Here is a 72,089-nt window from a genome sequence, read left to right as displayed (position 1 = left end):
GCACGTGCAAAAGAAGGTAGGTGGTCTGTAGGAGATAAGACTGGACCCCAACCAATAGCCAGTTAGGGAATGGGGGACTACATGGAACTGAATTCAGCCAATGACCAGAATGAACTTAAAGACAGATTCTTCCTCAGAACCCCAACATAAGAGTCCAGCCTGGCTGACATCTTGATTTTGTCTTTGTAAGACTCTGAGAAGCCAGATGAGCCATAATAAACTCTGACCTGGAGAACTGAGGGACAATAAATTTGCGTTGTTTTAAGTTACCATATTTGTGGTAATTTGTTACACAGCAATAGAAAACGAATACAGTTATAAATGTTCTGGCCCCAAAACAAGGAAAATGGAGTCAGTTTTAGATCCAGCTGGGAAGGCCCCATTAGGTTTCAGGACTTAAGGATATTCTCTGGGGTTTTCACCTCTGCCTTCTGGGATCTTCGTTCTGAGTCATCCTTCCTTTTTTATGAAAGGTAGATCCTGTCTGTAGCTGACTGATATTATCACACCCTGCTTCCTGCCAGGAGAATTTGGGGATGCTGCGAGTCTCCTTTTATTTCATATTCTTTTCTGCCCCTTTCAGTCCCAGCCGGTAGTGTTCCTGCTAGTAAAATATTCCCAAATACTTTGTGGCTTTATGTGGATTTCTGGAGGGTTTACTCCAACAGACAAAGGACTCACTCATAAATTTTTTTTTTCTGAGATAATTCCTTTTCTATTCTTGGCTTTAGCTGAGATGTCTAAGGGACATTGCCAATAAGCTTCTTAGAGAGGCGTTCAGGTCTAATTGAGACCTATGAGGCACACCTTTAATCTCTGATGATTAAACACTCTGACCCTTTTGATCTTTCCAGGGTGGCAGCAAAATGTTGTATAGACACCCCACACCTTTTACCCAGTGCCACATTTTCAGGAGTAATTTCTTAATTTTAGCATCTTTTGCTATATCTATAGGCTGAGAATTTCCCAAATCAGCATGCCCATGTACTTTTTGGTTAACAGTTCTTTCTTCAATGTCTTTCTATCTTCTTATATTTTATTATGAGCAGAAGAAAGGAACCAGGCCTCACCTTCAACACTTTGCTTAGAGATCTCCTTAACTCAATATCCAAGTTTATTATTTACAAGTTCTGCTTTCTATGTAACAGCAGGAAACCACTTTTCTAAACTTTCCATTACTACACGGCAAGGATCTCCCTTCCTTCAGTGTTCAGTAGCAAGTTCCTCACTTCTTGCTGAGCCCTCAGCAGCAGCAGTTTTTTTTTTTTTTTTAAAGATTTTATTTATTTATTTGAGAGACAGAGAGAGAGTGCACACACACAAGGTGGGGAGAGGCAGAAGGAGAAGCAGACTTCCCGCTGAGCAGGGAGCCCAAGGCAGACCTGAGCCAAAGGCAGGCACTTAACTGACTGAGCCATCCTGGCGCCCCATCAGCAACATTTTTCATGTCCATATTTCTACTAATGGTCTTCTCAAAGCAACGAGGCTTTTTCTGTCATGTTTCTGAACCTCAGTTCATTACCTGATTCCAAAACCCCTTCTACATTTGTGGGCATTTGCTCTGGTGGCATCATGGATAACAAAATCTGCTACAGAATAAATTATCACAAATTTAGGAGCTTAAAACAAGATACACTTAATATCTTACAGTTTCTGTACGTCAGAACTCCAGCCAGGCTTGAGTGGGTTCCAAGTATTCAAGGCTTAAATAAAGGTGTCTACTGACTGCATTTTCATCTGGAATTCAAGTTCTTCTTCCAGGCTCATTCTTGCTATTGGCAGAATTTTGTTCCTTGCAGCTGTAGGACTAAGATCGCCATTTCTTTGTTGGCAATTAGCCAGGGGTTACTCTTGGCTCCTTGCTGCCACTATCCACTCCTTGCACATTGCCCCCTTCCATCTTCAAAGTCAGCAATGGTGTATCAAATCCTTCTCGAGCTTTGAATCTCTTTGGATCAAAAAAAAGAGTCTACCTGAAAATCATCACTTAGAGTTGGGTTTAGTCCAACTATGAGGCTTGAACTGTAGATTTTCTACTTCTATTTAACGTATAATTTGTGGACTTTGGTTTTAATATAAACTTCCTGCAAAGAACTCTTCAGTAATCTTTTCTGCCTTGGTCTGAGAGCATATCTTGATTAAGGTATTTTCCTCTTTCCAGCCTCTACCTCTTGCTATCAAATGGTAGCCCCTTGTTCCTCTCAAATTTCGGGAATCATGTGAGGCTTTCCCTTATGTAACTTGTGTACCTATCTGAAAGTCTTGCTTTTATCTTATCAATTACAGATTATAGACTGAAATGCTAGGCACTTACTTATGTGACATTTTTAAATTCTTCCGGAAGCAAGTAATAAATGTATATAAATAAATACAAGTAATAAAATAAGTCTTTATTTTAATTGGGATTTAGTCATATTAAACTACCATGTGTTATAATACTTGTTCACATCACAAAGATTATATTAAATAAGAACTATGTCTTCAGGAGCTATTACTAATGTCAGTTACTACATATGAAATTATTTTTGAAAAAAGTTCATGTTGATGTATGTTCCAACATACATTTAGTTATTTTTTTAATTAGTAACTAAAATTATGCAAAAACTCTACTTCACTTTCCTGTTTGAGAGAAGATCCTTCAACCACCAATAACTAAAGAAGATAAAAATAGGTTGCTTTTAACCTCCTTAAATTAAAAGAATTTAATCAGAGATAGAGTGACAACTTGATTAAAATCAGATTTTTAAAGAACTAGAAAAAAGAAATTGTCCTTTGTTATGTATTAATTTATGTAAGTAATAATTCCATCCAAAGTCAAGTAAATTATCAGTCTCTGTTCAACTATGATATAAGTTTTCTGTGCCTTAACTCTTAAAGTCCTGTTATGTTAAGTAAAAACATAATTTTTAATATAGAATATAGAACCTAACACTGAAAAAAATGTCAGTGCAGAGGGCCATATTTTTCTTTAACCTTTTGCAAAGTCTTTCGACTGTATTCCTGTTTATTCACGTTAAGTCGCACATTGAATTTAAGGGGAGCTGTTTATGTCAGGGACTCTTAGCCTGGAGTCCGACGACATAGAAGGGCATTACTGCTTTAAAATTAACACAGGCTTTGTGTACATTTGCCCTTTTTTTTCTGATGGAGAGTTTAAATTATTTGTCAAATTCTCAAACTTTTCTATTCGTAGTACTTAAAAATCTTAACAATAATATTCAGCATTTCATCCACCAAAAGATGAAGTCAGTCTATTTTTCCACCCCTTGAATCCGGTCTGTCCTCCTGAATTGCTTTGACCTATGAAACATGGCAGAAGTGACACGGTGTAAGCTCCAGACCAAGGCCTCAAGAGACTCTGCAGATTCTGCCGTAGCTCCCATGGAACTCTGAGACCACCTTGCTCTGAAAAAGCCATGGGAAGAAAGCCCCGCCACCTCATTCTTTGCAGCCAACCCAGCTAGTGACCCAAACATGGGAGTGAAGCCAGCTGAATACAACTACGTGAGGGATCCTAGGTAAGACCAGCAGAACCACCCAGTCAATCCACAAAAATGTGAAAGGTGATAAATCACTGTTGTTCTAAGCCACCAAGTTTTAGGTTATGGTATGTGAAGTAGCAACAGATAACTGATCCGCCAAAAATCTAATACACCTCAAAAAGCTGGATTAGAGGCAAACAGCAAGTTTCCCTTCAAGTACTTTTTTCTTTACTACAGAGCCATTTTGACCAATGTGCCCCAAATGGAGACTCTTTATCAACATTTTGATGCTATCTTCTTCTACTATCTAAGTCAAAAGGTGATATTGATTTTCAGAAAAATGTATTACTTTAAAATGCTTTCATAATTTTAAAAAATACCTTTGAAATAATTTTATTATAAATGTTTTCTTTGAGGTAGTCAAAATTTCCAGGATCTTTTTATCAGTACAAGAGCTCACAGGCCTAAATCCACATTTAATTTCTCTGGGTTAGGCAGCCACTTTTGCAAGTAATATTTGCTCTGCTCTATTGTCTGATTTTTTTCCTTCTGCTTGATTTTTCCTCCTTAGCTTAGAGAAGTTAGAAAGCCTTTGGGGGTGAAATTGACCTATGCCACTGTGGGAAATAGAGCCCAAGTCTGGGAAATCTTGTGCTCTAGACTGAGAAGCGTTAAGAATTGTGTGCCTCAGCAGACTGTCAACCAGGAGGCCGCTTTTGCACATTGACTGGCAACGGCTTTCTGTCGCTGCCTCCTAAGTTTGTCTCGTTAGTTTTCTTCACACTCAATTCTTACAATAGTGTCAGTGAAATTTCTCCACCTTCTCTGTGCAGATGTAGGGAATCTCCAAGTTGAACTTCTAAAAGCTCTCATGGAGGAGGAGTCTCTCTCTGAGAAACTGATCATTTTATGCTCACTGTGTCTTGACTCAAAAGTAGTTATATATCTTTATCACCTATTCTAGATCTCCTTTGCCCTGTTTATTTCCCACCTGAATAAATGCCTATGATATGAATTTAAATGTGGTCTAATTTAAACAGAAGGTGATCTCAATTCAGTTGTCCCTTATGATTTAAAGATAAATAGTGTTGCTTTTGTTTTCTTTTTTTTTTTTAAGATTTATTTATTTATTTTAGAGAGAGAGGGAGCACAAACTGGGGGAGGGACAGAAGGACAGGAGGAGAGTCTTTTTTTTAATTTTATTTTATTTAAATTCAATTAATTAACATATAGTGTATTACTAGTTTCAGAGATAGAGTTCAGTGATTCCTCAGTTGCATAGAACACCCAGTGCCCATTACATCATGTGCCCTCCTTAATACCCATCATCCAGGGGCGCCTGGGTGGCTCAGTTGGTTAAGCGACTGCCTTCGGCTCAGGTCATGATCCTGGAGACCCGGGATCGAGTCCCACATCGGGCTCCCTGCTCAGCAGGGAGTCTGCTTCTCCCTCTGACCCTCCCCCCTCTCATGTGCTCTCTCTCTCTCTCATTCTCTCTCAAATGAATAAATAAAATCTTTAAAAAAAAAAAAAAATACCCATCATCCAGCTGCCCCATCCCCCCACTCACCTTCCCTCCGGCAACCCTCAGTTTTTTCCGATAGTTAAGAGTTTCTTATGGTTTGTCTCCCTTTCCGATTTTGTCTTATTTATTTTTTCCTCCTTTCCCCTATGATCCTCTGTTTTGTTTCTTAAATTTCACATATGAGTGAAATCATATGACAATTGTCTTTCTCTAATTGACTTATTTCACTTAGCGTAATACCCTCTAGTTCCATCCATGTAGTTGCAAATGGCAAGATTTCATTTTTTTTTTTTTTTTTGGTGGCTGAGTAATATTCCATTGTATATATATACCACATCTTCTTTATCCATTCATTTGTCAATGGACATCTGGACTCTTTCCATAGTTGGGCTATTGTAGGCATTGCTGCTATAGACATTGGGATGCAGGTGCCCCTTTGGATCACTACAGTTGTATCTTTTGGGTAAATACCTAGTAGTGCAGTTGCTGGGTCATAGGGTAGTTCTATTTTTAACTTCTTAAGAATCCTCCATACTGTTTTCTAGAATGGCTGCAACAGCTTGCATTCCCACCAACAGTGTAAGAGGGTTCCCTGTAGGGAAAGAGAGTCTTAAGCAGACTCTGCACTTAGTGTGGAGCCTGAGAGGAACTCAGTCTCATGACCCAGACATCACGATCTGAGCAAAATCACAAGTCAAGTTGTCAACCAAGTGTGCCACCCAGGTACCCCTGGTGTTGCTTTTCAATCAATGATTTATTCAATTGTTATGTGACATTAAAATACTTAGCTTAGTTTTGCACACACATTTTCATTAAAATATATTTTTTAAATCCTTCAGTTAACTCACCACCTATTTTTCTATTAGGTTTTCATTATCAATGTCTTTATTGATTTGTTATCAATGTTAACAGAAATGTTATGTTTTTAAGACAAATTTAAATAAAATTTCCTCCCTAAAGTTTAGAATGTTAAAATAAACAAAACAGAACTACTTGGTGAATTAAGTTGAAGATAAATAATCTAGTACCAATAAAATGAAAAATAATTGACTTTCTCATATAGGGTGTTTCCCCAGGATTTAAAAGGAATCTTAATATTTCATTCTAAATTTCTAATCCCTCTATTATTTTTCTTTGTAGGTGACACCCTTCCTAGTTTTATTGAACTTTTCCCTCAGTATGCGTTGCATGGTGAGCCATTTCAATAATGATATGCGTACTCCAAAATAATGTATTTCTTTACCTTTCTGAAATTCTTTCTTTGACAATGTCCAGCCCTGGTTTGCCCTCCTTGTTTGCTTTCTCTATTCTTGTCCTACAGATATTGAGCATTCCTAGAGAAAGTCACAAAATTATGCACATACTGCTGTCTTCCTAATGCACTCTCTCTGTTTCTTCTTTCAAATGGAGGGTACCACTGTGTCTAGCTAATATAATCCATTTCCCAGCTTATCTTGGTAGTTCTGGTAACTTAGAAGTGTGCTGAGAATTACTGGAAAAGTTTTACTTTCCTGACATAGATTCTACGCACCCCTTATTCTCTACTTTTTCCTCATCTTCTTCCTATGTCCAAGATATGAGAAGGATATGAGATACGAACCAATGGAACTAGAGGTAGAATGCCATGTTGACACCATGTAAGGTGACCAGCTGTCCTGGTTTACTAGGGACTAAGGAGGTTTCTTAGATGTGTGACTTCCAGTTTTAAAGCCAGGACAAGTTGGTCATCCCACCTTGATGTGACAATGAAAATGAAAGATATATACTTAGGATGGCAGAAGAGAAAGAAGAGAAAGATAGAAGGGTGATTCCTGATGGCACCCTAGAGGTACTGTATGAGCCATGCCACCCAGGCTTTTTATTACATCAGAGGAATAAGTCCTTATGCATCAAATCATTGGGTGTGAGTTTGTTACACCCGCTCAAATATGATCTCTAACTGTACTTACTACCTTGAAGCACTCTGGTTTATGTGAAGCACACAACAATCCATCTGAATGGTGTCATCTGCAGTTGTACAGCACACAGCCTGTGTGTGCCAAAACTATACTTTCTTAAAGCCGTGGACCTCCTAATGTTCCAACGATGATTATTCCTTGCAGATAATGCTGTTTCTTAGATATCCTCCCTTTTGAAATTTCGCCAAACTGTATTCCCTTTCTTTCCTTCATGTGGTCTTTAAAAAAAAAAAAAAAAGAATTAGTTCTCTTTTTTAAAGTGTACCTCCCCATGTGTGAAGTTGATTGCTTCCTTTCCCATCTCCTCTGGGGTCTTAATTTATCTGATTTGTTTGAATAATATTTAGTTTCATCTTTTGGTTATTGTAACAATAAATTTGATGGAATTCTCATATAAAGATATGATCCTTGGGTAAACTACTTTACCTTCATGTTAAATATTCTAGTTAAAAAAATGACATTTTGAATAAGTTATTAATGAGCTTGCTCACCTGAATCATCCAAAATTTAGATCTATCTTTTATTTGTATAAGTTTCTTAATGTGTTACCAGCAAATATAGAATCCTCTATGGAAAAAAACAGAAATTAAACAAAACTCTTATTTAAGGTTAATGCTAAACACATTTTTTTCTTTTTGTATTTTGAAGTAGCTACAAACCTTCAGAACTTAAATCAACATTATTGAAATAATGTACTTCTGATTTAGATTTCCCCCTGCTTTCCCCAACATGCCATCCTAGTTATATGTAAAACTTTGGTGGTAAATTGAGAGGGCAGCTTCTGATTCTCATTTATTATTAAGTAGTATGTTAGAACCTGATGTTTTTATATATTTGGAGATATCATATGGCTCTCTGGTAGGCTACAGTGAGAAACATCTTTGTTGAATAAGGTTTCTAATGTGATAAGAAATATTCAATGGAGAGAAAAGACATTTTGAAATAAATATAAATCCTCAATCTATATGATCTTAAAAAGTTCACTTAACTTCTGTCTCATTTTTCTTTCTTTCTTTTTTTTTTTTTTTTTAAGATTTTATTTGTCAGAGAGAGAGAGAGAGAGAGAGTGAGGAAAAGCAGGGGGAGACAGAGGGAGAAGGGAGAGGGAGAGGGAGAAGCAGGCTCCCTGCTGAGCAAGGAGCCCGATGTAGGATTTGATCCCAGGACCCTGGGATCATGACCTGAGCCGAAGGCAGATGCCTAACCAACTGAGCCACTTAGGCGACCCTTCTGTCTCATTTTTCTAATTATTTTTCAAATGGATAGTGTATATACCACAGAAAAGTAGGATGGTATAAATAAAGGTATGTTGTTCCAGTTCTCCAGAGCTATTTAAATTGCCCAAGAAACTAGATGAAGAGAGGGACAGTAGAAATTATATGTAGTATTTGTGAAATAATAGATTTATTTCTATCATATAGTGTTTTAGTTACTTATTACTATATAACAAACCATTCTACAACTTAGATGCTTAAAAGAGCAATCATGTTGACATCTCTTATAGTTTGTGGTTCCACTGGGTTCAGCTAGACAAATCTTGCAGTGGGCCTACTTGGGGTTCTTTATGAAGTTGTAGTAAATGGTGGCTTAGGCTGGAGTCATCAAAAGGCCCAACTGGGATGATGGGTTGGCTGGGCTTCTCCACTTCTCCAGAGGATCTAAGGGCCTCTCCATTGGGGCCTTCTAGTGCGGTCTGCCACATGGTCTCTTTAGCAGGGTACCCAGACTTCGTCTTCTACTTTTTTTTTTTTATTATTAACATATATTATTTGTTTCAGGGTAGGTTTTGTGATTCATTAGTCTTACACAATTCACAGCTCTCACCATGGCACATGCCCTCCCCAGTGTCCATCACCCAGCCACCCCATCCCTCCCATCCCCCTCCACTCCAGCAACCCTCAGTTTGTTTCCTGAGATTAAGAGTCTCTTAATCTGGTTTCATCTTGTTTCATTTTCCCCTCCCTTCCCCTATGATCCTCTGTCTTGTTTCTCAAATTCCTCATAGCAGTGAGATCATATGATAATTGTCTTTCTCTGATTGACTTATTTCGCTTAGCATAATACCCTCTAGTTCTAACCATGTTGTTGCAAATGGCAAGATTTCAGTTTTTGATTAGCCAGACTTCTTTAATGGCGGTTCCCAAAGGTGACCATTCCAAGACATGACACAGAAGCTGCCAGCCTTCTTCAAATCTAGATCAGGAGTTTGTATAGTGCCACTTCTGCCTCATTCTATTGGTTAATGCAAGTCATAGGCCAGACCAGATACAATGTGAGGCGACTGCTTAAGGGCGTAGAGTCCAGTAATCATGGTTCTTTGAGGGCATCTTTGGTGTCTACCTAGGACAAAAGTTGAAAGGAATAAAAACATTGCTTCCTTTTTCTGGTGTGGGAATCTATAGATATGCCTTTTAGAAAATAATTTTTGAGTGGTGTTTTCATTATGTTTCTAGTTTACTATTCATGTCTGACAGAATGCTATGTTTCATACTTTAAAGACTTGGCATACGGCACTCCTCAACCAATTCAGTTCTAGACTTAGGATTTCAGTTACATTTTTCCATCAGAAGAATTTTCAAAAAAATAGAGGGGCTTAATCAAAATTAAATGAAAATGAAAGGAATGATCTAAAGGAATGATCATATATTAGGCTAACTGAAGAGCACTAATAAGAAATATAGGCACCTAGATAAAACTGACTAGGAAGAAAATTATGAATTACCTCATGGAGGTCATTTAACATCTAGCCTGATGTAGAAAAAACAAAACAAACTTTCTGAGAAGTTAACCACCCTGCCACAGGCCTCTTGGCACTGCTACATTATATGACTGTCCCTGCCTCCACCATCACCAGAGTGAAATATAAATGAGTTCCCCGGCAACATGTGTGGGATGGGAAGTGTGGGATTCACAGGAGGCTTTGTGACCCTAGGAAAATGTTTTCTGAGATGAGTTACTCCCACAGATTCTTCGTTCAGTTTATTTTTATGCTTTCTAGTATATTATATTAATCTTCCATATTAATACAACCTACCTCTCAGAGGTTGCTGATGCCAGAGTGTACTGGTGTAGCAAATAACAGAGACTTAGAAAAAGAAAAAAACAAGATATGGTGTCTAGAAGAGCAGAGAGACTAAAGACAATAAATAAAATAATATCTCTCATTTACCTTGGGCCTATCAAGTTAACAAATTATGCGCAGCAAATCAAGAGATTATCTCATATTTCACTGACATTTTATTAAAGAATGCATTGTACATTGACGTAATGAAGTTAGAGAAGTCCACCTTGACAAATGACATTTTACACTATTTTTAAATGACTATAGTTATATGTAATTATTTCTGTTTCTACATGTGACCATATGACATAGGAGTCAGGAATTAACTTCTTACTAAGTCAGTTTCAACTGTTCTCAGATATTTAAAATGTGGTTCAGAGAATACACAAATGGCCTTTATGAGGATAAGTGATTAGAGAAAAGGGTGATGGTGACTTCATGTTTGGAACTGGGCATTTAAACTACATATAAGCCTATATAAGAAAAGGTAGGAAAAAGCAGTTATGAGAATCCAATGGAAGGACATATTTTAGAAGATTCTAACGTGCTGCTTTAAATTCCTTGCTGTCTTTGGGAGCTGGACAAGGTTATGAATTTCAGACTCATACTAGCATGTGTACTATAGGTGCAATTTTAGGGTCTATTGAATTTCTGCTCTATCTAGGAGCCTGTAGGATAAGGATAAGACCATTGTAGCCAGCTACTCAGTAACCACAGCTAGTTCAGTCTTTATTTCGGTTAGCTGGTAATTCTGCAAAATGAATCTTATTCTAGAGTTTGTTTAATCGTTTGAAGGAAAGGACTATACCTTACACATTTTATAAGCAAAAACAACTTTTAGGCTTGTTTTCAAGAACAGAAACAAATAGAGTTGGCAACAGGACTTTTAAAATGGAAAGCTTAAATAAGCATTCTTTTAAAGAGTATTTAAGCAGATAGCCACAGCTGGATGTTCTTATCATTAGGCTTACTATGTCAAAGACTTCTATAGTCTAGGGCCACGTCAGGTCCAATTAACTACCATAACTTGTGCATGTTTGTGTAAACAAAACGCTGTTATTAACAGTAGTATTGAAATAATCTGGAAGGGGATTGGTAGCCCTTCATATTTATTTGCAGCTTCTGCTATGGTCTTGTTTAATAGTGTGTGAGATGCATTAGCAGTGAACAGAATTCTTTAAATTTGTGGGGAAATTTGAAAGATTGCCAGCAATAACTCTTTTCCAGACTCTTTCCAGATGCAAAGTAACTAACCCCTTCCTTTCAAGGATGGTGTGAAGGATAGCAGCTAGGGGAAAAAAGTACAGTTTGATATGGGAGGCTAGGCATGGCCAACTTCTGGTCTTTGTAGTAGAGAAACTTGCAAGCTTGTTGATCCCACCAGGTGTTTGGTACACCAGTCAGCTGTTGGGTTCCGCTGCTGCTGCTGCTTTTGACATGCATGAACTCACGGCTGCCACGTTAGAGTCAGGGGTAAATGCTGAAAAACCAAAGGTAAAGTATAGCTGAAATAGAGACTGAGTTACCCTGTTGTAGAGCATACAGCAAGTACGCTGAATGCTTTTCGTAGTAAACAGAGTTCTTTCAATTTGTGGCATAATCTGCAAGACTGCCAGTGATATTTATTTAAAGAATTACTTTGTAAACAAATCTGAGGGATCTACACTAGTTAAACTAGAGGACTAAAATGAATCCTTTGAATTTTCATAGCATTTCATTTAAAATCATCGAAACTCTGAAATTAAAATATTAGATGTTTGCAGCTTTCAGGGATTGTAATTATTGAAAACAAAAGTTGCAAACAGGAAGATATTGAAATATACCTCTACCAATCAAGGAGGGAACTGAATGTACTCCATGATAGGGGGAACTATCAAAATAAATGTAAAGAAAGTTTATATGATGAGCTTTGTCTTGTAAAAATATTTGTTGAATGATGTTACTCTGAGTGAGGTTAAAAAAAGAATACATCTATGGAAAGATTTGGGCTGAAAACTGTGCATTTCAATATAAAGAAATTTAAATTGAGAATATATTTTATTTATTAGAGCTTGCTCTCAACTTATTAGGTACCTCAGCACTTAGAGAGAAAATTTTCAATTAAAAATACCATGGTCTACAGAGAAGCATTAATGGTGTCAATAATTTCAAATTTATTCAAATGTGAGGAAAATTTCAGGAAATATTTTTTTTAAAGATTTTATTTATTTATTTTGACAGAGACACAGTGAGAGAGGGAACACAAGCAGGGGGAGTGGGAGAGGGAGAAGCAGGCTTCACACTGAGCAGGGAGCCCGATGCAGGGCTCGATCCCAGGACCCTGGGATCATGACCTGAGCCAAAGGCAGACGCTTAACGACTGAGCCACCCAGGCACACCAACAATGAGGAAAACTACGTTTTAAAAAAATGCATTCTTTGGAAAAATATCAGTATGTGGTGCTAGAGAAAATACACTAAGAAATTTATTAACGTATATGAATATGTACTAAGAGTGAGTATGCTGCTTATGCCATTTTTAGCATTCATGTAATTGATAAAAAAAATCTTATAAAATTTTGTATATAAATGTATATTTATGTTAATATATGTAATTGTTATATTTTTGGAAAATAACACTTGAATAGAACTATTCGATATCTCTACCAATATAACATAATCAAGTTTCCAGTCAACAAATAAATATATGTAAGAATTACACAATTTTAATTAACTTTATTGTCTCTTTCTCTTTTTTGTTCTCAAAAAATGTCCTGGTTAGGTCAATAAATAGGCCCACTAAGTGTACACACACAAACACATACACACACATATTAGATATATACATGCACATGTGTCTAATATATATATATATATACACATTTATATACATAAATAAATAAATATATATTTCCCAACAATGGAGATTTCAGCTTTTGGTGAGAGAGATTTAAAGGCAGCAATATAGTCTAGAAGAGGTGGAAAAAACAAAAAACATCATTGCTTCATATCAAAAATGGGAGAGATAAATGTGTATTCCAAAAAGAAAGGAAGGTTAAAGTAATCCCAAGTTTCCTTTGCCCTGCAACAGTCCCCCAGACTTTAAGAAACTGTGTTCATCCTGCCACAATGGTGTATAACCTATCGCTAAGCTCAACATAATGTCAGGTACGTTGGAAGCCTCCAAGTAAGTAATCGTGGAATGAAAGAACAGACAGGCTTTACATGCTGTGAACCTTGCTAAGTGTGGGGAATGCAAGGCTGTGTAGGGCATAGTCCATGCTCATCAGAGATTTTTCTATTGGGGAAAGCAAAAGCCATAAAAATGAAATGTGAAATAAATTTTTAAGCCAAAAAAAATTCTAAGCGAGTCTAAAGATTAATTACAGCTCAGTTATCCCTGATGCTATTTCAAACAGCATTCTGAGATGGTTAGTTATCATAAAAATATAGGCCCACTCAACCAATTTTTTGTAACTTCTCTATTGGGCAGAAATTATTTTAGTTATTATATCAGCAAATAGTTTAATGGAAATGATAGTATGATGTACATACTTATTTAAATTTTTTCTCTAAACATACAATATCACAGCCATGAAATTGAAGGACTCGACTATAAAGCTGCGTGGCAAACAAGCTAAGTGGTAATTAAAATTGCTTAAGCAAATGCAAACCAATTTGTATTTTATTTTATTTTTTTATTTTTTCCCAAAGATCTTATTTATTTATTTGACAGAGAGAGACACAGCGAGAGAGGGAACACAAGCAGGGGGAGTGGGAGAGGGAGAAGCAGGCTTCCCGCCGAGCGGGAAGCCCGATGCGGGGCTCGATCCCAGGACTCTGGATTCATGACCTGAGCTAAAGGCAGACGCTTAATGACTGAGCCACCCAGGCGCCCCCAACCAATTTGTATTTTAAAAAAAATCAAATTTCAACTCTCTAATTCTGGAGATTTTATATCTTCTGCCTTTTCTGCTTGTGCTTCGGAAAAGAACCTCAGAATTCACAAAAAATGAATTAAATACTAAGATCAACAAGCTCCAAATGCCATGGATAGGCTAGGAATAAACAGAATGGAAGGGTAAGCACAAGCACGATCTATTTGGTTTTATGATCTTCTAGTTAAGTGTGAGAGCTGTACTTTGAAATTCCAGAAAAAACAGATGGGACGCTGGTTTGATATTTGGGAAATAAACATTCAAATTAATGGTGAATGGGAGATGGAGAGCTCATGGCTTTAGCATAAATAATAAAACAATTAAGATAGCACGTTTTCTACTCTCTCAGTTGACGACAGTACATTTACCTTCCCAGTAGAAATTTGGAATCTAAAGAACCCAGGTCCAAGTGAGTGCAAACAACTGGCCTGTCTAGTTCAACAGTAACTGCCTATAGTCAGGCCTTCTAGGGCAGTTCATCTGATTCTACAGTCTGACCTCGACTATGGACTTTTCCCCCTATAGTGGCCCCTGCGGGTCATCCAACTGTCCAGGAGGGAAGAAGCCTGAGACCGAATCATGACTGCTTTCAACCTCCATCTGGTGGAGGCCATGTCCTTTTCATGAGGCGGATGGGAATGTCGCCCTATACCCCTATTTTTTTTATTTTTACAATATTCTTCCCAGTCCTTGCCTTGCTTCTCTCAGTCCCAGACTGAGAAAGTAAAAGCATCAAGGGAATTTAATGGATTGAAAGGGAACCCGGACCATGAAGAATAGGACGGGTCTGGAGTGGTCTTTTGGAACAAGGGGTTTAAGGGAGAGGCAAGGGGCAACTCTCTCAGCTCAATTGCCCTTCCTAGGAGCGGATATGGCCCCCAAAGCCAGCGAGTCCCTCCGGCCTGGAAGACAAAGAAAGGCTCAGGGCCCAGTGGTGACGGGGTGGGTGGGGGCAGCGACTCGCGTGAGCTCGGGGACGTGAGAACGCAGCCCCCGCCCCTTTCTCCGCCCCTCCGAAAGGCGGGGCCCCAAGGCCACCCCCGAAAGGTTCCCCAGCGACTCGGGCAGCGGGGTCCAGGCGCCCGCACACGCCCAGGCACGGGCGGCGACGGGCCGGCGCACTGGGGGGAAGGGAGGGGCAAGGGGAGGAGCCGGCGGGCGAAGAAAGGCCGAGCGGTCGGGTGGGGGCGGGGCCTGGGCCTGGGGGCGGGGCGGCGGAGTGGGGCGGGGCGGAGCCGGCCGAGTCCCGGGCTGCCTGAGACAGTCACTGCCCTGACGGCGGCGGCGGCGGCGGCGGCGGTTGGCCGGTGGGGGTTGGGAGGAGCACGACCGAGGCTGCTGGGGCAGCTGGAACTGGCAGTTGCCGGGGGCCAACAGGAGGATCTGGAGCTGAGAGCGAACCCCAGGCCGGGTGGAGGAGGCGGCTGCAGTTGGAGTCCGGGGAGCGCTGGCGGCCGCGGATTCTCAGAGGAGCAAGTGTCTGGGGTTTAGAGTCTGCAGCGGCGGCGGCGGCCACGGCGGCGGCTGGGGCCGAGGTAACCGAGGGGCGGCAGCGGGGGTAGAAGCGAGGCCCCTCCTCAGGTCGGAAGCTCGGGGGCTGTGGCTAGGCTCGAACCTGGCTCACCCACCCACCCTTTCCAGTCGCCGGCCCCAGACCGACTTCTCCCCACGTTCCGCCGTGGGTCGGGCGGGGGCGGGAGCGGCGCGTGTGGTGGGGGCGCAGAGCTGGGCACCAACAGGGAGGCGACCCCTCATCTGGGATTGGCAAGGACGTCGGGCACCCCCTCCCCCCTCAAAAGACACACCCCAAAATCTCGGGCGGGGCGGGGTGTTGGGGCGTTCCCAGCCTTCTGGAAGGGAAGACCTCAGCGTAGAAGCTGCACCTCCGTCCGTGGCTTCTCAGAGGTGGCCCTCCTGTGGCTCCTGGAGGCTGCTCAAACCGAAGGTGGTTCCCGTCTCTGGGAATCCCGGAGTTCCTTTTGTCTATCAGCTGAAACTGGAGGCCGGAACTGTAGGCAAACACCCACCAGCCCTGAAGCACTCTACTCCTTATCCCTTTTCTGTCTCGGAAGGAATTCTCCCCAGCAGCCTTTTCTCCGGCCACAGTAGTAGATTCCATTCCTCACCCCCATCCGAAACCTTTATCTTTAGCGCAGAGGAAGGAAGGAATTCACGTTGTACTTGTGTTTAGATTTATCATTCAAGATCATCCCCATCCTCCCCTCAATTTTTTTTTAACCCATTCTCATCCAGCCACAACGCAGGTAAGCATCCCCTAGATTTTGCAAACTATCAACAAAGAAGTGTGACTAGCCGAGTCAACAGAGTCCTTGACTGGCTGGACTGTGCAGTTTAATAGAGCTTCCTTTAACTGGCGCTGTTCTACCAAGCTACTCGGAAAGACCTTTTTGGCTGGAGTTAAGGATGTTACTGTGTGTGCATAAAGCCTTTTTTTTTTCTTTCTACATAAAGCTTTTTTTTTTTAAATCTAGAGTAACTTGATTAAAATGTAGCTGTTTGGGAAGCATAACCATAGAGGAAGTAAAATACAGAAAGGAAAATGTAATTATGATTCTGGGGATAATTGTCCAACTTTTTCAAAGTGCCAAAGATGAAGCCATATGGATTTTTTTTTAAGTATATGGAATTTTGAGATTATTTTAACTGGCAAATTGTATCCTTTGTAAGCTTTTAAGTAAACAGGCTCTTAACATACAATATTTTGCACCAAGATATTGTTGTTTTATTTTAGTTACTTGTGGAAATTGTTGATTTGCCAGATATCTTGAACCTAGAAATCTGTGAACAGGTTCATTAAGAATTTACTCTCTTGAAAAATGCATTTAACGAATGCTTTGGATTAAGAAGGTGTTAACAGTGGCCTGTCATTTATGCCACATAGAAGACCTTAATCTGAAACAGTTTCCTCCATGGCAGTTTCCCAGACGCCTGAAACTGGCAAGGTCTAGTACTTTGAGTGACTATCCGTCAACAAGAAATATAGAGCTACCTATCTACTGTATACATGTAATCTCTTTGATGGCATTTACTATAATGGACATCTTTTCTGCATCTAATTTTCAGATACAGAATTAACACTTCGAATCTGGAGAAGCATTTTGTACAAATTGAAAGATTGGGCATTCTCTTTAGTTTTCCAGATGTATTGTCTCATCTGCACACTTGAAACATCCACAATCACATAAACTCCCAAGATATAGCCATGGAGTTATGTGACCCATCAAGATTTAGGGAAAGTATTGCCACGCTTTGGAACCAGGCAATTTTCCACCAGTTCAACAATTAAACTAATATATTCTCTGCTGATAATCAAGAGTAAAGAGCCAAATAAAGTCATGCACATTCTATTGGCAAATGGCATCTGTGGCTGTTGAGTTTTACTGTAACTCATTACTGTATCATTCACAGTCAACTTAATTTGCAAGTTATGTCCTAATGGATGTAAAGACCTGTGTTGATGTATCCGGGATCTAGCAAATGTTGAAGATAAGGAACCTATTATGACTAATCCTTGGGAAGAGAAAGTCTGCAAAATGGCTCAAACGAGTTTACTGCAGGGGAAGCAGTTTTACTGTAGGGAGTGGGTTTTCCACAAGCTTCAGCATTGCCTCCAGGAGAAAACCAACTGCTGCAATAGTGCTGTCAACACACCGTCCCTTGTAATGAATTCTGGGAATAATGCTAGTGTTGTCTCTGGAAAAGGAGCTGCCTGGGGTGTGTTGTTGGTAGGAGGGCCTGGCAGTGGCAAGACAGCCCTATGTACTGAGCTGTTGTGGCCAAGTTCACCTATAAGCTTGCAGAGAGGTTTACATCGCCAGGCTTTGGCCTTTCATTTCTGCAAAGCCCAGGACTCTGATACTTTGTGTGTTGGAGGGTTTATTAGAGGTCTAGTTGCCCAGATCTGCCGCAGTGGACTACTCCAAGGATATGAGGATAAGCTAAGGGATCCAGCAGTCCAAAGCCTCTTACAGCCTGGAGAATGTGAAAGGAACCCAGCTGAAGCATTTAAAAGGTAACAATAACAATGCCATGATGTTCTGGTTTCTAGTGTTTTCTAGATTTTTTTTTTTTTTTTTTTTTTTTTTTTTAGTTTTTTTGTCTGTTTTAATTTCGTCGGGTACCTGTACTACTTCTGTACATTTGGGGATAATCTGTAGTTGTAAATACACATGTTTACTTTGAGTATTGAAGGAAACAAAATTTAAGCTTTGTGTTGTACAGGATATGGATTAAAAGAATGTCTTTTATTTTACTTGTTTAATAACAGAATGTGTTGGGGCGCCTGGGTGGCTCAGTTGGTTAAACGACTGCTTTCGGCTCAGGTCATGATCCTGGAGTCCCGGGATCAAGTCCCGCATCGGGCTCCCTACTCAGCAGGGGGTCTGCTTCTCCCTCTGACCCTCTTCCCTCTCGTGCTCTCTGTCTCTCATTCTCTCTCTCTCAAATAAATAAATAAAATCTTTAAAAAAAAAAAATAACAGAATGTGAAGCACTGCAGAAACTTAGTTTTTTTTAAACTTATGGCAATTGTTTATTTACTTTTCTAATGTTATCTATAACTAATAAAGGATATTTGTTCTTATGGTAGAGAAAACCACTTAGCTGCCTGGAAAATAGGCTACATTTTGAGGGAGGGTGAACTGTACATGACGCTGAATTTAAAGGAACTCTCAGCATAGAATCTACTATCTTTTTTGCTTGTAGTATTATTATTTCTCTAAGTAAGACAAGTCCTTTTTGAAAGAGATCATTGGCCATTGAGAATCTGAAGAAAATCTGTGTTTGGGGTTTAGTCCCCTTTCAAGTAAACAAAAAGTTAAGTGGTACTTTGAAATATGTGATATTTATAAAATAATGAAAATCTGGCATAATTTTAGTACTTTTAGTGAGCAGTATGAAAAACAACTTCTTCCTAATTTCAGTTAAGCATTTTTCCATTGATAAATGGATTGGTCTAAGAAAAGAGCAAGTGAGCAAAGAAAACATGATTCTTTGAAAATAATTTTTTGCATATCACCCCTCTGCTCATTGTAAAAGAAAGCAGGGAAGTTGTTACTTTTGTGCTTGTTATTGCCTCACTGCTGCTTGAATTACTCATTTTGCATATACTTTTATCCCTACACTGTAAGTATTTCTTAGCAGGCATAAGTTTGTTCCCCAAAGCTGCAGGTATACTGTGTGGTGATTAGCGTACGTGTGTGTGTGTGTGTGGCTGTCTGTCTGTCTGTCTGTTTCTCTGTGTGTCTCTAGGAGTCATTTAAGCAGGATTTGAATTGCTTTGAAAGGAGTGGTGTTTATTTTTATGATGTCCTCCTATCTAATGGTATGAAAACTATTAATTTTTAAGTGATACTGAAAATATTAATAATATAGTAAACACTATGTGTCAGTCAGTGTTCTAAATGATTTACAAATATTAAATTATTTTCATAGTAATCCTGTGAAATAGATACTATTGTTCCCATTTCATGGATGAGGAAACCGATGCACAGAAAGCCTAAGTAACTTGTCCAAGGTTAAAGGCTAGTAAGAGGGATTTGAAGTATGTGTGTATGTATACAGGTTTGTAATCAAATTCTTTGAAGGACTTGAGGGGGAGAGTAGATGAGAAGTTTGTGGAGGACAGGGGTGTGTGTCACAGTTGTGATTTGAGTGTAGGTTTCAGATTACCCGTGTAAGTGATACAGTAGTAGTCCGGAATGATCTTTATGGATAGTGGTATGGAATTCAAACATGGGATGGGTATATTAAAGTCACCCAAAGGGATGTGTCTCTGCGAGGTGTGATATTATTGCAGAGTTTTTAATGTATAAGTGCAGTCCAAGAAAACTCAGGGCAAATCTGTTATCTTTTGCTGTTAGCCACCAACATCAGGGTTAAAACTAGTAGATCATTTTTAAATAACAAGTAAATCTGTTAGGTGATACTGGTGCACAAATATGAAGTACCAGGTTCAGTGGACAGTTTTAAATATGAAATCACTGTGTATAGAATCAATGTCTTTAATATATAAATCTCTACTTTTTAAGAGACTTACGTCTCTGTACATAAACAACTCTTTTCCTATTGACTTCCTACTTTTTCTGAAGATCCTCTCCCTAGTTGAAGAGCTGAAGTTTCATTTTTTATAATTTCATTTCTTATAAGTTATTTGGATTTAACACCTTAGGAAATCAGTTTCAAAGAACTTAGCTAACTAAGTTGAACTTAGTCCAACTAAATTAGGTAATTATACAATTTATTTTCTTGGAATTTATATGTAAATTTCAAATGCCTTTAAATATTTAAAATAATGTCTGATAACTATATTTCTGCTATATTCTCATTTTGAGCAGATCTTTCTGTATGGTATCATAGATTTTTCTGAAAAAAGGTCCTTCTACTTAGATGGTCCTCCTAATTTTTTTTTCCCTGTGTGAATTTTAGTTATTAACTAATTGAAGGGAGATAAGAAGCAGTTAGAGCTATATGTAAAAACCACACCAGTCCCGATTTTCTGACTGACAGAAGAAATTAATCACTTTGATAAAGGAAGCATAGTCTTTCTATTTGGAACATTTTGGTGCTTTTAATTTCCTCCTGGATCTTTCAAGAACCTGGGTCACGTTCTTTCTTCATCATTAAAGTAATTAATCATTAAATTAGGTGACTCTGGTATTCTAACAACTGTTTCTGATAATTCATAGAGTACACTCTAAGACTGTGAAGCTCTAATGTAACCATAATGAAATGCAAATATGAGAATACAATTCATAGTTAAAGAGAAATATTTTTGCATAGTCTATGGCATTAGATAATCTAAGCCTTTACTTTTGGACAGAGAGTTAAGATTTTATTTTAGGTTTATTGGTGATTGATTTGTTAAATAAGTCCTTTAGAGAATTTTAATAGGAATCTATTTTATTTAGGCAGGGAGAAATGTAATTCAACAGGTAAGCAATCATTGTTTTCAAGAAGTTATAATATTTTAAGGGAGACAGAGATCAGAGCTTATTATAACATGGTGGGAGATGAAATATAAGCAAAGTAAAATATTTTATCACTTTTGAAAAAATTAAAAACCACTTTTTTTAACATCTTTTTAACATCTAACACTTGATAATATTGATGGTTTCATATATTCATGTGTGAGACAATTTAATAGTATTGGAAAATTGGTAAAAATCTTAGTTCTTCACAGTTCCACAAAGTTGGGGAAATTGCAGAGAAGTGATTCAGTATCGAATGCATTTTATATACTTTTCTTCAGTTTACTTCCTAATTTTTTCCCTAGTATTTATCTTCAATGATACTAGATAAAATATGTAATACCACAAAAAAACTTCTTACGTGAAGTCATGGACCTACGTGGTAACTTGTTAATTACTGGTCTTTTTCTATATGATAATAAAAATAAGAGGAACATTATTTTAATCTAGTTAAATGTTGCTGCTTTCTTTCCTTTCTGACATGATGTACTACCTTGATTTTTAGATTTAGTTGTCACAAAATTTCTTCTGACATTCATTCATTCTTATAGCAAATATTTGAGTCTTTTTTTTTTTTTTAAGATTTTATTTATTTATTTGACAGAGAGAGAGAGCACAAGTAGGCAGGGCGTCAGGCAGAGGGAGAGGGAGAAGCAGGCTCCCTGCTGAGCAGGGAGCCCATGTGGGGCTAGATCCTAGGACCCTGGGATCATGACCTCAACCGAAGGCAGATGCTTAACCGACTGAGCCACCCAGGAGCCCCTTGAAGAGTCTTTTGTGTTTTAAGCACAGTTTAGCTGGAGATATTTATTGAGAACCTTGTCTGTGTTAAGTAGAGTTCAGGTGTAGATAAATCAGTGAATAGAACAGACAAAATGCCCTGCCTTCACGGAGCTTAAATTCTTAAAATAATATTTATCCGATTTCTATAAAGAAATAATATTTGGGGTAAATAGTTGTTATAGTGTCCATACAATACACGAATGTTTTAACACTAGTTGGAAGGAATTATATGATCTACTAAAGGGAATGATGAATGAAGACCCATTAATTTCTATTTTTCCCTTTTTCATTTTTCTCTCTTAATTGGTTAAATTGCAAAGCTATTGTTACTGTGTTTAGAATTTTTTTTTTCTCATTTCTGTTGATGGAACTAAGTTGATGACAATTACATTTTTACTTGAGAATTAGAAGCTGATTTCTTTCGTTTTGCCTTTTCCCCTTCAGGCTCTTATTGCAAAACTTGGTATATTTTGTGTATTTTCTAGAGTTAGTGTTAGTGTTTCCTGGTAGTCATAAAACTGTAAAACAAATTCCAGTTATTTTTGACAGAAGTGTCAAGGTATCTAACTTAGGGATGTGAGAAAGAGTTTCAGATCTTGTGACTGGTTTAGAAGCACAACTGAACGTGGTTATTTCGTTCAACGAGAATCTCCTTTTTGAACGTTACTGTCATGGTCCTTGAACCCAAGGATGTTCTTGGAGATTTAGATGGATGTGGTGCTGGGAAATACAAATTTTTGTTCCTGGTAGATACCATTCCCTAATTTTTATTTCTAGTTAACAGTCTGCAGGACCAGGTATGAGTTTTCTGTGTGTGATAACAATTTTCCTTAGTAAAAAGATTTTGTTCTCTGTAATGTGTAAATGGAATAAAATCATGATGAAGAATTAGGATGACTGACTAAACTTTGAGAGTTTGGCAAGAAAATGTGTTAGTAGTGAAATGCTTGTTGGAAAAGAATTGGAAACTGGAAGACCAAACTGACATTTGTTTTTTATGTCAGATAGGAATCCTCAAATGGTTGAATCTTTTCTCTAATCTTTTTATTTCCTTCTTGAACGTTTATAATTTTTCACTTGTATCTCTCTAGATTTTTAGCTTCTTTTGTAGTTATTTATGCATATCTCTCTGTTATCTCTTCTATTAGGCATATGCTTCTTCATGGCATTATTCATGACTGATTAATTTTTTATATTTACTGTAGTGCTTTGAACAGCATTTTGCGTATAGTAAGTGCTAAGTGATTATTATGCTACTTACCTAACTAGAATATGTTTGAGCCTAATTGAAGGACAGCTGAAGTTCTTGGTTAAGAAAAGGAATTGAAATGTTATATTATTTAGGTCAGTTTTCAATGTAGACCAGACTGGTATAGTAATTATTAATTTATTAACCTGCTGTGTCTGCTCTTTAGCATGTATGAATATGGCATTAGTCCAGATAGTTTAAGTGGCCAGATGTCTATCTTCTGTCTTAACTGGCTCCAAGTATTTTTGGCATTCTCAACAAAGGGACTAAGAACAGAATGAGACTGAATATATGCTTCCCTCTTACCCTCAGTTTTGGGGTATTTTCAAGGCAAAATATTCCCTTTCCTTTATCTGTCTTGTATAACTAATACTACTTAAAATAACTGTCATTATCTATTCTTAGATATTATCAGATTAAGAGATCTTGTAAAGTGTCTTTATTGTTCACATTTTAAATAAAATAAATGGATTAATATTTTCATAATCAAAATTCTCTTTCTTTAGTCTAAGATAGTCGTTTTTCACTGAATTGTCCGTTGTTTCCAATTTTTAACCATGTTATTTTTACTTTAAGATGGACTTCCATTCATTCAAACCCTCCCACTTTCCCTTCCTAAAACCTTTTCTTTCTACCCTTGATGGGTTCTTTCTCTTCATATTCATATCTAAGAGCTGCTACCTTTGGTTCCTGTTCCTGGTACTCCTTATCATTTGCTGAACCATTCCTCTACCTTAATCACTTCTGCTATAATGACATAACATATTGCTCCATATCTTTACTGTTTAATTTCAGTCACATTTTTAGTTCTGGTTGGCCATTCTTTCATTTACTTCTTAATATCTCATTTTTTTTTTTTTTTTAGACCAGAGAGAGTAAAGTTATGCCCTACAAGTAGAATATTTTTTACCCAATTCAGGAAATTTCACACACACATCCAGATTTTGTTTTTCTTGGAAAAAAAAAATGGAAATTTGACAATATTAGGTTCTCATTCTTTTGAATCAGTAATCTGGTAGAGCTGAGTTAGCTACTGTCTTCAGATGGTGCCTACACACCCTAATTTGATCCAGTTCCCCCACTCTGATATTCTATTCCAAGACCACTTCATTTGTTTATATATCCAGCCTGGCTCCTCCTGGCATTTTCAAACACAAACATGTTTCCTATTCCTCTGAAAAAAAATGTATTTTTTTTAAATTTCTCACTAAATCTTCATATCGTCTCGAATTTGTATATGCAAATACTACTTTTATCTATGACTTCATTTTTTAACTTAGTGATGTTTGACTTCTATACTTCTATATATATATATATATATATTCACAGAAAGATATTTATGTAGTGTAGTTTCTGAACTCATTGCTCATTCTATCTTAGCTTTCAATGATATATTCTAGAACTTTTTTCATTATTTGTAATTTCTTCCTTTCAAAATCCCCTGACTACATTCTTTGGTCACCCTTGCTCTAGGTTCTCTCTGTTTGTCCAACAAATCTTACTTAGTTCTTCTCTCGTTATACATACTCCTTCAATAATTTTATTTACTTACGTGGTTACCAGTGCTCATATCTAATATGATAGCAATGAAAACTGCATCAACAGCCTTTATCCTCACTCTGATCAACATGTATCTTTTCACTGGAGTGTTCTTCACTAAACTTTCTGTCTTTCAAATCAGCATCTCTTTCAGCATTTCTATTCATTGGCTCATTCATTTATTTCTGAAACAAATATGCTGCACCTGCTGGCTGCCAGAAATACGCTCAGTGTCAGGGCTAGAGCTGTGAGCCAAACAGGACACTGGGTTAAGTGTGGGGTGGGGGGATATACATTGAACAAATAATCACAAAAATAAATGTATAAATGCAACTTTAACAAGTGCCAAGATGGAGGGAAGGATACAGGATGAAAGCATATAATATGAAACTTGGCCATTATCTGGAATTCTTGGAAAATGGACTCTTAGTATCTAAGTTGTTCCTTAATTCTTATTTCCTAGACTCTTTCTACTTAAAAATGTGATCTTTTTTTTTTAAAGATTTTATTTATTTGACAGAGAGAGACACAGTGAGAGGGACCATAAGCAGGGGGAGTGGGAGAGGGAGAAGCAGGCCTCCCACTGAGCAGGGAGCCCGAGGCGGGGCTCGATCCCAGGACCCTAGGACCATGACCTGAGCCGAAGGCAGGCGCTTAACGACTGAGCCACCCAGGCGCACCCTAAAAATGTGATCTTAAGATCAACATTATTGGCATCTCTTGGAAGTTATTAGGCAGAATATCAGGTCTTTTGAATCTGAATCTGCCTTTTAACCCATTTCCTAAGTACATCCTGTGCACATCGAAATTTAAGAAGCACTGCCCTCAGCTTCTAGAGTTTTCTTTATTTTCTATTAGTTTATTCTAAGGTCTTTGATCATTTTCTTAGAATGTTTCTTGAATCTTTTATCCTAATCTAGAATATTTATTCATCTACTCCTAGTTGATCTACTTGATTTTAGCCTTTACATTCTAATTCATTTTGTTCATAGTTGACCAATTAACCATAGTAAAACAGTGCTTTCTTTATACGTCATTCCTCTGAGATTGTGATAACCTATACAGCAAATTCAAATTTCTCTGCTTACCTTTATTAAAAAGTCTTGATAATTTCATTCTGTTCCATCTAAAATATGTATCATGTTTCCAAAACTTCATCAGAGCACACAAGCTCATTTGTTGTTTCAAGAAACATTTTAAGCATATAAGAGAGTGTTAAAGGGGGTAAGAGATGTGAAAAGTAGGAATATTCTTATTTTTCTCAGTGTTTAGTAAGAATTTCGTGTATGTGTGTGTGTGTGTGTGTGTGTGTGTGTATATATATATATATAAAATAAGGATATGGATCTTTTGTTAGTTATGTATGTTGCAGATATTTTTCTTTTTGTTTTTTGGGTTTTTTTTTTGCTTCACTTTGTTTTTAGCATTTTTGATGTTTTAAAAAATTTTTATGAAATAAAATGGTTTCCATATGGTAAAGTGGTTTGATTTTATGAAGTAAAATAAGTAAATACTTTTCTGTCTTTAAAAATACCTTTTAAGGGACACCTGACTGGGTTGGTGAGTAGAGCATGTGACTCTTGATCTCAGGGTTGTGAGTTCAGGTCCCATGTTGGGCATAGAGCTTACATTAAAAAAAATGCATCTTTGAAGTATATTCTGATTGGTTGCCTATTTACCCTACAGTCATTCTAGTTATGTCTTTTACCATACTATATATAATTGTCTTAAATTTTAAGTCAATTTCACTCTTTCATGTTATTCTAATCTCAGAAATATATTTTTTATCTAATTTTATTTATTTATTTGAGAGAAAGAGAAAGAGAGTGAGAGCATGAGTGGGGAAGAGAGAGAGAGGCAGGCCCCTGCAAGCAGGGATGTGGGGCTCGATCCCAAGACCGCAGGATCATGACCTGACCCGAAGGCAGATGCTTAACTGACTGAGCCGTCCAGGTGTCCCTCTCATCTCAGATATATTCTAATGTTATTTTTTTCTACTATATACATGCATAGTTAAATATAGTCTTTGGTAATAAAATAGAATTTTAAGTGCTCATGTAATTGCTTAATAAAAAAACAAGTATTAATTAAGAGAACTAATTATACCTTACTTGTTGTTATCTGGAAGAAAGATTTGGAGCTTTCCAGAAGTTGCTGACCTTTTACAATTATGACTTATGATTTGAATACATAGAAGCTGTGATAGATTGGAGTGCCTGGGTGGCTCAGTCGGTTAAGCATCTGCCTTCAGCTTAGGTCATGATCCCAGGGTCCTGGGATCCAGCCCCAATTCGGGCTCCCTGCTCAGTGAGGAGTCTGCTTCTTCCTTTCCCTCTGCCTCCCTCTCCCTCTGCTTGTGCTCTCTATCAAATAATAAATAAAAATCTTTAAAAAAAAAAAGAAATTGTGATAGATTGAATTATCTGTTTTTGGTCTTCATCTTTCTGTGTATTCTTGGTCTTTGCCATATGGTATTACAGGTCCTTCTACTAGAGTAGAAATACACTTCTCTGCCTTTTTCCATATGGCTCAACCATGTTATTTGGTTTGGCCAGTGGGATGTCAGTAGACATGATCTAAACAGAGGCTTAAAATGTGCATGAATAGTTGGGCTTATCCTCTTTGCTTCTACTATCACCATGAGAAGGACTTGTGGCTAGCTTTTCAGTTCAAAGAGGATGAGAAAGGTATGCAACCAGTAATATACCACTATTGTAAAAGTAGCTAACAATAAAAAAAGCGAAGGAAATAATATTTCATATAGGAAATCCATAACTTTCATCAAAAATTTAGAAATCGATTCCTCAATTTCATTCATCCCCTACACTCAATCCGTTAACTACTTTTGTTTTATTTCAATGATAAAACAAATACCTTCACTTCTCTGCAGCCCCATTTCTGCTACTCCTATTCTTTCTTGTGTAGATTCCTGCATTGGCCTCCCAACATGGTCTTCCCGTTGCTATAGTTGTCCCTCTTATCTTCATAAAGCAGTTAGAATATCAGATCATATTACTTACCTGCTTAAAATCTGCCAATGGCTTCTCACTACCTCTAGAATGAAATCTAAGCTTTACATGGTCCTGTCTTTGCCTAGCCTTTGACCTCAGCTTGTACCACTTTCATCCTTGTTCATTGCTCTTTATCCACATCATTACCCTTATTATGTTTTGAAATAGGTCAAGTTCCAGCCAGCAGATTTTTATATGACTGCTTGCTCTGGTATCACTTAGATGCCAGCTTTAATATTATCTCCTCAGAGAGCCTTTCCTTTCCATTGAGTCTAAGAAGTCTCCCCACCCAGTCAGTGTCTTACATCAGATTATCCCACTTCGTTTTCTTTATTTCTTAATTTTCAGTGTCTATCATGATCTGAAATTATTTTGTGCATTTGTTTACTTCGACTTTATGCCTACCTAGTGGAATGAGCAGACAGCTTGCCTGTCTTGTTCCCTTTCTATCTCCAGGGCATAGAATATAGTAGAGACCTTAACTATTTCTTGAATTGAGAAATAACTATATTTTAATTTAAAGCATTATAAATTTGCTCATATTGATAATTTGTGTTGCTCTAACCATATTCAGTTTTGAAATAGTACACGTTTTTCTGTGGAGCAATTTATATAGAGAGATTTTATAGTTTAGATAACAAGGATCCATTTGAACCAGTATTTTTTATTTTATTTGTAGTCTCTTATGCATGTTGAAATTAGTTTTTATAAAATGGAAGACTCTTTAGCAGCATCAGATTGATGTTATATGATGTGAATCATGAGGCCACCTTTTGCTTCTCTTCCATAAATCCGTAGTTTCATCTTTGTTTCATAGTTTCATTCCTATAAATCTTTCTGAGATTATCATTTAAAATTCATATTCATTAGAAAGGAGAAAAAAAACTTTTGTAGCTTAAATCTCAATTATTATGCTTATTAATTGCTAATTTAGAGAGAGAAGCAGCTTGCAAACCATGGACTTCACAGGAATTGAAACATAAAAATTAATGGCACCAAGTACAAGAAATGGTTACAGAAAAAGAATTTGTGGAAAAAATGATGTATTGTTCCTACCCCTGAAGTTTTTCAGTTATACAAGAAATAAAATAGGAAAACAAATATGCATCTACCTACCTATTTTGCCATATTTCCTTTAAGTCTGAGTTTTCTGTTTTGTTTTAAAGGAAAAAATAATCCACATTCGAAGCCTTCCCAGGTATCCCTTACTAATATTGATCTCATACCCCATAAGATGACTCCTCTTATGGATTTACTTTTTATATCTATGTAGTTTGACTAACTTATATGCAGTTTGACTACATAGGGAGATATGTATGTATATTCACATACTAGTTATATGCTCAAGTTTTATACATTTTTGATTCTGTATCAGCAGTTCTCAAAATTTTTTTATTTTACGTTTTCTTTGCACTCTTAAAAATTGTTAAGGATGTCAAAGAACCTCTGTTTATGTGGGTTATGTATCAGTATTTGCTGTATTTGAAATTTAAACTGATAAAGTTTAAAAATATGTACTAATAAATATTTAATAATAAATTTATTACATATTAACATAAGTAACATTTAAATGAAAGAATATATATTGTCAAGGACCAAAAAAAAAAAACCAAACCCAAAACCACATACTTAAAAGAAGAGCATTGTTACACATTTTTTACAACTCTTTCTAACATTAGGCTTAATAAAAGACAGTTGGATTATCATATCTGCTTTTGAATGCAGCCTCTGGAAAACTCTACTGTATCCTTGAGAGAGAACTAGAGTGAAAAGGCAAATCATATCTTAGTTTTATTCTTACCCTGATAGGTTCTAGAGTATAGGAAAGCCTTAGGGAACCTCAGACCACACTTTCAAAACCACTCTTCTATATAAGTGGCATTGTGTTCCTGGCAGTATTCTGCAATATTTTCTGTGTAACTTTTTTTTTTTTATGTTATCTATGTTGTTATATGTGGTTCTGAATGATTCATTTTAACTACTGTATAATATATAATTCCAGTCTTTATGTTATGATTCATTTGTTGTTGTCATGTTGATATTCATTTAAGATGTACTCAGCTTTTTATGGGGCTCCTGGTGGCTCAATCGGTTAAGTGCCCCACTCTTGATTTCCGCTAGGGTCATGCTCTCTGGGTCATAGGATCGAGCCCCGTGTTGGGCTCTGTGCTGAGCGTGGAACCTGCTTAAGATTCTCTCTCTCCCCTTCCCTCTCTCCCTACCCGACTTGACTGCATGGGTGCACTCTCACTCCCCATCCCTGCCCCCAAAAAGTTGTATTGAGCTCTTAAACTTCTACAAAACCATGCTGCTAAGAACATTCTCTCTTGGGCATACATACTAAAAATGAAGTAGTGAAGGGTGACTCCAAATTGCATAGTTAGAAGTGAAATTTGGGATCATAGGGTATATTCATCTTCAACTCTGTGAGATAGCACCAAACTAACCTTTAAAATTGTAGCAGTTTATTCTCTTACAGTGTTGGGTATTTGAGTTTCCGTTACTCTTTTAGGTCACTGACACTTACTGTATTGTCATAGTTCTTTATGTTTCAGAAAGTGAACATGAAATGGTATCTTACTATTTTAAATATCTTTGATCCTATGGCTTGTCATTTTGTTTGTAAAATTTTTGTTTTGAAATGTAAAAAATGAGTATTTTTTTATTATTTCCTTTATGTTTTACTTTTTTTGGGTCTGAATATTTAAAAACTTGTTCTCTACTTGATTGTTTTACTGGCATTTGTTGAGTGGCATGTCTTTCACTATTAATCTGTAATACCACCAGTGTGAGATACAAACATGTATGTATGTATTTTTGAGTTCTCACTTTTACTCTGGTCTATTCATTCATTCTTTCATTCATTCATTTAACAATTATATATTGGATACTTGGATCACCAGATGCCATTCTTAATACTGGGATATATTAGTAAAAGTGGAAATGTCATCGTGTTTATTGAGCTTACATTTTTTGGGTTGGAGTGGGTGGTTGGTAGAAAAGTAAAAATTAATAAGATACTAATAGCATATCAATTGACAGTAAATGCTGTGTGGAAAATCAAACTAGAGTAAGGAGGATAGTAGTGATGTACTGGGAGATTGTGGGAGAAGGATTGCTATTTTACATTGGGGAGATAAGGGCATTGTGAAGGAAATTTCTGACAAGAACATTCCAGACTGAGGAAATATCAAGTGCAAAGTCCTGAAGTGGAACTTGGTTTAATATAATCCAAGAAAAATAAGGGAACCTGTGTGGCTAGAACAGAATAAGCAACAGGGTATGTGTAGGAGACAAGTAGAGAACAGGATCCATACAATGTCTGGCCTTCAAGGCTGTTGTAAGGACATTTATTTTTACTTTCAGTAATTTGGAAGACATCAGGTCTTCTAAACAGAGTAGTAACATCCTCTGGCTTAAGATTTTAAAGGATCACATTGGCTACTTTGTTGAGAACTGGGTTGGTGAAGGTGGAAACAGGAAATCAGTACCTGGCTAGTGTAGAAATGGAGGTAAGAGGCAGTGGTGCTTGGACTTGGGTAAAGTGGTGGAGGTAGTGAGACTTGTTCTGTTTTGATTATTTTTAAGATTGATCTGAAAGCACACTGGATGTGGAGGATGAGGAAAACAAAGAGGAGTAAAGGACTATTCTAAAATTTTTGGCCTAAAACTGGAAGGATGGGATTGCCCTTTACTGAAATGGAGAAGACTGAGGGAAGCACAAGTTGAGGGTTAGAGGTCTGAAGTTTAGGTTTTAATATGTTCAACAGCAGATACCTAAGCAGAAAAGTTGAGTAAGTAGTTAGATTCACAAGTCTAGATTCAGAAAAGAGGTGCTGGCTGTATATATAAATTTCAGTGGAATATAGATGGTACTTAAGGGCATTAATAAACTTATGTAAAAAGTGAATGTAAATAGAGAAGGAGAAGATCCAAGATCTGAATATTGATATATTTCAAAATTGAAAGGTTGAGAAGATGTGAAGAAGAGTAGCTAGTGTGGTAGGAGGTGAGAGCCAAGTCCTAGAGGAGGGGTATGGAGGTGGAAGAGCTTCATTTCAGCCTTACAACAACACTACACAAATAATGCAATAAATTAATTTGAGAATATGATAACCACTACAAAGAAAACAGTTGAGATGGAGTGTTTAGAATAACAGCAATAAGTGATGATGAAGTCTTCTTAAGACATGGTGATCAGGGAACGTGTCTTTCAGGAGCAAAATTTGTGTTGAAACATAAAGGACAAGAAATTCTATATGGGGGAACTTTCTAGGCAGAGGGAGTACCAAGTGCATTGGCCTTAAAAAAAAAAAAAAAAGACATGTTTACTGTTAGAACTGAAAGGAGAGCATTGTGACTGGAGCAAAAGGGAGGACTCAGGAATGAAACCTAAGATTTTGGCTTAAGAACTTTGGCTTAACTTGGTTAAGTTTCTGCCTTCAGCTCAGGTCACGATCCCAGGGACCTGGGATTGAGTCCCACATTGGGCTCCCTGCTCAGTGGGGAGTCTGCTCTCCCTACTTGTCCGCTTGTTCGCACGTGCTCTCTCTCTCTCAAATAAATAAAATCTTAAAAAAAGAAAAAAAGAAACTAGAGGATGATGAGATACATCAAGTGACATTGGAAAGGCGGGTGGGGAAGGACTTATTTGGGTGAGATCATATGATAATTGTCTTTCTCTGATTGACTTATTTCGCTTAGCATAATATCCTCTAGTTCTATCCACGTCATTGCAAATGGCAAGATTTCATTTTTTGATGGCTGAATAGTATTCCATAGTGTGTGTGTGTGTGTGTGTGTGTGTGTGTGTGTGTGTGTGTATCTTCTTTATGTATATACCATATCTTCTTTATCCATTCATCTGTTGATGGGCATCTGGGCTCTTTCCATGTTTTGGCTATTGTGGACGTTGCTGCTATAAACATTGGGGTGCAGGTGCCCTTTCAGATCACTTCTTTAAACATACTAAATTTGAGGTGCCTATGGGGCATCCACACAGGAGATTGGTAGCAGATAGTTTGGGGGATTTTTACTTTTGAGTTTAGGGTGAGGTCAAGGCTAGAAAAAATAACTCAACATTTTTAAAGCCATAGATTGGCTTCTGGTTATAATATGAGTAAGTAAGGCATGGAAAATAGTACAAAAGCAAGAAAGTAAAACTGTGAGAGAACTATAAGCCCAAACCTTAATATAGTGTGGAAGTTGATATCAAATTGAGATGCAGACAAAACTGGCAGAGCTTTTATTCTTTAAAATAAGTGCAGACCCTGAATATCATCAAGAGTATATAAAGGTTCTTATTTGGAACCATGGAGACAGGTTATAGACTTATGCTAGAAGTTCCCCTGGACTGAGTTAGGGAGAAAGAAAGAACAAAGAGGGCAGGGAAGAATGAGTCAGACATTTGGGGGTAGTTCAGGAGGGGGTTGTGGTAAGAAACCCTGCTTTATGTGTATCCCCACAGCTTCTGATCTTAATTGGCTGGGGAGAAGTAGAAGCTCAAAGATATTTTTCATGCCTGTAACTCTGAGTCATAAGGAGAATTCTTACAAGCCTGGACACTGGTTACTAACCTGCAGTTGCTGGTCCAGAGGGAACTTATCTTACTGAAGAAGAGCTGTCACAGATATATAAAAATACATCTCAAGAACAAAAGAGGAAGGAATCTGAGAAGCAGAACACGAGAAACACTCACCAAAAAAAATGTTGCCATGGAAAAAAAGAAATCTATGGCCAAACATACAGCCTTAAATGAAAACGTAATTAATAAGAAATTACCTGAGTTAAACAGTTGCATGAAGCAGAAATAGAAGTGCTGGGAAAGGAGCGCCTGGGTGGCTCAGTAGCTTAAGCATCTGCCTTGGGCTCAGGTCATGATCCCAGGGTCCTGGGACCAAGTCCCGCATTGGGCTCCTTCCTCGGTGGGAAGCCTGCTTCTCCCTCTGCTTCTGCCTGCCACTCCCCTTGCTTGTACTCTCTCTCAATCACGCTCTCTCTCTGACAAATAAAATCTTTAAAAAAAAAGTGCTTGGAGAAAAGATGGTAAGACAATGGAATGAGATGAAACACGCCCAAAACGTGTATGAGGGTTTACTCTGTGAAAAGGGAGATATTTCAAATCAATAGGAGAAAGATAATCTCATAAATAGTTTTGGGATATCTGTGGAGCCATGTGGAAAAAATTTGGAACCCTAGGTCACATCTTTATGTCAGAATTTGATTAAAAAATAAAAGTAAAATGTTCAAAGCTTTTGAAGAAAACATGAGGAAATGTTTTTCAAGCTTAGAGTTGGGAAGGCCCCCCAGAAATGTGACATAAAACTCAGGAATCATAAAAGAAAAAAAGACTCTGATATATTATCTGTATAAAAATAAAAAAGAAACTGCATGTCAAAAAAAAAATACGTTAAAAAGTCAAAAGGAAAAATAACAAATAGTGGAAAAAATTAGCAACAAATGTATTTTCTTAATACTGAGGAGTCCCAAAAAGAGAAAAATTGACAGTCTTTTGTAAAATGGGCAAAGAGATATAAAGACACAGTTTAAAGAAAAAGAAATATGACTCCTAGACATATGTAAATGGGATTGGCCTCATGATAAACAAAATGTAAATTAAAACTACAATGATGCCATTTTTTTATGTATCTGTGTAAAAATTAAACAGGCACTCTTACATAGCTGTTGGGAATATATATTTATGTAATTTTTAAGGAGAGTGTTTTGTCAATTACTACCAAAGTATACACAGGTATGCCCCTTAACCTAGCAACTGTAATCCTAGTAATATATATTACAGATGTGCTTACACCTTGTAAAAGATATGTACAAGAACATGGTAGACTTAGACTGAACCATATCAATAATCATATTAAATGTAAATGGCAAATATCCTAATTAAATGGCAGTTTGCTTGGATAAAAATGTAAGATCTAATTATATGTTGCCTACAGTATACTTTATATATAAAGAGACACATAGTCTAAATGAAAAAGAATGAGGAAATATATATTATCCTAAGCCTAATCAAAAGAAAAAGCTTTGGGCGCCTGGGTGGCTCAGTTGGTTAAGCGACTGCCTTCGGCTCAGGTCATGATCCTGGAGTCCCGGGATCGAGTCCCACATCGGGCTGCCTGCTCAGCAGGGAGTCTGCTTCTCCCTCTCCCGCTTCCCCCTCTTGTGCTCTCTCTCTCTCTCACTCTCTCTCTCAAATAAATAAATAAAATCTTAAAAAAAAAAAAAAAAAAAAAGAAAAAGCTTACATTAATATCAGGTGATGTAAATTTTGAAGAAAAGAATACTACCAGGGATCAGAGAGGATCATTTCATAATGATAAAGGGATCAATTCCTGAAGGATATAACAGTCATAATCGTTTCTTACTAATAACACAACTTCAAAATATCAAAAACTAATACAGTTGCAAGAAGATGTAATTACATTCAAATCCACACATACATTCTGATATTTTAACACTCCCCTTTCAGTAATGGATAGAGCAAATAAACAGCAGATCAGTAAGAACAATTGGACAATACTGTCACCAAATGACCTAATTGACATTTGTAGAACAGTCTACCCAACAATAGCAGAGTACACATTCTTTTCAAGTGTCCATACAACATTTACTAAGATAGATATATTCTGGGCCACAAAACAAATCCTAATAAATTTAAAGGTATGCAAGTTATACGAAGTATGTTACCTGATCACAGTTGAATTAAATAATGATAATAACACAATAACATAAAAAACCTGGGAAATCCCCAAATATTTGAAAGCTATACAACTCACATCTAAAAAACCTGTAATTCAGAGAAGGAATCAAAGGGAAATTATTTTGAACTAGATGATATTGAAAATAGTTAAGAAGGGAATCCATAGTATTAAAGGATTATATTAGAAGGAAAGTATGAAAAAATTATTTAAGTTTTTATTATAAGAAACTATAAAAAGAAGAGCAAACAACTAGTAAGCAAAAGCAACAAAATAATCATCAAATCCTATCAATTTCACCCACCAGATTTCCCTCAAATCCTTATAATATTTGCTATAATATAATTAGTAGACCCTAGTGGTTAAGAGTATAAATTCTGGTGACCAACCACCTGGTTTGCCTAGGAGTTGGGGGTGGGGAGGAGGTGCAGCTAGTTTCTCAAATCAGTGCTTAAAACTTGGAAAGTCCCAGGCAAACCTTAGGATGATGAATGGTCCATCCTTGTGTAGGTTCTGGAGTCAGACCTTAGACCTGAATCCCTTCCTTTAACTTTGGACAAATGACTTATCCTCATGTGCCTTGATTTCCTCATCTGGAAATGGGTATTATAATAGTACCCATCTTAAAGAGTTTATGTGAAAATCAAATGAGTTAATGGATATGTAAAGTACTTAAAGCATGTAAGACACTGAATTAAAGTTAGCAGTGGTGCTCCCCCATTTTTTTATAAGCAGTGGCCTCCCAACTCACTCTTCCCTTGTAGGTTTACCCTGCTTCATTCAGGCTTTCCTTCAAATATAGCCAGTTACCTTTATAAACACAAATATAAACATCTCAATTTCCTGCTTTAAAGTACTTCAGTGGCTCTTTAGTACCCTTAGATCACAGTCCAAATTTCATAATAAAGTTTATAAAACCCAGTGTTTACGTATTTTCCTAACTTTTCTTCCATACTTTGTTCAGTGGTCTTTCTCTTCTTCAAGACTTTCAGGTGAGGTTGCCACAACTAGATTTTTTTTTTTTTTTTTTGGTCCTGTGTGTTGTCCTTACCCTAGCTCTTTCTCCTGACTAAGCTCCTTTTTTTGGCTTCCCTGAGCTCTCCCCCACCCTATCCCTGTCAAAATTAAGTTCTAAGTTGGCCCTCTGTGTACTCCCATAGCACTGTGTGTTACTTCTCAAGTGGCAGTGATTATAGTACATTACTTTGGTATGTTATATACTATGGTATAAATATTACTATAGTACCTGTTATTCATCAACCTTCTTTGTTCTCATAATAGAGGAAATATATACATAAGGTACAGTAAAGTAAATTTTCCCAAATTTAGCATATTCCTTCTGTCAGGATTGCCCTTCTTCCTCTTAATTATAATTTATTGTTAAATGTGTTATAAATTTATTACAATTCCTGGAGAACTATAATTGGTTCTTCAAAACTTAATTCATCTGAGCACCTAATATTTGAATATTTCTCTGACATCCTCCGCCTTTCCTCTCTACTTCCCTTGAGTTGGTCATTTATCAATCACATTAGTGATGTTACTGCTTTTTATCATAGCACTGAGCATAATGCATTGAAGTTACTTGTTTTCCATTCTAGACTACAACAATGTCAAGTCTTTATTTAGGATCTGTTATGGGCACAGCACTATGCTGAGTCTTGGAGTACACTCATGAGCAAAACTGACATGGTCCCTGTTTTCTTGATGCTTACAGTGTAAAGGAAGAAATAAGGATCATTGACATTAAATTAATAAGTCTAACTGCAAATTTGATAGTGTTATGAAAGAAATATTTTTAATATTATGAAAGCATATTATAGGGATTCAATCTTGGAAAAGTGACTCTCAGGCTTACAGTCGAAGATTAAGGAGGAGTTAATTACATGAAGAGAGAAAAGAAGCACATTTCAGGCAGAGAAAACTACAAATGAAAAGGTCCTTCTGTGGGATGACTGGGTGGCTCCCGGTTAAGTCTCTGCCTTCGGCTCAGGTCATGATCCCAGGGTCTTGGGATCGAGTCCTGCATCGGGCTCCCTGCTCAGCGGGAAGCCTGCTTCTCCCACTGCCTGCTGTTCCCCCTGCTTGTGCGTGCTCCCTCTCTCTCTCTCTCTCTCTCTGTCTCTGACAAATGAAATCTTTAAAAAAAAAATGAAAAGGTCCTTGTGTAATTGTATCTTATTTAATAAAAGTCATTGAAAGAAGGCTAGTGTGGCTGGAGTAGTATTGTAAAAAGGTTCCTCTGGCTGCAGTAGGAACTCTGGGGAAGTGGTTGGAGACATGTAACATACAGAACATACAGGTGATTATGGTGGCCCAGGTGAGAGAGATGATGGTAGCGTGGAGTAGGATGATGATGTTACAGACTGAGGTGGGTTTGAGAGATTTTTATAAAGAAATATTGGTACGACATAGTGATAAATTAGATCTTGGTTGCTATGGGATTGAAAGTTTAAGAAGAGAGTTGTAGAAAGTATTAGCTGTAAAGTTTTGGTATTCATAACTAAATGGATTATGTCCCTTTCAGTGCCTTATTCAGCACATGACATGCTTAAGTAAATGTTTGTTGAAAATGAATGAGCATTGTTTCAGTTACGAAAATGTTATATTCGATTGCAGTATAAGTTATGAGTAGGAAATGCTTGTTCTGTTGAATTAAATGTAATAATTTGTTCTTTAACATTGAAATTTGAACATACACCAAGCAGGACGTAGATTATAGTAATTTATCTTTGTACCATCTTTTAAAAATAAAATTTGTGCGTGACAAGCTAGTATAGCCTGCAGTCATTTTGTAAGAGAAATAATAATGAAACATTTCTAAATGATATGGGACACTTGCTATTTTCTTTTTATTAAAGTGGTCCCCAAAGGTTTTTTTTTTTTTTTTTCTTTGCAACACATTTTAACTTGGTTATAAGCAATTCGAGTTTTTTATTGGTGATTCAAAAAATCAGGAAGGGAATATTGAAATGTGGTTTCTTAAAGTTCCTACTGTCCTCCTTAGCTGAATTACTAACACACACACACACTCTCTCTCTCACTCACTTTATTGTGGAAAATGTTGTTACTGAAAATGTGAACTATTTAGGGCTAGTATCTTAAAGTAAGGAACTGAAACTTGTACAATATTTTTATTCTAAAACCTTAATTTATGTATTCTTAAAATATATTTATAACCTGTATGACTAATGTTTGAATGATAAACTAAACATCATAGCCAGTAACATTCAAAAGGTTCATTTGGATGTGTTTTACAGATGTGTTCTGCTCCCTCTGTTGGGAATGAAGCCTCCCCAGCACAGCCTGTATCTGCTTGTTGATTCTGTTGACGAAGGGTGTAACATTACTGAAGGTGAACAGACGTCTAGCAGCTTATCTGGAACGGTTGCAGAGCTTTTAGCTGGGCACCATGAGTTCTTTCCACCATGGCTATTACTTCTGTGTTCTGCCCGAAAACAGAGTAAGGCTGTTACTAAGATGTTTACCGGTAAGTGTAATTACTGCCATGTATGTATATTGATGTGTTATTGATATATTTCTAAACTATCTGTCTTATCTTCTAAACTATCTGTTGGCATTTTTGTGCAAATGCCACATTGGTTTAATATTTTTTTTTATTTTTTTGGTTCATTTACTTCCCTGCCCTCGTTGTCACCAATATTATTATTCTGAATTATATATTTTTACTTTTATTCCTCCAGATTGACTTTAACAGCATACTTTAAAATTATAACTATTAATGATATAAACAAAAAATACTAAATTTGGTTAAAACTTTTAATATAGGAGAATTTTGAAATATAAAATATGCTTTCTTTCCATCCATGAGCATAGCGTATTTTTTCATTTATTCAACTTTTTTCCTAGACTTTTTTCAGTTTTCCTTGCCTATGTCCTACATATTTCTTTCTGCTTTTTGCTATTGTTTTAAGTTGAAATATATGGGCTTTGAATTGAAATGAGTGCGTTCAGAATTAAAATTGGTAGGTGTATCACCATAGGGAAAGAACATTAAGATTTTTACTAGGTCTAAATAAGTTTCATCCACTCATATCTGAGGATTTAACATTGTTGGAAAGAGATTTTCTCTTTCCTGATGTATTCACTACACTAACCAGTAGCATTTTTATTAATGGCTTCAGATTAGAGTCAATTTAATGAAAATTACTTTGGCCCTTAAGCAGAATCTTGACTGCCTATGAGGTTATTATTGTGGGCTAATGGCAGTTGGTATGTGTTATGGGACTGAAGGAAATAGCCCATTTGAAACTGTTTTCTGCACAAAGAACTTAATCCGCAAGTATTTTTGAAGATTTTCATACATATTTATTATATCTGGTTATAAGATAATACATGCTCCATATAGAAAATGTTTTAAATGACAACATACTCAAATATTAACATCTTTCAGGGATAAAATATTAAGTAACCACTCTTTAACATTATGTATTAAATTCTGTGTATGTTATCCTACCTAGTTGAGATCATACTTATATCAATTTGACTTCCTGCTTTTCAATAAAGTTTAACTAAAGCCTTTTAGTGTCACTGTATTATCTTTTTAATAACCGTTTTAACGGCTACATAATTTACTAGTGTATCAATATGCCAGAATTTAGTTGACTTTCTTATTGTTGTATTTCCTAGTCCCTCCCTCACAGATTCTTTAGGATAATAAATACTTGCAGTGAGCATCAGGTTATAAATACTGGCACACATCCTCTCACCCTGTCATTCTACTGTCAGCAGCACTGAGAAGTTTCATACCCTGGGAAATATTTTCAGTAAGAGTACAAAAGTGGTTCAACAGAGATATGGTCCAGCATTTCAGTAAATTCTGTTTTTATTTTTTTTTTTATTTTTTTATTTTTTATTTTTTATTTTTTATTTTTTTTTTTTTAAAGATTTTTTTTTTTATATTTATTCTTTATTAGAGATCGAGCGAGCGAGAAACAGCATGAGAGAGGAGAGGGTCAGAGGGAGAAGCAGGCTCCCCGCTGAGCCGGGAGCCCGATGTGGGACTCGATCCCAGGACCCTGGGATCATGACCTGAGCCGAAGGCAGTCGCTTAACCAACTGAGCCACCCAGGCGCCCTAGTAAATTCTGTTTTTATCCCCCTAAAAATGTTGAGCATTTTTCAGCCTTATAAAAATGTGTTTAAGTGCTTTGATAGCAATGTATTAAATTGTGCATATTCATAATAAGAGAATTGCATATATAATGATTTGAAGTTGCAATTTTAAAAAAGCAATTATTTTCAGTAACTTTAACTCAAGATATTCAAATTATTAACAGATACTTTCAGTTTTGTTTTAATGAATAGATAACTATCATTAATGATAACATAATAATTTATTCTATCTAAATTCATATTACTAAGCATTTAGATTTGGAAGAGCTTTATTTTTTAAACTGTAAGCATTTTGTATGTATTCTTTATGAAAGTGTATTTATAGTAGTAATTTAGAGGCAGTGACAGGTAATACTCTAATTGGATATAAATATTCAGTCCCATAATTAAGGCTAGTGTACATTTAGGTATGTGGATGGAAATATATAAATTTTTCAAGTGAAAAAGATCAGCTTGTAAAAACAAGCAAGTGTTATTTGTTATCTTTGGCATCCTTTTTTCCTTAGTCATTTGGGAGTTCAGAAAATCTTACCAAGGTGCTTCCATGGATATGTATGTAAGACTTTCCAATGTTGAGTTAAGTATCTCTTGTCATTAAAGTTGAGAGGAGCCCTGAGCCACTAATAGAATAAGAAGTAGTTCCATTTGTAGATCAGAAAATGAAATAGTTTATCTGCCATTAATGCATTTTTACAGAAGGAAGAGAAAACTGATTTATATACTCATAGATATTGTGGCACCTGGGTGGCTCATTCGGTTAAGCAGCCGTCTCTTGGTTTCAGCTCAGGTCATGATCTCATGGGTCATGGGATCAAAGCTCCTTGGCAGGCTCTGCGCTCAGCAGGGGGTCTGCTTGAAGATTCTTTCCCTGTGTCCCTCCCCCCACCCACACATAAATCTTTAAAGTGTATATATATATTCATAAGTGTTAATTTATTAGTATTAATTGATTTGTTATTGATTTCTTTGCTTATTAGTTTATTATATATTGAGGACATCCTCTTCAAATATATGGCAACTTCTGTAATCATTTTCAGCTGATGACATCTACTTTTTTTGTCTCTTTAGGTTTTCGAAAAATAAGCTTAGATGACCTTCGGAAGGCATATATTGTTAAGGATGTTCAGCAGTATATCCTTCATCGTTTAGATCAGGAAGAAGCTTTGCGACAACACCTCACAAAAGAAACTGCAGAGATGTTAAATCAACTGCACATTAAAAGCAGTGGATGCTTTCTTTATCTAGAACGAGTTCTAGATGGAGTAGTAGAAAATTTTATTATGTTAAGAGAGATTCGTGATATCCCAGGAACTCTAAATGGTCTCTATCTCTGGCTGTGTCAGAGACTTTTTGTAAGGAAACAGTTTGCAAAAGTTCAGCCCATTTTGAATGTGATTCTTGCAGCCTGCCGGCCTTTGACCATAACGGAATTATATCATGCGGTATGGACCAAAAATATGTCATTAACCTTGGAAGACTTTCAACGTAAGTTAGATGTCCTCTCCAAACTTCTTGTTGATGGACTAGGAAATACTAAAATACTATTCCACTATAGTTTTGCAGAGTGGCTTCTGGATGTGAAACACTGCACTCAGAAGTATTTATGTAATGCAGCAGAAGGACACAGAATGTTGGCTATGAGTTATACCTGTCAAGCCAAGAATTTAACACCGTTGGAAGCACAAGAATTTGCATTGCATTTAATTAATTCAAACTTACAGTTAGAGACAGCTGAGTTAGCTCTCTGGATGATATGGAATGGTACACCTGTCAGAGATTCCCTGTCTACTTTAATACCCAAGGAACAAGAAGTGCTACAGCTGTTGGTTAAAGCTGGTGCTCACGTCAACAGTGAAGATGATCGCACATCGTGCATAGTCCGACAAGCTTTGGAAAGAGAGGATTCCATTCGGACATTATTAGATAATGGAGCTTCGGTAAATCAGTGTGATTCAAATGGGAGAACATTATTAGCTAATGCGGCATACAGTGGCAATCTTGATGTAGTGAATTTACTTGTCTCCAGGGGAGCAGATTTAGAGATCGAAGATGCGCATGGACATACACCACTTACCCTAGCTGCTAGACAAGGACATACCAAGGTGGTTAATTGTTTGATTGGGTGTGGTGCAAATATTAATCATACTGATCAAGATGGTTGGACAGCATTAAGATCTGCTGCTTGGGGTGGCCATACCGAGGTAGTTTCTGCACTACTTTATGCAGGTGTAAAAGTGGATTGTGCAGATGCTGATAGCCGAACAGCTTTGAGAGCAGCAGCTTGGGGAGGACATGAGGATATTGTACTGAATTTGCTACAACACGGTGCTGAAGTCAACAAAGCTGATAATGAAGGCAGAACTGCGCTGATAGCAGCAGCATACATGGGCCATAGAGAAATTGTGGAACACCTCCTGGATCACGGAGCAGAAGTGAATCATGAGGATGTTGATGGCAGGACTGCACTCTCTGTAGCTGCACTTTGTGTGCCTGCAAGTAAAGGACATGCATCAGTTGTTAGTCTTTTAATTGATCGAGGTGCTGAAGTAGATCATTGTGATAAAGATGGCATGACTCCACTGCTGGTAGCTGCCTATGAAGGACATGTCGATGTGGTTGACTTGCTTCTAGAAGGGGGAGCAGATGTAGACCACACAGATAACAATGGTCGGACACCCCTCTTAGCAGCAGCTTCTATGGGCCATGCCTCAGTTGTAAACACACTTTTGTTTTGGGGTGCAGCTGTGGATAGCATCGATAGTGAAGGTAGGACAGTCCTCAGCATAGCTTCAGCCCAAGGAAATGTTGAGGTAGTACGTACTCTCCTGGATAGAGGGTTAGATGAAAATCACAGAGATGATGCCGGATGGACACCTTTGCATATGGCAGCTTTTGAAGGTCACAGGTTAATATGTGAAGCACTTATTGAACAAGGTGCTAGAACAAATGAGATCGATAACGATGGACGAATACCTTTCATATTGGCTTCGCAAGAGGGTCATTATGATTGTGTCCAAATACTATTGGAAAATAAATCCAACATTGATCAAAGAGGTTATGATGGGAGAAATGCACTGCGGGTTGCTGCATTAGAAGGGCATAGGGACATTGTTGAATTACTCTTTAGCCATGGAGCTGATGTTAACTACAAAGATGCTGATGGGAGGCCTACGCTTTATATTTTGGCCTTAGAAAACCAACTTACAATGGCTGAGTATTTTCTAGAAAATGGTGCAAATGTAGAAGCAAGTGATGCCGAAGGAAGGACAGCACTTCATGTTTCCTGCTGGCAAGGCCATTTGGAAATGGTGCAGGTTCTGATAACCTACCATGCTGACATCAATGCTGCCGACAATGAAAAGCGATCTGCTTTGCAGTCTGCAGCTTGGCAGGGCCACGTAAAAGTGGTTCAGCTTCTGATCGAGCATGGTGCCATAGTTGACCATACATGTAATCAGGGTGCAACTGCGCTCTGTATTGCAGCCCAGGAAGGGCACATTGATGTTGTGCAGGTTTTATTAGAGCACGGTGCTGATCCAAACCATGCTGATCAATTTGGACGCACAGCTATGCGTGTTGCAGCCAAAAACGGACATTCTCAAATAATTAAATTATTAGAAAAATATGGTGCATCTAGTTTGAACGGCTGTTCCCCATCTCCTGTTCATACAATGGAGCAAAAACCTCTGCAGTCGGTGTCTTCAAAAATGCAATCATTAACAATCAAATCAAATAGTTCTGGCAGTACTGGTGGAGGGGACATGCAGCCTTCATTGCGTGGTTTACCTAATGGGCCAGCTCATGCATTCAGTTCTCCTTCAGAATCTCCAGATTCTACAGTCGATCGTCAGAAGTCGTCGTTGTCAAATAATTCCCTGAAAAGCTCGAAAAATTCATCTTTGAGAACTACATCATCCACAGCAACGGCTCAAACAGTGCCAATTGATAGCTTTCATAACCTGTCATTTACAGAACAAATTCAGCAGCATTCGTTGCCACGCAGTAGAAGTCGACAGTCAATTGTGTCCCCATCTTCCACGACGCAATCCTTGGGACAGAGCCATAATTCACCAAGTAGTGAATTTGAGTGGAGTCAGGTAAAACCCAGCTTGAAGTCAACTAAAACAAATAAAGGGGGGAAATCAGAAAATTCCAGCAAATCTGGGGCAGCTGGGAAAAAAGCTAAACAAAATAATTCTTCACAGCCAAAGGTTTTAGAATATGAAATGACTCAGTTTGATAAAAGAGGGCTGACGGCCAAATCCGGGACTAGTGTGCCACCTAAACAAATATCGGCAGAATCTCAGTGCAAAATTATGGTACCTTCAACTCAGCAAGAAATTGGTCGATCTCAACAGCAATTTCTCATTCATCAACAAAGTGGGGAGCAGAAGAAGAGAAATGGGATAATGACCAATCCAAATTACCATCTTCAGAGCAACCAGGTTTTTCTTGGTAGGGTTTCGGTCCCACGGACAATCCAAGACAGGGGGCATCAGGAAGTGTTAGAAGGATATCCTTCCTCCGAGACGGAATTAAGCCTTAAACAAGCCCTGAAGCTTCAGATTGAGGGTTCTGACCCTAGCTTCAACTATAAAAAGGAAACACCATTATAAAAGGTAACATTTCATCAACATAGAGAATAAAATGTCAAAAGTGGGGTTCTCTCTACTGAGGATACTCTTTTCCCTAATAGTCACATGGCCAATTCCCTCGCCTAATCTCTAGTCAGATGCCATCCTCTCTTTCAACAACACCTTCCCTTTGCTTCCTTGTGAATTCGAATTGTCCCGCCACCAACACTCTCTTTTTTCCTTTCCTGCTTTTTGTTATCCAAAGAACTTTTTAGCATACTTTATGTACTTTATTTTTTATTATGTTTATTATTTGTCTCTTCCCAACTAAAATGTAAACTCTGTGAAAGTAGGGATTTTTATGTTTTGTTCTCTAACATATTCCATGTACTTGGAATACTGTTTGGACCTATGGTCGTTTCTCAGTGAAAAGGTATTGAGTAAGTGAATGGATGAATGAATGAGTGAATGAATAAATGAATGAATGAATAATACTACTTAATGGATCTCAGATTAAGAATGGCTTCCTATACAGTCATTTCCCCTCTTAAAAGTTCTTTGATGGTAATGGAGGGGAGAGGACCATTTCTGTAATATTCACATTTTGGTTTGAATAAAATAGTGTATGTAGTGCTTAGTAGATAGGTAGTCAATATTAATTTCCTTCCTTTTTCACCCTGGAAGAAGTCAAAGATTTAATCAGCAAAAGGTAATTTTTATTATGACAGATCTCTTAAAAATCTTCCAAGTAAAATTTGCACACACCAAGAATAGGTGAGGAAAGATTGTAAGTTGGATGTATTGGCAAGAGGGTATTTAGAGCCTAGTATATTTAGACATAAGAATTATATGTTTAAACCTCAAAATAAATCATATTTATTAAATAAAAACTTTTTCTTCTTTCCACTACAATGGATGCTTCATTAATTACATAGGGGAAGTTAATGAGAAAATATATACATAATTTTATATAATAGATACTTTTTCAGAAGCACATTTCTCTCATTAGAGATAAATCCAAAGATTTCGTTAGGAATCTTTGCTAATTTATACTACAAGTATATTTATCCCACTTTGCTTAATTATTTTTCATCCTCTAACAAAATTGTACTCTTTACTTTAGTAAATTGATATTTCCTCCTTTTGCTTTTTTTGTCTTTGGAGCTATATTTTAGGGGTATTTTACGTGAAGCATTATTATAAATTATAAACTTCCTGTGCTTTCTAATAGTAAACACCCTTCAATATGAATCGATGGAGGACTGGTCAGATATCGTTTAAAAATAATTTGTGTAAAGTAGTTCATTCTGCCGTGTGATTTATTTTAAAAATATTTAGTTCTGATGGTACAACCCTCTAACTCTCATGACATCTTTTGTAAAGGCAAAGTATAAATATATATTGAACAGTAAAACACATGAATTAGGGTAAACATCTTATGGATTCCTTAAAAGTGATTTTTAAGTTGACTAATGAATCTCTAATAGATGTGTCCACTTTATGCTTTACATAGTAAGTATATATATAATTATATAGGGTCTTAAAACTATATGTAGTTATATAATAAGTATAATGTAGAAATTAATTTTTTTTTTAACTTTTGCATTAGTTTCCTATTCTGTGAAACAGAAGACATTGTGATTGGAGTGGTTCTTCAGCTACTGGATGAAAACATAAAATGCCTGTTGATTTGCTGAAAAAAAAAGAAGAATGTGATATCTGCAGTACAGTTACCTTAATTACTGTAATGTGCCTAAATAGTAAGGCTGCCTTCTCAATGTAATCCTCTGTGCTTAAAAAATTTCATTTTGTGTGCTTTGTATTCACTACACAAGAATAAGCACTTTTGTTTTTAAATGCAGATATATACTGCAGTTCCCTGATAAAAGCTGAAAAAAGTTTTAAGTTAAGATTTGATAAATGTGCATGTGCCATGATTCAAATATATACGAAAAGGCAGTGTTCTTTGTGTTTATTTTATTTTTTCTTTTTTTGTGGCAAACGAAACTTAAGCATATTGTTTCAGTCACATTTGCATTGTTGTAGTGTATGGCTTGTTTCTTGTATCTTTAAAAATGTTGCTCAATAAAATAAATCATGCAACTATTTTATGTTCAGTACACCTTCAGCATTGGTTGAAAATGTGTTTCTATTTAATAATGCCACACTGAGGTGAAAAATGATTTGTTGACAGATTTTTAAAAAATAATTCTAGTGTTTTAGGGAGCTGCTCTAAGTAGTTTAAATTTGGATTTCCCAGTAGAATCCTCCTAATCTCTGGCTACAGATGACAAAAAAGAAAAAGAGAGAAAGAGAAAGAGAGGAAAAAGCAGACTATAGGCAGAACAAAGTTCTGTTTCATTCACTGGGATGCAGTTTCACCTTCCACTCACTTGTCACTCCACCTCCAAGAAGACAGACTATCATTCCTGAGGCATGAAAATTCTCAGGGACAAAGCCATGCCTCAGGGCGTGTGTACGTAGAAGGACATGCACCTGTCTGAGGGTAGATTTTTGATCCCTGAACAATTCATTGACTACACTTATCTCTTCTGTCCAGTTAAATAAAATATCATTTCCCAGCATGAATTTTCATGTTGGCTTCTCTCTCAGTTGTTTCGATCTTGTAAATCACTGCATGACCAAAATAGCCCCCGACTCAAAATCAGTTGAATCAGTTTTCGTGGTAGTTGGATGTAATACGTGCAGTCCTTCACAGATGACACCACTAACCTGTCAGTCATAGCACATGTGTATTTTTTTATTGATAGTTGGTAAACAATAGTGATGGATTTGCACTTTTCTGTCCACATACTCTTTCCTGTTTTCTTCTTTGACCAGTTGCTCACAGGATGACCGGATGGCAGGGTTAAAGATGAAGTCTGTGACCAGGGAAAACAAAGGTGACTGGCTCAAATGAGCAGGGGACCCACAGCCTTGGCCTCCCAGATGGGCTCTAAACCAGTGAGGCTGGCTTAGATGGGTTGTGTGTGTGTCTGGAAAGGTTAGAATTGATTGTTGAGAAGCCAGGGTTGTGGGTTTGATCTCTGAATAAGCCCCGTGAATTTTAGAAAGCCCAGAAATTCTATTTTTCCCATGTGCTGTTGATAAGAAAAGAGGAATGAGGAAAGAGAATTTGGAGATTCAGCACAAAAACACTACTACTGGAGAAAAATCTTGAGTAACAGAGGTCAGTAATGTCATCTTCATATATGAAGGACACACATGTGATGCATTGTTCACAGAAATAGAAATGTGTAATTGGTTGTGATAAGTGTTTCACTTGAATCTTCGTGTAAGGCTTTTGTTTTCTCTTATTTTTTAAAGTCAGCGAAACACATTTTGTTTGTGTCATCGGCAAGTCATAATCAGGAATAGGAGAGAAGTTCAATCGATATTAAGGTGACATGGCAATATTGATAACTCGAATGTGAATGTTTCAAGTATTGAGTTTTTGTCCCTATGGGACATTTATTAAATACACTTAATAGGACTCTTGCAAAGTAGCCTTAAAAGTGTTAATGATTCTATTGATAAATATGAATTCATACTATTATTAGAACCAATCTTACTCATATCTCAAATACAGTACATTTACATTACTGTAGAAGATGAAGCTCTAATTTCTTATTAGGTGTATTTTTCTTTAGAAGAGAACCCTGAAAGCTGCCAGTTTTTCTATTAACCTTGAATTATTGGAATTGTATTTATTTAATTTTATTGTTTTTTACAAAAATGCACCTTGTGGCCAAAGGGCAAAGATATGATTCATTACATAAGGGATTTATGTTTTTCAAAGAGCTGAATGTTTTCATATCCATATTATGTACACTTGAAACAGTTGGTAGGAAAAGAGTCTGTGGGAAAAATATGATTTTCAAAAGTAAGTATTCCTCTGGATGTTTCTGTATTAATTGTGTTTTGGAATAGGACAGAACTGGCTTTTAGGTAGGATAAGGATGATAAGGGTGCTGAAGATGCCCTGCTTTGCCTATTTGTTTTTGTGGGGGATTTAATAGCATGACTAAAAATGGCTTTTGCTTCATGAAAAAGACTAATAAATAGTCCCCTCAATTAAAAATGCCTAAATAGCTATTTTAAAAATCAAATGTTTAAATTTTGGAAATCACCTGATGTCACTACACACCTATGACGCCATGTGCTTATAACTTTTTTAACATTCCACCTGCGCCCGTTCCCTAAAAGTCATGAGTTGGTAATAAGGGAAGTGATAGAAAATACAGTAATGAAAAATTAAAATCTGAATGTATGTAGGAAAGGTTTTCGAAGGAAAATTGACTGGAACTCCTGTGCACTACAAAGTACAGCCAGTATCTTTTGTCTCTCTTCCTTATCCCCCCATCCCTACTGGAATCCTTACCAAAAATAATTCACAACTTTGAAAACAGGAGTAAATAATTTTCTCAGTATTGTTTGGCTATGCAAATGTTTGGTTTGCTTAATGTTCTCCATTTACACCTCTCAGCAAATGTAGTTGCAGACAAATGCTTTCTTTTTATTTTTTCCTTGGTTTGGGGTATGTAAATAGCCTAAAATGTACATTGAATTTCACATTGTAAAAGTTTATTTTATTCCTTGTATTATATTAAGCAAAAATCCCTATGTATATGAAAGTGCATAATAAATATATTTGCTCTACAGAGGATATCTTGTTTTAATTTTACCCTTGAACCAGCAGAACATGCATGACATGTTTACAGTGAAAACAACTATTAGTTTTAAGTTGTTAACTTATTTTTTTTTTTTTTTTTTTAAGATTTTATTTATTTGACAGAGAGAGACACAGCGAGAGAGGGAACACAAGCAGGGGGAGTGGGAGAGGGAGAAGCAGGCTTCCCGCGGAGCAGGGAGCCCGATGCGGGGCTCGATCCCAGGACCCTGGGATCATGACCTGAGCCGAAGGCAGACGCTTAACGACTGAGCCACCCAGGCGCCCCAAAGTTGTTAACTTATTTTAAATAAATAGAAAATGAATTTGGAAACGTTTTACCAAAAAAAATGAGATACAAAAACTTTACAAAAGAAGGTAGAAAAACAAAAAGATCTAGACTTTATGTCTTCCAAAAGCTTCTGTAAGGACTTAGTGTTCTTTTTCTTTCTTCCTTGATTGATAACTATATAACTACTGTACCTCACCATGTCAGGGTTCATGATTCGGAAATTGCAGTAAGCCAGTCAGTTGTGTGCATGCATGCCCCTTGGTCGTCAGAATATTATGGCCATCTCACATTTGATATTTTGGAGTTTATTGCAAGTATGATCATTCATTTCTGTGTATTCTTCACTTGGTAAAGTTGAGTCACTTCATGATCCGCTTCTCCCACCAGAACACAACATCGTATATATGTATGTGCGCGTGTGTGTTTATATACAATATATTAATTACTCCAGGGAGCGGTTTCTACAAAGGCCAGCAAGGTATTCTGTGTTAGGTGATCTTAAGATAATTACAGAGTTCTGCAGTAATTACCATATATCATTTATAAATATGTTGGATTAATAAAAATTTGACTCGAACTTTTTAATAACAATGTTTAAACGCAAAGGGCTGGTGTACTTAGAATTCTGAAACAGACTGGTTGACTAAAACTTATATGGAGTTTTCTAGTTGGTGATCCAGAGAAATACACTGTGAGAACTTGGCAATGACTAAGATTTTCACTCCTTTGCCCTAGTAGTTGGAAGGATTCCAACTAATAGTAGTGATACATACTCTGAAGGCTTAGATTCCTGGATTTGGGGGAAATTTTCATTAAGCAAATACATGCACTAATCTTACTTTCAAGATAGGGCTTCTGCTGGCTTGTCTTGTTAGTACAGTAAAATTAAAATTATCCAGTATTGAAAAGGAGTCATTTGAAATTTACTGCATATTTAGATTACTACTCTTAAATGTACACAGTCATTACCCACACTGACAAAATTTAAATTACAAGAAACATATTCATAGAAGAATATATTTCTAATGTTTAGAAGAAAGTTTTACTTTCAGCTTTTATATATTTTTGGTCTACATGTTAAAAAGTGAGGTAACAATAGGTCCCAAAAGAATTGATGTACAGTTTTAGTGAGTGCTACTCCCATTTTGTTTGTAAAGTTATGCTGAACTAAAACATACAGGAAAATACACAAATCTTAAGACACTGTCCTATAATTTTTTACAAATTGAACATACCTCCTTAGCCATCACCCGACCAAGATGTAGGCCATAACCATATATCTAAGGATAAATCTCCTGTATCTGAAACTAATGATTATTGTGAAGGTAGAGGGTAAAAGAAACCATGTGATTTTATGAGATTTGATGGTGATTTAATAACTCCATTAGTAGCTTTTAGTAGGTAAAGACATAACAAACATAAACATTGTATACATGCAAAAAAAGAAATGCTATAATTTTGATTAATTCTCATAGAGAAAGACAACTTATGCATTTACAAATACCTGTTAAAAAACTGCGTGCATGTTTTAAAAGTACTGTAAGTTCAGTATATCCAAACCTAAAGCCATCAACTTTCTCATTAAACACCAATCCTCTTAACTTTTGTGAATAGTTTTCCATTCTACTTTAAAGACACTGAAATGGGCTACTGTAGGTGATGCTCTATGGGTGTGGCTTATGCTCAGAAGAGGACCTGGAAATCCCTTCAGGGAGCCCTTCTTGGTAGAAAAGGCTTTGGTCCTTCCTCAAGAAATTAACCAAGGGATGATGCACTGTTACATACTTTAAGTTAAAATATAGTGTGACTAAAATTTTTAATAATTAACTCAAAGGTTTAATTAGAAAACCAAATATCCATCCTCACTGAATCACTAAGACGGCTCCTACTTTACACATCGCTCTCCCGGGCATGTAGGTTTAAAACTCCGAAGTAACATTACTGCACTTTGTTTCCAACGCGTGTTGCTAGGTCTAAAATGGATTTTTATGTTATACCAGGTTTTCTAAATGCTGCATGTATTCTTCTCTCTTGGCCACTCATAATGCGCATCATCACATTAAAATCTCTGAGAGGTCCTTTAGGAAAAGATAAGTTCATTTAACTTTGTATACACCAGTGTTTTTTCAAAAAATCTTTTTGATGATAGAGTGCCCTGCTCCACAGTCTTTTAAAGAGCACCTGTTAAAACATGGGTGAAAAATACGTCGCAGAGTCACCTTGCCTCTCTTCGCTGCTCACGAGGAAGTAGCCATCACCCATGGGCTCTCACCCTCCCACATTTCCTATTCCCTCCTCCCTGCCTATTGCCACCATTCTTGGGTGGGCCTCACCTGGCCTCGCAGAACCCCCTCTTCACCAGGACTCCTACCCTCTGTGGTGGGCCTTCTCCAGCCCTACAAACTGACAGCAGATGCGTCTCTGAAAGTATGGCTCTCTTCTCATCACAGACTCCAGCCTGCCTTGAGTCTGTCTCCTCCGCAGTCTGTCCTTCAGGTAGCCACCAGTTATTTTTCTAGAGCATCAATCACTCTGATTCTGGCTTACGCCTGCCCGGAAACCTTCACTGTCTCCTAGCGTGTCTTACAGAACCGCACAGTTCATGCCTGTCCCGAAAAGCCCTCACAGACTATCTTTCACCCCTCCTTCCTGCTGCCGCTGCTTCCCTGTCCTCTCCCGCTCCACCCCCACTGGCCACGCACCAAACCCTCTGCTCCCCAACCCCCACAGCCATATTTGCTCTTGCTAGAACACTCCATGCTCCTTCTGAGATATATCTCTCTGCTCACATTGATCTTTGTCCCCGTCTCCCAGCCAGAGAGAAGTGCTTTGTAGTTACTGTTGTATTTTATACTTGCCTTTTATGGTTCTTCTTCTGCATTATGATAAACATATATTGTCTTCTTTTCTCCCCCTGTAATCTTCTTTCCGACAGGAATTGAGTCTTACCCATCTTTGTATCTTTTGGATTATCTCATACATAGTAAGTGTTCAGTTACTGTTCTTTTCGTGGCACTTCCTTTTCATTCAGAAACAGCTGTGGGAGAAATATTTAAATTCTGCTATTTTTGGTCCACTTGTTAAAACATATTGAGCTTACCCGAGCTCCAAGAGTGATCAAACTTAGTAAGAAATAATCTGTATTTTCTTATCACTGCTTTCCCATCTGTTTTATTCACTTAGTTTGTATTGAATATAGCAGAAAAACAAGCCAATTGTTTATCATTTATTAGCATACGTGGCTGACAGATAGCTTGTTAGCTGATAACCTGACCTGACCTCTTTGTAACTGGAGACAATTAAGTGGAATCCAGTTTATTCTTCTAAGAAAAACTTAGTAACTCTCACTAAAATCGAGAAAACTTATCCATTTGTCCTTCAGTTATGCAGCAAGCAGGGAAAGCCGGTGGTTTTCAGGGATGCAACAAGGGCAAGTGTAGACTGTCAGCCCCGCTCTGTATCACAGACACATCGCTCCCCGACCCTTTCCCTAGGAAGCCACTGTAAGTTCTTCTGGTAATGATAATAATAGGCATTTGATTTGAAACCTGGTAATAACTCATTCGATGTAGATCTTAATAGAAGCTGCAATGAAAACCGTTGGACATGGGGGGGGGCGGGGAATAGCCCATTAAAAATGAAATAAAACTGGTGAAATAAAATTTAAAAAAATGTGTAACCAGGATGGAAAACAAAAGAAAATGTGATCTTAAAACAAAAATAGAGGCTCTAAAAGAGAAAACAAGAGGAGATTGTATAAACTAATTAATGAAGACTATGATTTTGCCTTATTTCAAAGTTCTAAATTCTATTTCATTTGACTTGTGCAAAAAAAGCTTTCATTAAATTTTATTCACATTTATTTTATTATTTGCATTTCTCACATTTATTACTTGTTCTCTTTAATAGTAATCATATTTCCTTTCTAGTTAAATTCTTATTTAATAAAGAATGACTTTTAGTGTCCATTCGACATTGAAAATTTGTCATATTGATACTAACTTAAGACTTAAATACAAAGAGAACTTTATCCCCTCATCCCTTTGGGTTCTAATGCTTTTCATCTCCGTTTCGGGCAATTTTTTGTGACCAATAATGCAGTCATTTCAGTGCCAGCAACTTCCTATTGGAAGAGACATTTATTTATTTAGTCAGTAAATATTTATTGAATACTTAAGAAGCAGTCACCAATAAAAGTGATAAACAAGAAAAACAAGGTTTATGCCCACAAAGCATTTACATTTTAACAGTCTTTTTTTAAAGAAAGAGTAAAAATTGGATATGATTAGAATAAGATTATAAACTCCATGAGAAAAGAGATATTCTCTTTTATTCACTGCCATATTCCTAGCAGTTCTTGGTATAAAGGAGGTGCTCAGTAAATATTAGTTAAATTAGTGAATGAATGCTTTGAAATAGCTTTGTAGCCAGAGAAAATATCTACAGAATCTAGAAATTTAGAGTTTTTTTTAATTTATGTGTCTAATATTGTCTTATTTCTAATCCCCAAACTGTAGTGAAGGTTAACCATGTTCTGTGAAAACACAATCCACAACACATATGAAACACATTAAGACCTGCAGGGTGCTAGACCAAGGCTGAGTATTTAGAAGTCTTTGGTGGAAGGAGACAAAAACCAACTCAAGCCAAAGGAAATGTATTTGGGGGATATTAGAAACTCACAAAAGTCATGGGAAATGTGAAGAAACTGGCCTGAACACAGGGAGAGTTCAAGTTGTCTATAGATTCTAAAAAAAGGATGTTCAGAAATAGCAGGAAATATTTGTTTAGGGAGCTGGGATAAATGAATACCAATTGTTTTCATTGTGTCTGTCATTCTGTGTAAGTTTCAGTGAGGTTAGCTTGGGTCATGCTCCCATCTCTTAGCTGGGAGAGGACAGAACATCAAATCACTTTCCTGATATTCAATAGGGAATACAGAGTTCTCAAGAGGGAATCAGGGTATAATTAGGAAAGGAAAATAAATGCTAGGAAACCCCAGTTCGAAAATGCCAGCCATAGTGTTTATGTCAACTGAGGCATATCAAGAATTGTGACATCACATTTTACCCCACTTATAAGCTCACAGGTCAGCGTGCCACAGTTTCATAGCTATACCAGCAGAAGACACAAGACTTGAGGTCAGAGACAAAGAACTTTCTTACTCATAGCACAGCAGACATCATGGGCTTCATGTTTGCACTGGTTCTCCTTATCCCCATGCTGTATGGCAATGAAGCAGGAGCAGGCCCAGAAGGATGCCACATGCACAACTAAGGAGCTATAAGCCTAGGATTCTCGATCTTGTAAAAGGGCTGCTAGCAGACTTGCCCAAACTTTGCCCCAGAGAGAGCCATCGTTTTTATCTTGGACAGCAAAGAAATCTGTCCTCCGCACTGAAAGGAAACACATATTATATTTCCAAGGTTATTGGCTACACAGACATCCTTGAAAAGATATTCCAGACAAATGATGTCACAAGATGGCCAGAAACATGAGGGATTCATGGCGAATTGTCTACTAACAAGATCAGAGGATGAGAGGGACAGAGAGACATTGATAGGTGAAAGTCTGATTCAAATCAAAGAAGAAGAAAAAAAACAATGTCTAAAACACTAGTTCAAAGAAACTAGAGGATAAAATAAGATTAGGGACATGTAGCTGAGAGATCTGGGTTTTGTGGGTTCAGAGGGAACAAGGCAGTGGTGCTGGTGCTGGTGTTGGGAGATGTCCTCAAACCCCAATGGTCGTGTGTTGCTGCCATGTGTCAGGCAGACTTACGACACCAAGAACGGGATGGATCTTTGTGAGTTTGTGCCTCCATCTGCTCGGTGGAACTTGGAGAATTATATAAATGTATTTGTGAAGAAGATACAGGAACACGTGGAGATCAGGCAGAGTTGTTTGGGATTCAATCAAGAGATCAGCTTTATGGCACTGCCTTAACTACAGAGTGCTTACGCTTCACTCAATAAGCTGTTCTTTGGTATTCCCAGAGTAGTGTCTGGGCCTTTCATGGTTTCCTAAGGGAGAAGAAGACTGTGGCCATCATGCTTTGAAATATTTTCCCCATCAAACCTTACTCTGTATGATACAGGCATCTTCTCTGTCCAAACTCACAGGTACTTCCTGGAAGAAAAAAAACCAAACATAGTCACTGTAGGTTCCAGGCCTTCTCACAGGGCAGTGATGGCCATGCAAGTGTGGGACTTGAGCCAAGAGTGACACCTTAACCTTTAATGGAAGAGGCGGGGCAAAGTGGGCCATGTCCCTAGTTATCTTACCTGTATTTGTTTCCGCTGTAATGGGCCTCCCAGGAATATTCACAGGAATAGCTCTGCTTTGAAAACATATCAGTGGCTTCAGGGCAAAAATTAGTGTTACAGGAAAAAAACAAAACAAAACAGTCTTAAAGTAGCATTAAAGAAAAAAACTTTCTTTTCTTTTTAACTGAAGTATATGCTAATATAGATTGAAACAAGAGTAAGAACTTCAAGTAGTTACCCCATGGAGGTGGTAAAAAATTTAAAAAATATGTTTTAAGGGAAAGAAAAACTGGTCGGTCATTTTTGAAAATTAAGTAACGGAAAGCTAGAAAGAATATAAAATAAAACATTAAAGAGATGTTTTATCACTTATGAAGTCAAATAGAGGCTTTATCTGAAGTATTTACTCCCCCCCTTTTTTTTTGTAGTGACCCTATTCAAACCTCTAATAATGAATTCCTTCATGATAATGAAGTACTTCAGAATATCTCAAAGAAAATTTTGACGTCATGGTACTAAAGCTGCTATTTAAGATATATTTCAGTCAAATATACTCATAAGGGAATGCTTAAGAATAAAGATTGAAGGTCATCTAGAATTTCCACTGGATAAAAAGCAATTATAAATAAGAATATTTCCCTAAGGTCTGAAAAATGCATATATGGGTTGGCTTAAGAACTTTCCTTTTTTTAATCAATTGGTTGTTAGATAGAAATATCACTTATTTCTGCTATGGATGTTGGTATAGTCCTGCTTAAAACAGTAATTTTTGATGTAAAATTTATCTTGGATCAGTGGATTTCCAAACTCAGCTGGCCATTTTAGCAGCTTCTCAGTATTTTCTGAAAACCCACCATTTTTGTGAAGTGCTGCCCTGGGTCATCTAGTTCAACTTCCTCCTTTAATGGAATGACTCGGAAAACTTAATCTCAATCATGTGACAGATCTTCTTAATCCAAGCTGAGTGGTTTCCCATTCCCAGGTTTCCCATGTCAACCTCTAAGATTTTACATTCCACTTCTTGTATTGATTATTCTGACATTCTTCCTTCCCCATAAGGGAATCCATAGAGAAGTTTGATTATTTCAAAGAAAAGTGGATCATATTTCCTTCTTTAACCTATCCCACTACTGAACAGAGATGCCCCTGTTTTCTAATCATAGATCAGTACAGGAAACAGTAGCATATATCCCAGTTTTGAGAAATTTTTTATCCAATTTTTCAAGTGAAGATAAGCATGCTGTATGAAAATACCACCATGACATAATGAAACACATATGAACCTTGAATGAGCATAGACTAAACAGTATTATTGGGTTTCCTACTATCTCTAAGCATATCTAAATATCTACAAGGTCTAAGTTTCTGTAAGAAGAAATTCGGGGCACCTGGGTGGCTCAGTCGGTTAAGTGTCTGCCTTTGGCTCAGGTCATGATCCCAGGGATCCTGGGATCGAACCCCACATGGGGCTCCCTGCTCAGTGAGGAGTCTGCTTCTCCCTTTGCCCCTTCCTCATCCCACCCCCCAACTTGTGCTCTCTCTCTCAAATAAATAAATAAATAAATCTTAAAAAAAAAAGAAATTGATCTAAGAATTAGAGCAAAAATTTATTCAAATGTAAGCAAACTTTTTATTTTACTTGCAAAATTGATCTAGGGTTCTTGTGTATTCTTCACCTGGATTCTTCCAGTGATAGTATTATATAAGCATAGTACACTTAATAAAACCGGGAAATTGACATTGAAAAACACTATTAAAAAAACATTTATAAACCTTATTTGTGGGGCGCCTGTGTGGCTCAGTCGGTTAAGCCTCTGACTCTTGGTTTCAGCTCAGGTCATGATCTCATGGTGGTGAGATTGAGCCCCACATCAGGCTCTGTGATCAGTGAAGAGTCTGCTTCAGATTCTTTCTCTCCCTGCCCCTCTGCCCCTCCCCTGATTGTGCACTTGTGTGCACGCTCTGTCTCTCTAAAATAAATAAAATCATAGGAAAAAAAAACCTTATTTGTATTCCCCATGGTTTTCTTTCATTTTTTAATAGTTCTAAGACATTTTATCACACACATGGATTTATATATAACCACTGCTATAATCAGGAAACAGAACTGTTCTATCATCCCCCAAAACTCCCTCATGCTCTCCCTTTATAATCACACTTTTCCCACAAACCAAGCCCCCGGCAGCTACGGTGACAAAAGAATTCACAGATAATTTAGTTTTAAAAGTCCAACTTTATTGAGCTAAATGTATATATTAAATAATAAAATCTGTTTAACTTTGTGTTGAAAAAGCCAGTGATTATTTCTAGTGAAACATGAAATGCAAGGCAGCAATTTCCCTTTTGTCTTTCTGGATTTTATACAGAAGTAACAAGATGAACATTAACAAAACCTGCATGCTCATTTTCAGTGAAATCAGAAGACAGACATAATTTACAGATTCAAATAAAAGGGTAGGGTCTGCTGTGAGTAGTAAGAGCATCTCCTAAGCTTGGGATGAAGAGCAGCGAATATTGTTTCAGGGGGGAGGGACAGCAAGATGGCCCAATGGTGAGAGAATTCAGATAACAAAAGAATGCAGCCAAAATACACTTTCTTAAGGTAAAAGACCAACCTGAAGTAACTAACCTATATTTGATGCATATATGGAGATCTATTTACTGTTACTCAGATGAATTTGAAAACCTGGAAGAAATGGATAATTTTCTTAGAAAATCTAATTTACCACTACTGACCCCAGACAAGATTTTTAAAAATCTAAATATCTTATTTCCATAGAAGAAATATAGCAATCTTAGGGGAGTAGTAAAAAAAGAAGCAAGAATAGATCATTTCACAGAAGAATTCTATCTGACTTAGAGCTGAAAATTTTCATGTCTTTAAAACTGTTCTAAAACATTGTGGGGAAGAAAAAAACACTTTCAAATGCTTTGTATGCAGTCTTCATAATGCATGAACTTGTTATTACAGTTTAGTTAAATAACACTAGTCCCTCAACAACAAGGTTCAAATTTCAGTAACTATGATGTATTAACCATGAGTCATTGCATAAAGTAAACACTTCACTGCTAGGTTTCAGTCCACAAATCTCTATGTACATAACAGATATGCATTATGACCAGTGTCCCTCATGTCACCTCTTTCAAAGTCTGTTGGTGACAGGTCACTGAGTATCTGTCACTCACTTTATGCACAGACAGCAAAACATGAAATTGTGTTGTTTCTTTGTCTCCCGATGACAAACCCCTGTATCATTTTTTAATAATGGATCATTGAAAGAGGAAATTAGCCAACAAAGATTTAGGTATAGCAAGGACATGAAAATTGATGATGCTAGAGTAGAATTGGATGTGAGAAGATTTAAAAGTAGCAGCGCAAAGACAGGGTGAGATCCGGGCCTCCATGAAGTTGTAGTACAAACTGTGTTAGCAAAGTTTGATAAATATAAAAAACAAACCAAAGTTGTTTTAATATCTTCTAAAATGTGCAAAGGACAGGAAGCCACTATGGTTGAAACCATATACAGCCATTATGAGAAGACTAAAGTTTATTCCACTGCCAATAAAGGTGGATTTCTTTGTCTTAGGAGTTGGCACAAATTGGTTAATGTTATCTGGTGAAACCATTAACACAGCTCTGGATGCTGCTGAGAAATGTGCACCCAGATTGCAAAGGTTATTAAGATCTCTTTGCATGGTTTCAGTGTGCGGGTCATTTTTATGTTTTCATACTACAGTGAAAAATGAGGACTCCCTGTATAAATGGGTACCAACTTAATGAAAAAGAAAATACTGGACCTATAGGCTGATCTTACTTACAATTTTTGATTCAAAAAATCTTAAGTAAATATTGGCAACCAGAAACCAACATTACACCAGAAAATATTTTATCATAACCAATGGGGTTATTCCAGGAATTCAAGCATGGTTCAATATTGGGAAAGCTATTTATATAGTAGTTCTTTTAATTATATATCTAAAGAGAAATGTATATATCCTTCATGGATTCTGAAAAGACACTTGATGAGCTACAACAAGAGTTCTTGATAAAAACACTATAGAAATAGGATAAAATATATTTCTGAGCATAAAAGTCATTTTTATGCTTAATAAAGAAATAGGAGATACAGCCCACTAAAGTCAAGAATAAATCAAGAAAATTCACTATCATCATTCTTACTTAATATTGTTCTAAGTTAGTAGCCAATACAATTAGAAAAAGAAGAAAAAAGGGTTGAGTTTGTAATGAAGCAGGGGACATTATCACTATGTGTAGACACTGTCATCATATACTTGGAAAAGTCCAAGTGAATCAACTGAAAAACCACCCTAAGCAACTAAAGATTTCAGTAAAGCAGGGAAGCACAAAGTTAATATGTATTTTCAGCAGTTTTCACATACACACGCAATAACCAAGTGCAACACACAGTGGAAGAAATTCACGAAAATGACATTTTTGGGGTCTGTCAGAATGACAAAAATCCCCAAATTTGATCTTTTAAAACCTTCCCTTTTCGAAAATCCACGAGAAAACAGGCGTGCTCCTTCACTGCAGAAGGCAGTATATGTTGCTACGATCTCTATGGAAAGCAATTTACTTACTACGTAATGAGAAAGAGCCAAAGGACAATAAAAATTGCAATGTGGACCAAATGAACAACACTGGCTTCCTCTTCTTCTCATCTTACCTTTATTGGATGGAGGCACTTTTCACCAAGTTTTGAGAAAAAAGATGTCTTTAGAACTACACTGACCACTGATATCACATGTGGCCCCTAAAAAATAGAATGGATAGAAAGGGAAAAGGACCAGGGCTGTGACTTCAATTTTCTTTTATTTATAGTAAAAGCTCTAATTTTTTTTTCATGGGAAGAGCCTTCCATTGATGGGCATATGCAGTTGCCATTAGCCTTTACAGGGGCCAGCCATTTGCCTGTAACGAAGGTGAATCCTTGACGTCAAATTATAGACAGAAAGGTCATAAGAAAAAGAGAAACATTGGTATGGAGCTTCTCACAAAGCACACTGCTGCCTTTGTACTTTTTCAATCCACGGTAAGAACTTCCATCTACTTTCCCACATTAAAATATCAACTTTTTCAAATTACTGGGAGGAAATGTAAACAGTCGCTATCAGTTTCTCCAACAGACAACTGACAACTTGTGCTCTGGCTTGTTCATCTTAACACATTTTAACATGTCTTTTTCCCAATAAAAGGAGCCTTCTTTTAAGACACAGTTATACTGGGGATGTGAGGAGGTGATCGGTGGGAGGCGACACCCTTGCTGCTCCCGAGTTAGTGGGAAGTTAACCCTGTAATGGCTTGAGGGGACTGAGCCATCTGGTTTCACAGTTCATTACCCTTTCACTGTCAGGAGCAACACATTCTGTAAGGAGTTGCTCTTTGCTTGCTGAGCAGTTTAGAATAGAAACTAACAATGGGATTAAGTTCATTCTGCTTCCCTGCAGGTTTCTATCCTCGGGGTGCCCTCAATTTGAAGAATAGAAACATCGGCTCAGGAGTTGGGGAAATGAGAACAGTAGGCAGAACACATGGGTGTAAAGCAATCAGAGTTACATTTGCAAAGAAATAGCCTACTTAGGATGAGGCCAGTAGGCACAACCAAAAACAGAGTCAGTCCCCACTAACACCATCACGGTGGAGAGTTAAAGGACAGGCAGCATTTGTGAAGTGACCAGAGTGGGGAGAAAATCCTTCTTCGGGAATCCGTGAATTTTGGTAAAGGCTAATTTAGTGGTTTTCCCTCCCTCCTTTCCTACCTCCCTCCCTCCCTCCCTTCCTTCCTTCCTTCCTTCCTTCCTTCCTTTCTCTAGAGAGAAATATCTTCTAAGTTATAGACCCTCCCCATGCTCCTCCCCTCAGCTTGGAAGCTATGGAGAGTATACTATTTACCAAGTGCTTTTAGGCACTGTGCTCAATGTATCCTATACAATTAATTTGCATTTAATACTTTTAAAATTTTATGAAGTTCTACCACTCATATTTTATGAATTGATAAAATCATGTTAAGGGAATTAAGTAACTTGTTCATTGTCAAAAAAAAAAGCAACAGACAGTGCCAAGATTCTGTATTTGTCGTTATTCAATATTAGGTAGAAGAAAAAGCTGAAGAAACGGGTTACAATTTAAGGTCTATGGACAAGTTGTGCAAACTGAGATTGGAAAATGTGGAAAACAAAAGGTGACTTTTGAAGGGTGACTCAATATTACTTCCAAATTTACAAAATCTAGAAGGAAAATGTTTTCTTTATTAAGTTTTTTTAAATTTTATTATATTAATCACCATACATTACATCATTAGTTTTTGATGTAGTGTTCCACAAGTTTTTAATTTTAATTCCACTATAGTTAACAGGGAAATGTTAAATACTTTGCTGTACCTTACACATAGGAGAAGAAAAAAGGGCATAACTTACATTCAAAACAATGTTTAGTATTAATGAATGATCTTTGTAATAGGGAGAATTTAAGTTAAGGGTAACAATCCTTAGAAAATTTTAAAAAAATAAACAGTTACATGATTTTGATGGAAGAGATCTGCCTGTAGGGAAGATTTGAAAAGAAATGATCTCTTAATTATTATCTCTATTATCTCTTAAGTAAGAGATGGGAAAAGATGACCAAATGTGAAGATACACCAGTGGAAGAGAAAGAAGGGCCAGATGATCATATGATTTTCTTCTTGTGTTCTGAAACTTGTTTGCAGAGACTTCGGTAGTCAGCAGGTCATCCAGGAGGATTCCCAGCAAGTTTCAGAAAGTGAGAATCTGGTTTGTTAGCATGAGTTTGAATGTGCAAAGAGAGGAACAGTTGCCATAAGCATTTGGTTATCTTTGAATATAGGAAAGAACTAAGATGATAATATGATAAGCTATTATCTATAAGCTGATTTTGAAGCAGGGCCTTGATACAAACTTAAAGTCCTCACCTATGCAAAACAAAATAAAACACCTGCTACAAAACCAATTCATACCCGAAGGAGCTCTCATTCGTTAAAACTACAATAACAAAAAAATGTGTTCCTACCTTTTCATAGAGATCCATCCGCTAGCAAGGATAAATAAGTTACTATTAGTTGCCTTCTAGTAAAACTTGGGGATTAATGGGATTGTGCTTTCTGTTGGCATGAGACATAAATTCCATTCAGTAAGGATTCAAATGCTAAATTGGAAAATCCCTTGCACCTACGTGTAAACTTTATTCCTGGCAAAACTGTCTTTAGCATCAATGCTAATATATGTAGAATACTTAAAAAAACAAAACAACCAAACTTCATAGGTTTCTATAGAGACTATTCCCCTGGTAGTATACTATTGGGAGATTTTTTTTTTTTTTAATGGCTTGTGTTATATTGGAAAGAACACTGAGTTTCCAGGAAACCTGAAAAGTCGTCTCTGCTTTGCTGTTCTTTGTTCCGTATTGCTTCTTAAGACACTGTTTTATCAATTATGAATTAGAAATAATAATTCCTGTTCTTCCAGCTCTTCATAGGGTTACATGAAACTATTTTGTAAGAGATATTAGATCTAGATTTAGAATGCTGGCAATTTTTAATACTGGAGACTCAATTTAAAATTATTCCTAACTTTTAATAAAATTAAAATCTTCAGAATTAAATTTGAGTTGTCATAAATTCCAGTATAGTCCCAATAACAAAGTCACATGAAATCTCAAACATTTACAAAGAAGAAAACAAGCAGGCTATGATAAGAGAGAAAATTTGAAAACCATATTCAAATATTGCAAGAGAAATTTAATTTAATGATTGTAGTTGGCAATCTGTTCGCATTTTGTTCAGGTTAGCTTCCCTATAATGCTGGACTGTGGCAATGTTGCCTTGTATTTTCTGTCCCACAATTTTGTCATTTATTGACCTTTTGGAAAACTCTATGATCATTTAGATCCCTATGGCTGATCTGTCACTTCTACCTTTCCTTCCATTTCAAACTTCAGTTCCATACCCACCCTTCACGCTAGACCAGGCACCAAAGAGTTTCAAAACCCTCCCTAATTTTGATAAGACTGGAAAAGGCATGTGTTGCCCGAAGAAGCTCAGTCAAAATAGGAACTACCAGGATCTTTAAAGAGATTCTTTTTTCCAAAACATGCATGTATCAGGGTGCCAGGTTGACTCAGTCAGTTAAGTGTCTGCCTTCGGCTCAGGTCATGATCCCAGGGTCCTGGGATTGAGCCCCCGTGGGGCTCCCTACTCTGCTTCTCTGTCTGACCCCTCCACCCCCCACTCTTGCTTGTGCTCTCTCTTGTGCTCTCCCTCGCATGAGTGCTCTCTTTCTCAAATAAATAAATAAAATCTTGAAAAACGCATGTATCTCCTTTACTATCAAATAGTACATTTCAGTTAGCAATTGACATAGGATTCAAAACATATCCACCCCCCCCCCAAAGAAGGTTCCTATGACATTTCCAATTTGTAAATTAAAAGGTGAGAGGATATTTAAATTTCTAGAACCACATAGCCTTGTTTTTAATCTCCCAAATAAGCTTTTTCATATTGGTAAATTTCTCTTTATAATAAATACATTGCCTGCAACTCAGAAGGAAAAGTACTTTAAAGGAAGAGACGTGCATTTTGCTCAGGGCACTTCAGTTATCTAAACAAAGGCTGGGCTCCAAGCAAATGTAACTTTGGAGATCAGACGATTGCAGCTGCTGGTAAATAAGTAGGTTTTGGGAATTCATACTTGGGGAGGCCTGCTATGGCTGCTCAGGCCCCTTACATTATGTCAGTGGTTTATTGAGCAATCAAAACATTTAGAATTCTCATGGAAATTTGCCTGAAGCAGGCATGAACATACTGAGGTGTAAAGTAATGATTAGTTCATGAGTAGAGGTGTTGCTGGTTTTTTTTTTTTTTTTGGTCTGTTTTGGATTACCCTTAATGGGAGCAAAGAACACAAAGGATTTTCTGAACATGTATAGAGTTGTATTTCTCACGGAATATTTGAACTATCTCCTTACATCAGAATCGGGATTGGGCTAGGCAGTGTGATTGGAGTTCTGCGAAATGAACTGCTAAAAGTCCCTCATTGTCAACTCATGACAAACTTCACACTTAGATTTACTTTCATATGTGACTTCTTTACAGAACGGTGCTGCACTCTGCCCCACCACTCACAGATATACATTCATCGGAAAATTAATAATGAACCCAAATATCTCCTGTGCCCCCAACCCACTCCTATCCTACAGCCTTGAAACCACTACATTAAGAATGCTCTTGTAGATTTACCTTTAATGCCCTGAGCTCATTTGAATATAAGTCCTCTCTGATCAGAGTCCAAATTCAAATCAATATTGTGGGGCCTGGAAAAAGATGAGACAGGCCCACTCCTACCAAACCTAAATGAACTTGCTGTTTGGTGAAGAGGACAAGGGTAATGTTCATAGACCCTTCATCAGAACGTGCAAGTACAGATGAAGTGTACCACTTCACTGTAAGGTGTAAGGTCTTCTAACCTGGATAATAGGAGAACTATTTTAGTTACAAATGTCTTCTGAAAGGAAAAATTATTAAGTCTTGAAGTATCTTTGAAAATCTATGTCCTAGGAGAAATTTTCACAGAACAGCAGAGGTATATTTGCTTCATAGGGTGTCAGTAAAGTCTTGTGGAAAGGTCATGCTAGCCAGGCAAAGGAAAGCTAAGGCCTGACCAGGCCAGATGCAGAATCTCATAAAGAGAAGGTGATTCAGTGGCCATAGGTGATAAATATATTCATTTTGAATCTTTTGGTTTGAAAGTCATAGAAATCCATTTGAATTATTTCTGGCAAAGAGGGGACTTTATTGAAAAGCTGGCTTGCCTCACCATAGAATGGCAAGAGGTTGCTCAACCTAAGAGGTGACCCAAACCAGGCACTTGACATCCTCCTGACTGTCTCTCTTCTGTTTGTAGATCAGCTTTTCTCAAAGGCTGGCAGTCTTCAAATCACATAAAGCTGCCACTAGAGAGGGATTTCTTCTCTTCCCAGGGAAGGCAGAGATTGGCCCACCCTTGGATAAATCAACTTTGACAAGGAAGGTAGGGTACTATCAATGTGAGCAGTTATTAAAAATGCAAGGTTAAGTGCAGAAAATAGTAGCTTTGAAAATAAAACGGGTGAGATTCCCAGAAAAAGGGACTAATTTTGTGCAGCAAAGAAAGCTGGATGTAGGTACTGCACCCGAGAATGAGAAGAGAAATGATCAGTTGTGCTCAAGCTGAGGATCCTTGGCGAGAGGCATTGAGGACAAGGAAGCAAGAGCAGAAATTAGAATGCTGGAAGAGGGCTGAGGGTAATATTTCCAATGGAGAAGAATCAGTCAGTATCCTGTTCAAGTGACTGTAACAAAAGCTTCAAAAATTACCAGGCCGGGAGGTCAAGAGCAGCAAAGATTGCTCTTTAGAAATGCAGTTAAGGCCAGAGAGTGATTCTGGCTTTGAAATTGAGTGACTCTGGACTCCCCTGAACCCATTACTGGTCTTCAAAGGACCACAACCTCAGGGCTAGTGGGGCCCTCTGTCAGGTCCTAAAAGTACTCGAGACATTACTGCCCCCGCTCATCTGCCTGTGTAAACCATCCCTGGCTGAAGGGGGTTAGAATTTCCGCATCAAATGAAACCTAGGTCACAATTTGTTTTCAACAACTTTAACTGATCGACCAATGCATGATTCTTTTTCTTTGCTCTTATGAACTGGTGAAGTCTGAAGACAAACTAAAAGACAAAGCAAACCAAAATTTCCTGAGAATAATTTCACAAATTTCTTCTCTTCTAATATTGAACCTTATTAACCCTGATTAAAACAAAGCAAAACAAAATAAAGTTTCTGTTTTTTGTTTAGAAAAGGTAGTGAATATATGAGGCTGATAAAAAATTTATCTCTAGGCAAGGGACTTGAGCAGACATTTCTCCAAAGATGATATACAAATTGCCAACAGGCATGTGAAAAGATGCTCAACATCACAACCATAAAGGAAATGCAAATCAAGACCATAATGAGGTATCACTTCACCTCCATTAGGATGGCTCCTATTGAAAAAACAGAAACCAAGTGTTACCCAGGATGCAGAGAGATTGGAACCTCTGTGTCAGTGGGAATGTAAAATGCACAGTTACAACAGAAAACAGTATGGTGGTTCCTGAAATAATTAAAAATAGGATTACCATATGATCCAGCAACTCCACTTCTAGGTGTGTGTGTGTGTGTGTATTCTGGATATATATCAAAGAATCAAAAGCAGAGTCTTGAAGAGATATCTGCACACCCACGTTCATAGCAGGCACTAGTCACAATAGCCAATAGGTGGAAACAACCCAGGTGTCCATCAGCGGATGAATGGATAAAAAAATGTCGTATATTATTTCATTTAGAATGGAAGGAAATTCTTACATATGCTACAATATGGATTAATCTCATGGACATCATGCTAAGTAAAATAAGCCCATCACAAAAAGATGATTACTGTGTGATTGCACTTATACAAGGTATCTAGAGGAGTCAGATTTATAAACAGAAAGCAGAATGGTGGTTGCAGGAAACTTGGTGAGGAGCGGAGACTAGGCAAACTGGGAGTTGGTCAATGGGTATAGAGCTTTGATTTTGCAAGACGGACAAGTTCTGGAGATTGGGTGCACAACGATGTGAACATACTTAACACTACTGAGCTGTGGTCTTAGAAATGGTTAAGATGGGAAATTTTATGTTATATGATTTTTACCATAATAAATATGCAAATTATGATCAGAATTTGTTGATGTGAAGATATTTGGAATGTTTCTATTATGAGTCGATTTGACACAAGCAGATTTTTTTATTTCTTGTAATTTAAACCCCTTTATATTGCATGATGTTTTCTTCTTAAAATTGCATTTGGGCAATTGCTGCTAACCTTGTAATTATTGCATTGACCTTTAAAAAATTATAATAAGGGGCGCCTGGGTGGCTCAGTCGTTAAGCGTCTGCCTTCGGCTCAGGTCATGATCCCAGGGTCCTGGGATCGAGCCCCGCATTGGGCTCCCTGCTCTGCGGGGAGTCTGCTTCTCCCTCTCCCACTCCCCCTGCTTGTGTTCCCTCTCTCACTCTGTCTCTCTCTGTCAAATAAATAAATAAAATCTAAAAAAAAAAAAAAAATTATAATAAGATGTTTATAAACACTGCTGGTTTTAAAACTAAATTTTTCCTTCTAATTTGGCTTTTAAGAAATAAAGAATAATGTATTTTAAGCAGTGTTTAAATAAATCATAATTAATTATATTTTAGATACATTGACTAAGCTGGGCCTTATAATTAGAGAGCTAATTATGTTGAAAATGCAATTTCACTATCCCCTGGGCTCGTGTGGTTATTTCTGTGCTCTAATTTTGACATGCAGTGTTTATTTGCCACTAGGCAACACCTGATAAAAATATTTAAGTAATGCAAGGACAGTTATATACCTATGAAGACATGCAAAAATAGTTTTATGTGAGAAAGATGATTATCTGCTTAACATTTTGAATATTTTCTTTGATTTACATATGTCTCATTAATGATAAGTAGGCAGCATAGTTGTCATCACAAGTCTAGACTGCTCAAAATACTGGTTTTTTGAAAAAGTGAGGTGATGGTCAAGCCTTCACATATAACCTCTGTACCAAGGCATGAAGAGATATCACCTAGGTGGCAATCATTTTGTAGCTGAGACATTAGAATTCTTAGCTTAATGCAACATAGAATCAAGAGGTGTCAATAGCAAATTCTCACAGAAAGGTGGAATTTAAAACTGGACCTGACACAGAGTCAGTAGGTCTTCCAGGAGGAGTTTTGTGCCTCTGATTTTCATTCTGTGACAACAGAAGTCCTTTAACTTTTTTGAATTCCAGTTCCTTCAAGCATTAAGTAGAACTAACAAACACCTGCTCTTTATGCTCTTCTTAGGACACTAAAACAACAACAACAAAGCAAACAAAACCCTCCCGTGTATCTCCTTAGCAGAACATAAGTTGTTTTAGGAATATTTAAGATTCCTTTTTATTAGGACAGAGGCAATGACCTGCTGTGCAGGGGAGCACTTTCAGTGGAATGGAAAGAATTGTGTCTTTTACAGCACGCTACCAAGATGCCGGTTGTTAAAGAATTACAAGCAAAAATGTCTTCATAACACATGTGTAAACTGAATTTTTGTACATTCGTTTCTGAAAATCAGAACCTCTCATAATTGTGTTTATACATTTTTAATAAAAGTGAGCTTATACCAAGTAAAGCAATGTGGAGAAATAGGATAAATAAAAATGCGAGGAAAGTATATATACTGAAGAGATTAGACACAAAGTTAAGATGAGTCAATTCGTTTTGTATTAGACATAGAACCATAGAGGCAAGCAATAATTAAATTTCTGTGATAAACCTTTCATATATTGAAGCACTGTTGTAACTTCTGGTGCCAAAATGTCCCCTAGCATCTCTCTCTGAAATTATTAATTCCAAACAGACTGATAATTTTGAATGTCATACTTTAGAAAAGCAGAAATATTAGGTCAATAAAATAGCTTCTATATTTTCTAAATCCTTTGGAATTATAACAATTTGATCAAAAGATATAGACCTGAAATACATCTATATATTGGATTACAAAAGTCAATGAGCCACTCATTGTTTAGACTTCTAGTTAAAAAAGCTTACTGGTAATTTTATTAATTTATTCATATTCATTGATTATTTCTGCTCTCTCAACACTGAGAAGGCCAGGAATTACCTATAGGTGCAGTTACCATTAGAATATTTGCAAAGCTATGTTCATCTTTATTTATGTTTTCCTATTGAAAGTAATCCAGATCCAAACATGTTAGTGACAAAAACGTCACTTATGTGTATATTTATGAAGTTCTTACTGAAAACAAAATGTGGACAATACATTTCTTTTCTTTTGCCTCTCCTTTAAATCTTTTCTCATTCTCACTCAGTTCTATTTTCTCTATCTCTCAGGCATTTTGTTAGGTACATGGAAGAACAATGGAGTCAAAACTCTTTTCTGGTCACCCTGGGTCCATTCTGCTGTGAAGTTCTCATCAATGATCACAGTGATGAGAAACAAACAGCAAGATGTAGTCAAGGACACAAGAATCTAGTCATGGAGCAAAACCCTACAGATAAATACTTTTGTGTTGGTTCTTTTACCTCCTGGCCAATGGCTTGTCACCAATTCCACATTCCCCATCTTCATCACTGTAATCTCAGAACTGAGGGAGATCTGATGTCCCTTATGCTCAATTCGTGAAGCTTTATTTTTAAAAATGTCATCAAAGTAGATATATATTCAGATAAAATTTGGCTCTAATATTTTGTGAATTCACAAAATGTAGAGTTTTCACATTGTGGCAGAACCAGAGTGATTTAAAGACTCGATGACTAATTCACCACAACTTATTGTAGCTGCCAAACGATATCTAGGTCATTTTTTTAGTCACCCTGTTGACTAGAAATATAAGAGGAAAGAGAGTTTTGAATAGTTTTGCTGTAGGGCAAAAAGATTTAGCCTTTGAGGGACAAGTGATATACATCATGCTTAGAAAACATATGTCATTTCATTGACATCCATGAAATATATATTTAATTTAACACATATTCATTGAGCACCTAGTATATCCATAACACCATTACACATACTATACATACCATTTGCTAATTTGCAGTTTATACTTTAGTGTGATATACACACATGGGATATTAAGTTAACATGATTGCAATGTAATGACCTTCTTTCCCCTCTTACCTGCGATTCTTTTTCCTCCCTGCTTCTCTGAGTTAGCTATTATTTCTCTTTCACACTGAGCTCAATCATCACTTCCTCAGGGAATGCTTTCCTTGCTTTCACTCACAATGAGAAACTAATAAGGCAAATGATGGTTGTCTTTTGTTTCTGATATCTATTACTGCATAACAAACCACCTCAAGGTTGAGTGGTCTAAAGGAACCAAAGGTCATTATCTCTCATGGTTATGTAGGTTTCCAGGGTAGGTATCTCTTGGAGTCTCTCACACCATCTGAAGTTTTGATGGATAGATATCCAAGATGGCTTCTTTGCCCACATGTCTGGAACTTCAGTCCTCCTTGGCCTCTTGGTCTCTCCTTATAATGTTTTATCTTTCAGGGCCTCTCCAGATAGCTGAGACTAACACAGAGAAATAGTTTCACTTCTTGCAGCAACTGGCTTCTTAGAGGCAAGAAGCAGAAGCTGTCATGCCAGTTAAAGTCTGCCCCCAGAAGAGGAACAATGTCACTTCTGTGATATTCTATTAATCAGAGCAATCCCAGGATTTAAAGGGTGCAAAAATGCACTTTACCTCTCCCATGGATATGTAGAGAAATCACATTACAGAAGAGTGCATACAGCAGGAGTTCTTGTTACAGTCACCTCTGGAAAATATAATATGATACAAATATAAGTATAAATATATTAGCCACATAAATTTTAGAGTGAGGAGTAACATATACAAGCATGCTGCTTAGAAAGGGGAATGATGAAAGATGGCAGGAAGCTCAGGTGAAAATGTGAGGGTGAAGTGGGTTTTGCCATCTGGTTATTACAGAACAGGAAGTCAGAACAGAGAGTCAGGAATGAATTAAAGGAATAAAAGTGTCTTTGAGAAATACCTAAAAATAGGAAGAGGAAACTAGTGATAAAAAACAGGGTTCCTGAACAATAGCTTTTGGTGGCACTCACAGAAATAGTGAAGGAAGCAGTGTGTCATCAAAAGCCAAGATGAGGGGTGCCTGGGTGGCTCAGTCCGTTGGGTGTCCGATCCTTGATTTTGGTTCAGGTCATGATCTCAGGGTCCTGAGATGGAGCTCTGTGTCAGTCTCCACGCTTGGCGGGGAGTCTGTTTGAGATTCTCCCTCTCGCTTTGCCCCTCCTCCTGCTCT

At 37.1% G+C, this 72,089-nt stretch overlaps 1 protein-coding gene across 1 annotated transcript; it reads left to right on the top strand.

Moving 5' to 3' along the window:
• Positions 1-15,185: 15,185 nt before the first annotated feature.
• On the top strand, positions 15,186-48,177 carry ANKRD50 (ankyrin repeat domain 50). The gene is made up of 5 exons (XM_032412790.1): positions 15,186-15,477; positions 17,027-17,975; positions 38,489-38,718; positions 41,432-44,982; positions 46,547-48,177. Exons 2-4 carry the CDS (start codon positions 17,464-17,466, stop codon positions 44,977-44,979), a joined length of 4,290 nt encoding a protein of 1,429 aa, XP_032268681.1. The 5' UTR covers positions 15,186-15,477; positions 17,027-17,463; the 3' UTR covers positions 44,980-44,982; positions 46,547-48,177.
• The last annotated feature ends 23,912 nt before the right edge of the window (positions 48,178-72,089 follow it).

This window comes from Phoca vitulina, unplaced genomic scaffold, assembly GCF_004348235.1.
Source record: "Phoca vitulina isolate PV1807 unplaced genomic scaffold, GSC_HSeal_1.0 scaffold14, whole genome shotgun sequence".
NCBI lineage: Eukaryota > Metazoa > Chordata > Mammalia > Carnivora > Phocidae > Phoca > Phoca vitulina.
Note: the sequence above shows the minus strand (reverse complement) of the source record. Positions and strands in the feature narration are given on the sequence as shown.

What these genes read in the sequence shown, in the direction of transcription:
- ANKRD50 (XM_032412790.1), top strand. Translation starts at nt 17,464, where the DNA reads ATGACTAATCCTTGGGAAGAGAAAGTCTGCAAAATGGCTCAAACGAGT. An exon ending in CCAGCTGAAGCATTTAAAAG is followed by an intron (nt 17,976 to 38,488) that starts GTAACAATAACA and finishes TGTGTTTTACAG; the next exon opens with ATGTGTTCTGCTCCCTCTGT. An exon ending in TGTTACTAAGATGTTTACCG is followed by an intron (nt 38,719 to 41,431) that starts GTAAGTGTAATT and finishes TTGTCTCTTTAG; the next exon opens with GTTTTCGAAAAATAAGCTTA.